General features: G+C 41.6%; 1 protein-coding gene and 2 long non-coding RNA genes across 3 annotated transcripts; 1 reads left to right on the forward strand and 2 right to left on the reverse strand.

Moving 5' to 3' along the window:
- Positions 1 to 27,501: 27,501 nt before the first annotated feature.
- LOC139457435 (putative ankyrin repeat protein RBE_0220) lies at positions 27,502 to 28,380 on the reverse strand. The gene has a single exon (XM_071238833.1). It carries the CDS (start codon positions 28,378 to 28,380, stop codon positions 27,502 to 27,504), a length of 879 nt encoding a protein of 292 aa, XP_071094934.1.
- A 17,994-nt stretch (positions 28,381 to 46,374) lies between these two features.
- On the reverse strand, positions 46,375 to 48,763 carry LOC139457928 (uncharacterized). The gene is made up of 3 exons (XR_011652643.1): positions 48,562 to 48,763; positions 47,788 to 47,878; positions 46,375 to 47,030 (listed from the first exon to the last, which is right to left on the reverse strand). It is a non-coding gene; the product is annotated as an uncharacterized lncRNA (long non-coding RNA).
- A 171-nt stretch (positions 48,764 to 48,934) lies between these two features.
- Positions 48,935 to 52,268, forward strand: LOC139457929 (uncharacterized). The gene is made up of 3 exons (XR_011652644.1): positions 48,935 to 49,060; positions 49,344 to 49,427; positions 52,101 to 52,268. It is a non-coding gene; the product is annotated as an uncharacterized lncRNA (long non-coding RNA).
- The last annotated feature ends 19,821 nt before the right edge of the window (positions 52,269 to 72,089 follow it).

Here is a 72,089-nt window from a genome sequence, read left to right on the forward strand (position 1 = left end):
ATATAAAGCTGTCAACGATGGACAGTACAATAACTAGAATATCACAAATTTGATTTTAAAACTAGTTGAGAATATTTAATGTTAGTAAGTATTAGAGAACAACACAATATAAATATGGGCTAGAGATCGTCAGTCACTGATGGGTGATCACTATCCTAGGGACCATGGGGACTTACAGTACCTTTGCTTCCTGCATGGATCCTGGCAGGATTTATATCACCCTACAGTCACTGGCGATAATTGAACAGTTAAGCCTAAGATTAATATGACAAAAATACTACGTTTAAAAGTCTGGCATGCGTAGAAAAAAACTTTGGATGGCGTGGAACCTACATACTCAACTGTACCCGACCGTATCATTAATATTGTCATGGGAAATTACAGTGAGTATTTCTTGTAGATGACGTATTTTTGTTTCTCTGTTCATTGCCGACAGTATAATCGTAACACGTACTATTAAGCCCTAAGTACTGACGCCACTGTGTAACACCAAGACACTTTCACCTGAATATGTGTCTTAATCATCTTACTTCCATATAACTGAACTAAGACGTAGAGTGAGTGAGTGAGTATGGTTTTACGCCGCTATTAGCAATATTCCAGCAATATCACGGTGGGGGACACCAGAAATGGGCTTCATACATTGTGCCCATGTTGGGAATCGAACCCGGGTCTTCGGCGTGACGAGCGAACGCTTTAACCACTAGGCTACCCGACCGCCCCTTCAAAGACGTAGACCTTTTCTCGGTGTATACAAACTGGATTGTATTACAGAAATACTGTTTGCAAACGTGAGGGGAAACAGGGGTTTTGGATAAGAAATACTTTGGATGTGTGCATGTTTGACTGTGAGCGTGTGCGTGTGTGTATGTGCATGCGTGCATGCGTGCATGCGTGCGTGAGTGCGTGCGTGCGTGCGTGCGTATGTGTGTGTGTGTGGAGGAGTGGGGCGAATTCGTCTTAGTATTTGTATGAGTGTGTATATGTTTCAATGTATGTGTGAGTGTGTGTGTGTGTGTGTTTATAGATTTAAATGTGTGTGTATCTGTACGTTTGACTGTGTATGCGTGTGCACACGTGTGCGAGTGTGCGTATCTGCATGTCTCACTGTTTCTGTGTGTGTGTCGTGTGTGTGTGTGTGTGTGTGTGTGTGTGTGTGTGTGTGTGTGTGTGTGTCGTGCATGTGTGTGTCGTGTGTGTGTGTGGATGGAGTGGGGCGAATTCGTCTCAGAATGTGAATGTGTGCGTATCTGCATGTTTCACTGTTTGTGTGTGTGTGTGTCGTGTGTGTGTGGAGGATTGGGGCGAATTCGTCTCAGAATTTGTATGTGCGCGAGTGTGGGTATCTGCATGTTTCACTGTTTGTGTGTGTGTCGTGTGTGTGTGTGTGTGTGTGTGTCGTGTGTCGTGTGTGTGTGTGTGGTGTGTGTGTGTGTCGTGTGTGTGTGTCGTGTGTGTGTGTGTGTGTGTGTGTGGAGGAGTGGGGCGAATTCGTCTCAGAATTTGTATGTGTGCGAGTGTGCGTATCTGCATGTTTCACTGTTTGTGTGTGTGTCCTGCGTGTGTGTGTGTGTGTGTCGTGTGTGTGTGTGGAGGATTGGAGCAAATTCGTCTCAGAATTTGTATGGGTGTGTATATGTTTCAATGTATGTGTGAGTGTGTGTGTGTGTTTATATGTTTAAATGTGTGTGTGTATATCTGTACGTTTGACTGTGTATGCGTGTGTGTGCGAGTGTGCGTATCTGCATATTTCACTGTTTGTGCATATTTCACTGTGCGTCCGTGCGTGCGTGCGTGCGTGCGTGCGTGCGTGCGTGCGTGCGTGTGTTTGTTTGGGGGAGTGGTGCGAATTCGTCTTTGTCTTTTCAATTCGCAGTGCAGCGTTGCTTGTCTTAGGCGTACCAGAAATCCATGATGGTAGTTTGGAATCCAGATTATCAATGAAACATTATGATTATGTTTCAATACTCGCGCTTGTGGGTTTCAACTTCGCTCTCTCCTCCTACATCCCACATCATGATATAACAGTAAGATATTCGACATTTAGTGTCTTTTGGGGCCGGTCGGGGAGCCTAGTGGTAAAAGCGTTCGCCAGTCACGCCAGTCAGAGAAGGTTTGGTCCATGGGCGAGAATATTTTTCTTTGCTCAACAGTTTTAGTTTCGCAAATACATAAAGATGTGTCTACACGCATGACACATGATTCAACTCATTTTAACTTTATTCAACTAATGTGGCATTATTAAAATATTTCGCCCATGTTTTCGTCAGTCCCTTTAAAGCATCAACTAAATGCGTGCAAAGTATATTGTATCATGTGAAATATACTTTATATTATATCATTACATTACTATTTAAAAAGGGCATTTGGTTTGATGTTTCCTTTATAGAAGTTTTACAAATTTCACCTTTTTTAAATATTGTAATGCTCTTTAATGAACCCGGCCTTAGTTCTCCAAACGTTTTGATAGTTTATCATACGAATTTATGCGCATGTACTCCAATTTATTGGCGTTATTTTCCACAAAATTAAAGTTTAGTTAGTTTCTTTTTCATTTCCCATTTTATGCATAGTCTTTTACAATAACACGGTATCCCTAATAACTGTGTCAAGCCGAAGACCCGGGTTTGATTTCCCATTTCTTGTGATATAGCTGGAATATTGCTAAAAGCAGCGTAAAACCATACTCACTCACCTAATAAATGTGTCAATATTCAGTTAAAATGAGAAAGGGAATGACTGTCACAAAGGATATAAGTGTTTGTTACAAACATGCACATATGCACACATGCACGTCTCCTCAGTTGAATTATTATATAAAAAAGTTACATAATATTTAAAGCAGAACCGACATCGCTTTTTACCATATCATGTGATTGAGTAGTAATTTGTATTCATTAAGGAATGGTTGCTCGAGATGAACATGACTTTCTAAAGAATTTTTTATACTTACTTTTTAACTCATACACATATATTATTAAAATATGAGTAGATATATTTGTGTTGGTTTTGTTTCTCTCTATTTATAATTGAAAATGCATCGTCTGCTAGAGACATCTGGTGGTAATTAATCATTAGCTGTCACCATGTGGCACGGTGAGATAGCAGAGAGCCTGTAAATTAAATGTTTCAAAACCGATATTGTTGTTTCTTTTTTTTTTGATAACAAATTCCATCCACTTTAGATATAATAACGGTAACGCAATTTTTCAGGGCATTATCATATGCAGAAGCCCTCGGTCTCTTCAACTGCCCGACGAAGGAGGGCAGTTAATGGAAGACCTCGGGCTTCTGCAAATGATAATGCCCTGAAAAACAGCGTTACCCTTATATTAATACTTCATGTGTACATGCTTACTCCTTTGTTCTCGTCTGTACCACCGACGGTGGCTTGGAGAGAATAAACTGTTCTGTTCTGTTTTGACAACATGTGTTGATAATCCGCACTGACGCAATGAAGAAAATATATATTTGTTATTGGAAATTGTTTGATTGGGAGATATCTGGCTTGTATATTTTTTTTGTAGAAATGAAACGTTCTAATTTTGGATACACTGGGTACACATACAAGAAGCGACAGATGAATTGGTGCCTTGATATGCAACAAGAAAGGATCTTAGTATACTATAACCTCCAATGGTCAAAATTTGCTCGGATCTGAGCAGAGATTATGGAGTTTCAAGTTACAACATTACATTACATTTACAGGCTCTCCTCTCTCTCACCGTGCCACATGGTGACAGCTAATGATTAATTACCACCAGATGTCTCTAGCAGACGATGCATTTTCAATTGTAAATAGAGAGAAACAAAACCAACACAAATATATCTACTCATATTTTAATAATATGTGTGTATGAGTTAAAAATGAAACATCAAAATTGTAACTACAAAAAAAAGTCTGATTTTTTAACTATGATTAACTTATAAAACCTACATAACTCAACAAATGTCATTCTTAAACATCAACTGTAAATAACCCAAAACATTGTACGAAAAGCGACCGCCTGTGAAAAACGTGCAGCACAGGATCCTACATTTAGGCATGCAGGCCCCCCTGCTGAATGGGTATAAAAATCCACATCAACGGCTGTTCATGCAGTCCTTATAACGGCAGTAGAGGCGGTGACAGAATGCCAAGACTGAGAGCAGCTCAACGGAACAACGCCATTGGGAGATTACAAGCTGGAGCAACTCAGCAAGAAGTGGCCAGGCACTTTGGCGTATCCAGACAGACATTCTCCGCACTGTGGACCCGATACAACAACACCAACAGAGTTGACGACAGACCAAGGCCAGGAAGACCAAGGGTGACAACCCAAGCACAAGATCGATACATTCGGCTCCGACACCTCCGAGACCGCACTACCACAGCCACGTCTACAACCACAAAGATCCCTGGGGTACGCAGAATATCAGATCAAAAGGTACGCAACAGACTGAGGGAGACTGGACTTTTAGCATGAAGACCTGTTCGACGTCATGTATTGACCCCACGTCATCTGGCGGACCACGTCATCTGCTTTGGTGCCAACAGAGGGTTAGATGGGCACGTGCAAGGTGGAGAAAGAACTGTTTACTGACGAGTCCCGTTTCCTACTCACACGTGCTGATGGGCGCGCACGTGTCTACAGACGTCGGGGTGAACGTTACGCCACCAACTGTGTGCAGCAGGTTGTCCCATTTGGCGGCGGAAGTGTCATAGTATGGGCCGGAATTCATCACGGTGGTAGGACGCCTCTCGTGCATGTGGCAGGTGCATTGACAGGTGTGCATTACAGAGACTTGATCCTACAGCCTTACGTTCTTAACACGTGCATATTGCACGTGTTTGTCAGGACTTCTTACACCACAACAACATCCAGACATAACCTTGGCCAGCCCGGTCACCAGATTTGTCCCCGATTGAGCATCTGTCGGACGAGTTGGATCGACACGTTCGCAGGAGGAATCCACCGCCCAAAACACTTCCGGCGCTTCTTGATGCACTTCAGCATGAATGGCAGCACACACACACAGTTGGACAGTTTGGTCACCTGTGGAGACGAATGACGTAATCTGACGTCAGACCAACTCTGCAGGACGTCTTGTGTAGGCGCGACGTCGAGACAATTGGGTTGGTTGGATGGTTTGTTGTTTTACGCCGCACTCAGCAATATTCCAGCTATATGACGGCGGTCTGTAAATAATCGAGTCTGGACCAGACAATCCAGTGATTGACATCATGAGCATCGATCCACGCAGTTGGGACCAATGACATGTATCAACCAAGTCAGCGAGTCTGACCACCCGATCCCGTTAGTCGCCTTTTACGACAAGCATAGTCACCTTTTACGGCAAGCATGGGTTGCTGAAGACCTATTCTACCCTGGAATCTTTACGGGGGGAGACGATTGGGGACATGCTCGACAATGCCTATTCCAATTCGGTTTAAACATAATTTCATTTCAGCTGAAAATTGGGATCAGTAAACAAGACAGCGCTTATTTGAATACCTCTCCCTAAATAAGAAATCAGGTAACAAAGATGGTCAAAGTGTTTTCAAAATATTTACACAAACATACCTTGGAGGTCAGTTATCAAGCATGATATCAAGCATGATATCAAGCATGATATCAAGTATGATATCAAGCATGACCGGTTTTAAGAGTCCAAATATTGGGTTTGTCGTTGTATAGAGTAGAGCATAACGTTCACAAGATACATGTATATTATATGTGAGAGTTTGGTGTCTTATGTAAGTTTAAATCTACCAGAATGTTTGATGAAAGTATGGACAGACAGAAGAATTTCTTGATTTGCTTCAAATGATAGGCCTTCACATCCGTAAATAATCCAGTTCAATCACCTCCGAGTGATTTTAGTCTCAAACATTTGATATTTACAGTGATTGCAATATGCCTCCGTGTCATTGTTGACCTGTAGTTTCACTGCCAGCTGCAGTATATTACAACTCTGCTGTCTACTTGTATTTTTCATGACTTCAAAAGATAACCTGAGAGAGTGAGTGAGTATTGTTTTACGCCGCTTTTAGCAATATTCCAGCAATATCACAGCGGGGGACAACAGAAATGGGCTTCATTCACAGTGTACCCATTTCGGGAATCGAACCCGGGTCTTCGGCGTGACTGGCGAAGTCTTTTACCACTAGGCTCCCCGACCGGCCCCAAAAGATACTACATGTCGAATATCTTACTGTTATATCATGATGTGGGATGTAGGAAGAGAGAGCGAAGTTGAAACCCACAAGCGCGAGTATTGAAACATAATCATAATGTTTCATTGATAATCTGGATTCCAAACTACCATCATGGATTTCTGGTACGGCTAAGACAAGCAACCCTGCACTGCGAATTGAAAAGACAAAGACGAATTCGCACCACTCCTCCAAACACACGAACACGACACACCCACACGACACACACACAAACAGTGAAACATGCAGATACGCACACTCGCACACATTCACATTCTGAGACGAATTTGCCCCACTCCTCCACACACACACACACACACGACACACACACGACACACACATGCACGACACATACACACACGACACACACACAGAAACAGTGAAACATGCAGATACGCACACTCGCACACACACGCATACACAGTCAAACGTACAGATACACACACATTTAAATCTATAAACACACACACACACTCACACATACATTGAAACATATACACACTCATACAAATACTAAGACGAATTCGCCCCACTCCTCCACACACACATACGCACGCACGCACGCACGCACATACACGCACGCACATACACACACGCACACGCTCACAGTCAAACATGCACACATCCAAAGTATTTCTTATCAAAATCCCTGTTTCCCCTCACGTTTGCAAACAGTATTTCTGTGATACAATCCAGTTTGTATACACTGAGAAAGGTCTACGTCTTTGAAGGGGCGGTCGGGTAGCCTAGTGGTTAAAGCGTTCGCTCGTCACGCCGAAGACCCAGGTTCGATTCCCGACATGGGTACAATGTGTGAAGCCCATTTCTGGTGTCCCCCCGCCGTGATATTGCTGGAATATTGCTAATAGCGGCGTAAAACCAAACTCACTCACTCACTCTACGTCTTAGTTTAGTTATATGTAAGTAAGATGATTAAGATACATATTCAGGTGAAAGTGTCTTGATGTTACACGGTTGCTTCAGTACTTAGGGCTTGATAGTACGTATTACGATTATACTGTCGGCAATGAACAGAACAATATTAATGATACGGTCGGGTCACTGACCAGTTGAGTATATAAGTTTCACGCCATTCAAAGTATTTTCTATGCATGCCAGACTTTTAAACGTAGTATTTTTGTCATATTAATCTTAGGCTTAACTGTTCAATTATCGCCAGTGACTGTAGGGTGATATAAATCCTGCCGGGGTCCATGCAGGAAGCAAAGGTACTGTAAGTCTCCAATGGCCCCTAGTATGGTGATCTCCCTTCAGTGACTGACGATCTCTAGCCCATATTTATATTGTGTTGTTCTCTAATACTTACTAACTTTTAATATTCTCAACTAGTTTTAAAATCAAATTTGTGATATTCTAGTTATTGTACTGTCCATCACACGATATACCGTTGAATTATTGAACTGTGAGACATTATAGTCTTAACAGTGCTATTATTTTGGGAAACTTCGACCACCCGGCCACAAACTTTGTAAAAACATGTGAGGTGCAAGAGGTCGCCAACTATGTCGACAGTGTATTGTCACAACCGAGTGGACCCGTGAAGATCCGGGATAGAATAGGTCTTCAGAAACCCATTCTTGCCGTAAAAGGCGACAATGCTTGTCGTAAGAGGTAACTAACGGGATCGGGTGGTCAGGCTCGCTGACTTGGTTGATACATGTCATCGATCCCAATTGCGTGTATCGATGCTCATGATGCCAATCACTGGATTGTCTGGCCATGACTCGATATTTTACAGATCGCCGTCATATAGCTGGATTATTGCTGAGTGCGGCGTTAAACAAACAATCAAACAAACAAACAAACAAACAAACAATAAGACAAAGTTTGTCTGTCAATGAAAGGATGCAGGCAATCAGAGGAGGTTTTTATCTTTATGGAAACGCATATACATCTGAACTTTAAATTCGTGAAATCTCTTAAAAGGCATTTAGAAGTGATGGACGTAAGGAAGAGAATTTATGGATGTCAACTTTCTTATCATGAGGAACGCAAAGTTTCGGTGTACATGTATATACTTACTTCTCTATCAGATGATGGCCTAATAGTATAAATTTGTAACTTGCTGATGATAAGTTACTTTCCCTAAACCATTAAGTTATTATATTCATTGGTGAGCCTGCAGACTAACATTTAGTCTCTGAAATCTTATATTACACAATATCCTTCTTGACTCTAAAAAAAATAAATCCCTATTGCTGTGGAATAGAGCTAGCTTGAGCTGGCTAGACTTGCTTTTGTATGAATTTCTAGATTATTATTTTTTCATAAAATATATATATTCCACGGTCTAGTGAGCCTGCTGCGAATATCCATCACGAGGCAAGGTTGATGTCATCTGTCTCGGAAAATAAGCTTAATATAGTTTCCTGTTACATTCTAGAGAAACACTGTCAGATCCACACCATATGGACAAAGACGATAATTGTGATTCTTTGTCAGTGACAATCACCTCCAGCATGCAGTCATGCGTTCTATTAGGACACATGAGGTATAATTAACATAGTCATTTATCGTATGTTGTCGGAGAGCACCACCATCGTCTTCCCGGTACCATCATTAATGAACCCGTGAAGATCCGGGGTAGAATAGGTCTTCAGCAACCTATGCTTGCCGCAAAAGCCGACTCGGCTTGTCGTAAAAGGCGACTAACAGGATCGGGTGGTCAGGCTCGCTGACTTGGTTGATGCATGTCATCGATCCCAATTGCTTGGATCGAGGCTCATGATATCACTCACTGGATTGTTTGGTCCATACTCGATTATTTACAGACCGCCGCCATATAACTGGAATATTGCTGAGTGCGGCATTAAACAACACACAAACCAAACAAACCATCATTAATGTTATAGACATTTCACAATATTGTAGGTAACTAGTGACACCAGGGGTGTGCACCAATGAGCCTACGTTGCTGTGACAACCATACTGACAACGGTGTTATATTGTTCAGGGCTCTAAACTGTGAGGGCATATCTCCGGGTCTTTTTAATCATAAACATATGCTGTATGCCATTTGAAAGGAAGACTGAACAAAAGAACAGGAGACATTCACATTCGACCATTAAGATGGCAGTGGATGTAAATGACCAGCCTCCATCTTGTCTCGCCCTTGTCATCATCTCCTTAGTAAGCTGATAATTGGCGTTGGATTACTTATCTATTATCTCGGACTTGTCGCAGAATTGTGGTAATCTACCCCTCCACATTGAGACTGGTCGCTATAACAAACCTCCCACGCAATTTAATGAGAGACTGTGTCCTTTTTGTAATCATCTAGAATCTGAAGTTCATTTTCTTTTCTATTGTAGCTTTTATGATGATCTTAGGTTTGAACGTGTTAATCTTTTAGATTTTAAATCATCTGATAAGACTTTTACTATGTTAACTGATATGACTTTTTCTGTATTAACTGACGTCAAGTCAAGCTCTGACGCCTCGTTAATCAAACTTTTAGTATCAACTATTAATGAAATGTTTAACAGGAGACAGCGTTTTACATAATATATGTCTTAGTCGATTGATATCTGTATATTTTAATACATTCTAATCTATTTTATTTTTCTATTAGGTATGATCTTATTAGTACTAGTGTATATCTCTTTTAGAATAGTGTCTCATAAACCTAGCTAGGCTGGATGGTATGATAAATTTAATATGATGTATTGTTATATATTGTTTCATGCCATGTGACACTTTAATAAACTATGTCTATGTCTATGTCTATGTCACCGAGCCACTGCGCGAGTTGGCGGTAAACAAACACTGGTTCGCTATGGAAATGTAATGTACACAGGATATTATCTGCACAATGGATTAAAGATTAGTATGGATTTGTATGATTATTCTTTTCTGAATGGATATTTTGTAGATGTGATAACCCATAGTATGAATCCAGTGTAGCCAGACTGAGTGATTTGGGCGATGGCGTACCATGGCACACCAGTGTCCTGTAACGTTGCTGACACTTTATCATTGGATTGTCTGACCCACACCCGATTGCTACAAAGCGCCGATACGTTTGATTTTGTTTGTTTGTAGTTTAACGCCTCACTCACCAATATTCCAGTTTTATGACGGCTGTCTGTAAATAATCGAGTCTAGACCAAACAAGCCTGTGATTGACATCATGAGCATCGAAGCACACAATTGGGATTGATGACATGCATCAACCAAGTCAGCGATCCTGACCACCCGATTCCGTTAGTTGCCTCTTACGACAAGCATAGTCACCTTTAACGGCAAGCATGGGTTGCTGGAGACCTCTTCTACCCCGGATCTTCAGAGGTGTAGCTGGAATAGTACTGACTGTGGCGGTAAACACCAGGTTCTGATCAGCCACGCAAAAACCTACTTTTGCCCGTTTTCGTGTATATTATGTACACTTCATTAAATAAATTAATTTCCCTGTATATCGAAATAGTGCCCTGAAAGTTCGCCGAAAATGCGCAATTGGCACGATTGGTTCGATGTGTCGCGTTAATGGCTGAAAAGTGACAGTTTAAAAATGATGTTGTGTTTCTTCTTCCTAAATTCGAATCAAATAGACAGATAGACACTCAGTGCATCATTAAGCATGTGTAAAACAGTTTTGTTTCTCTTTCTCATGTTATATTCAAGAATGGGTATTGTTTTACGCCGCTTTTCAGCAATATTCCAACAATATCACGGCGGGGGACACCATAGATGGACTTTACACATTGTACCCATGTCGGGAATGTAACCCGGATCTTCGGCGAGACGAACGGACACTTAAACCACTGGGCCACCCCACTGCTCCTTATTTATTGGGCACGGGTGGCCCAGTCGTCTAAGGCGCCGCAGTTCGCTGTGCAGTGTTGCGCCCCCTGGGCACACCCGAAACCTATGATTGTGGGTTTGAATCGCGGGTCGACCCGATTATGTTTCTAGGTTTGTCAGCACCATACCCGTGCTCGTGGGTTTCACCGAAGTGGTAAACGTCAGAGACATGCATCACTTCGGGCTTTCCTTCCACATTAAGCTGACACGCCGTGATATGACAGGAATACTGTTCAAATCGTCGATAAACCCAACTCACTCACTTATTTATAGTTGATAAATGTGTAGCTGCATGGAATTTTACATAAACACTTCTTTATATTCCATTATAAGCATGACACACAAATGAGCAATTTCCGCCAATATTCCTCAAATGCAACAAATCATTTGTATGAATTGTCAATAATCTTGATGCACGGGGCGGGGTCTTCCTGTAAAGTAGACCTTTAGATATGCGGTTAAATCCTTTAAGTCTGTGTGTTGTGATAGTAATTAGAGGATTATGTACATTTACATTATACAATCATGTGTTGCATTAAGTTATGTTTTATGTTCTATCGCCATCATTTCATTTCTCAAAACAGTATAACACCTCTCATTTAGCAATGTTGTGTTCTGAACTGTCAGCCCTCGACAAACTAAACTGAATTCTATTTACACTCAGGCTGCTACCAGCGGCGCCATCAGAGGTACAAAATTATTTCAACAACATAATAAATGTACATATGAATATAGAATATATACATATATGCCGAGCATGCATACATATTTATACATATATAATAGGGTAGCTATATATGTGCAATTCAAAAAGAGGGAGAGTTACTTGATAGCTCTACACAACGAGATGATGATTTTACAGAATTTGGACAGTTTTCTAAATGTTTCTAGTCGTGAATTAAGTAGAAGTAAATTCATTTTATCGCATTCTCGTGTTAGCACTTTTTGTCAAAAGACGACAACGCGAGAATGCGACATTTGGAGATGATGCAAAATGTCGCAATCTCGCAATCTCGACTTGTCAAATTAGGCCACAAAAACACGAAATCGCGAGAACGCGAGAATGTCCCTTACAGCATCCCATACATAACTCTGCTGATGCGGCATCATTTGCATTGAAATTAGTGTAAAGAAATTGAAAGAATGGTACAGTTTCTTAAGTGTTATGAAGTGTAATTGTCTATTATTTCTGTTATTAACAATACATTTTAAATTATTCTTCATTTGTACATCCGCCATTATCTCTGTGACATGTTAACCCTCTCTTGTATTGTCGATGCCGACGTTAACGAAACCCAAAGGCTGCCTGGTCATTTGTTTTTCCACCCCTCACCAGGTCTGCTTTACGGGGGTGCTTGAATATATTGACGGAGTTTGAATTCTTGTTTCACCCTGATTATGTAGCCCTCAGCTCATTCTGATTCATAGCCATTTAGGACCCGCGTCTACCACACGCTCCCTAAATAACGGAAACGCTGAGTGTTGACAGCAGTTGTCATCACCTACCCATTCGTTTTATTTATACTGCTTTAGGTTCAAACACCACTCAGTGGTACGTCTCATGTACACTACAAAACCCTTTGTCACTGCATTTAGTCTCTGTCTATGGTTTAGTACACGACAGAGGACATTGGACAGGCGACCTATTAGAACTATATATCTCGCTCAGTAAAAGGGTTTATGATATATTCAGCTTCCACAGGGCATGTCATTCTCGCATCTTTATAAACGGCATGATATCATAAATGCGATTGTGGACTTTCACAGCTTCATGCAGAAAATATAGGTTACCTCATCTTCCCGAGGCAAGAGAATCCACTAGCTTTATATCAAAGTCTTGTTTCCACCCTTGCCACATCAAGCCCACTTTCCTGTGCTAAATATGATTGATCGATAGTCCAATCAGAGAACGTTTCACAAAATCAACATCCATGACTAGTACACCTTCGTATGAAAGTGATTTACCGCTGTCTTTGTGGACACGAATATGTATTTTTCATTACTACCCCCCCCCCCCGCCCCCCCCCCCCCCCCCCCCCCCCCACACACACACAACGATTGCCTATGTTTTTGTGTCAGGGTTGAAATCGCAAATGTTTTCGTTATATGATCGACTATCTTTGTGACACTATACGAAATAAGAACAACGATCTTGAAGGCGATCGTTTACAGGTGGTGGCGTTTTGATCTGGGGTAAATTAATGGTTACAGGGTGGACTGAAATGCCTTTGTTAGATGGGAATTTGAATGTTGCGCGATATCGGGATGCTTGCAAGATCCCCTCATCAATGAAACATGTCTGGGATGAAATGGAACGACGTTTTGGATGTCACCCACATCCTAAAACTCAGGTTTATCCTTCCTCGGATATGGATTGCCATTCATCGGACCTTTCGCAGCCTAAATGAGAAGGTGTCAGGCCTGTATTAATGTATTAATGCACACTCGCCACTGACTTGTAAACCTGCCTCCGAACCCCCTCGTTGAACATGTTCAAGATCCATACCTTCGTAAGATTTCTATCTGTTTCAAAATTAATACAACTATGCTATATTGTTGAAAGTGAAGGTTTAGTGTTTTCGTAATCGGAAAGTTGGCTGAACCCCACGACGTTCGAAATGTCTTTGCAAGAGGCACACGTTAACGGAGTGTCATATTGGATTTGGTTTGTTTGTTTGTTGTTTAACGCCGCACTTTAAATCAAATCAAATCAACCAAGTCAGCGAGCCTGACCACCCGATCCCGTTAGTCGCCTTTTACGACAAGCATGGATGCGTCATATTGGAAAGTACACGTACATAGCCCAAGCATAGAATCTATACCTTCCAGATATAAGTATGTTGTACTTATTTTTTTTTACCGACTAGATCAGGAATATCAGCATATTTTCCCTTTTCCCTGTTTTGAACTGCTGGAGGATCTCCGGCGCCACATCGCCAGGATCCACTGGCGATTCCTTATTTGCCAACACCCAATTCCAAATGAGTCTTTAAGCCGGTCTTTATCTAGTCTGTCTTACAGACCCTGATACAAATATATATCAAATACAGCCCATGCAAGTCTATAATGTTTGGCAAGTCTAGATTACTGCAGCAGTCTGTCTTACAGACCCCGATACAAATATATATCAAATACAACCCATGCAAGTCTATAATGTTTGGCAAGTCTAGATTACTGCAGCAGTCTGTCTTACAGACCCTGATACAAATATGTATCAAATACAACCCATGCAAGTCTATAATGTTTGGCAAGTCTAGATTACTGCAGCAGTCTGTCTTACAGACCCTGATACAAATATATATCAAATACTGCCCATTCAAGTCTATTTTGAAAATGAAGAGAGTCACTGGGCTCCCTTTTATTATAGTTTTATTTAGATAACTGAACAACTGTTTTTTTCTGTACGATATGATCATTTCAGAGACTAGATGTTAGTCTAGTCTTTATCCTGTATTTCTGTTACATGGTGCATCAGAAACTAACTGATTCCAATAACATAAACCAAAATGTTTGTTGAAATGTTGAAGGTTCAAGGTGTGTAGCAGGGTTTCATTCCCATGGACGTTCCTGCTACTGGTTTTCTGACATGACAGGAACGTTTGCTGAAGCAAGGGTAAGTAACCAGTGCTGAGTCTTCTGTTCACATAGGATTAATATTATATATGATAGCTAAATTTCGAAAACATTAAAGGTGTTTTGAAAACAACTGCCTTATTGTTTGTATCGGTGTATCTCACGTGTTGTCCCTTTATCAGGTGAGTGAGTGAGTGAGTGAGTGAGTGAGTTTGTGCTTTACGTCACATCGGCAATATTTCAGCCATATCGTGATTTATCAGGTGAATGGTTGAATAACAGAATGATATACGAGTATGTACAGGCATAATATGCTTACACAGGATAAGATTAATGTACAGCGTTATTAACAGTATGCATAGGTGTGACGAGGGAGAAGCCAATGAAGGCATTAGGAGTGGTCATGATTGAGATAGGTTGGTGTATCATAGTGTTGTCATGGCTAAGATTCCATCAATCAATCGTTTATTCAACCAAATCCGATCACAACAACACATGGCAAAATACAGAAACGTGCACTGGGATATTTTATTACATAGAGTGCCACGTGTTAGATAAATATAACACAGGTGAGTTATGGACTGCTGACTATATACACCCGATGGGAAGCAGAGCTTATAAATTTGCAAAGAGAAAATGGGGAAATATCAAAATGCAAGCATGTACATACATTGTAGATGACAGACAGTGTGACAACGACAGCCTGCAGATATGTAAGGAATCAGAATAGACAAGACGTGTTCATGTTGATTGTCTATACCTGTTTATTGCCTTAATTGCCTTAAATTATGTCACGTACTCTGTTTGCCTTAGTTAAATATTAATATCTTGCATATAATTATTGGTTTTCGAATAATAAAAGAACATGATTGAGAACGAAATCCTGTGGATTGACATCTTAACATCTCAACACGTCAATAGACGGTTAATGCTTTACAGTTCATTCCAAAAGCATTCGTTTTACAGTCAGTCTGTCATCATCAACAGTCGAGCGGGGGATGACTCCATGAGGGAATATGCAAGGGGAAAAGGTTTGTAAAGGCGTAAGTGCCCTGAAACCCTAAACGTTTTTGCAAGGAAGGTAAGGTAGTTTTGACTCTTTACATAGACACTTGTTGAAAAAAATAATTGAAAGACCTTTCCATCGATCAATTTGTTGAGGCTATGTTTCAATTCTAAACTTCGCCTTTTGCATTTAAGCTCCCACTTACTTCATTGGAGGGAGTGACCTGGCTCGCGAGGGCAGGTTCGTCTGGGAAGGAGGCAGACCTTTTGCTGGTGGATACCAGAACTGGGGATCGGGTCAACCAGTCAACTACCATGGGGATGAGGATTGTGTTGTGATAGTCGCAGGGTATAGCTGGAATGACACCCATTGCAGCCTAAAGCACAACTTCAAATGTGAGATTTCAAAGTGAAGTAATTAAATTGTGTGGCAAATGCCTGGCATCCTGTTTTCTTTTCATCCATCCAGAACCAGTATGTGTCACACTGTACAGCCATGATGCATAACCATGTACATTCACTAACGTTGGTATACCTTCTTACTTACTTCAGGTTAGACCTGCGATATACACTGATTTCACACTTGAATAGTTTCACATTTGGTCTTCTGATCCGCAATATTCTGAACACAGTATGCCTCAAATATTACATTTTCTTCAAGTACAATCTGAACAACTTACGGGAAACCTATCTTGAAACAAATTATACCTGAAACTTAGACTCAACATGCTTGTATAGATTACCATTCCAAGTATTGCCATTGTAGAATGTGTGAAAGTGGAGGTGAATGTCGTATGAAGCGACTGAGTGGATCAGGTGGTAAAGTTTGGTGACCATTCCAAGTATTGCCATTGTAGAATATGTGAAAGTAGAAGTGAAGGTCGTATGAAGCGACTGAGTGGATAAAGGTGACCTGGTTGACTGCCTGTCATAGTACCGGCGACGTGGGACGTTGGTCATAATATCAAAACACGGCATGTCGTGAATAACTTTCGGTGGTGAAGAAGCAGTCGTAAAATCTCCTGAGTCAGTTAAAGTTCATCACCTACCTGTTTCCTAGTGACAGAAATTGTCTGTGTGTGACGATAAATAAACTTGACAACTGAAATAGTGTGTCTCTATATTTGGATCATATTAAACCGACACTTTTATATATACAACATTATAGCTTAGAACCTAAACAATGAATCACAAAGTTTCTTTTAAATAATATATAATGCTTTTGTTACAAAATCGTGATTCATTTTCACTTTTACTGGCATTTAAAAGCCTTGTTTCTTCGAATATAAATATATGAGACCATTGTTTAAGTTTTAAGCTCCTACGCAAGAATGAGACATATCCACGTGCACCTTGTGAATTCATCAATTAAGGATGCCACACAATTTGCTTCAGAGCAAGCCGGTGTAGCAGCCATAATATTTCCAATTCCCATATTGGGATTCGAAACATGGACCGTCTGATACGAGGTCGGACTCCTTGTCCACATGAACAAAGAGGTTAAGACTATCAGCACTTCCCCATCAACAGAAGACAAGATTTACTAGGGCCTCAATTCGAGTGAGTGTGGTTCAACACACTCTTTCACGCATAACATGTGCTATCGGGGTAGTACAAGATAATATATAGTATAATCATAGTAATAAGAAAAATGATGCGGGAAGTAATCTCACTGTCAATGTTGATATTGTTGCTCGCGAGGAGCTTGTGAAAATATGATTCACTTGAAGCTATCCAATTGTCGCAACTTCGAACAAACTACTACTACTACTACTACTACTACTACTACTACTACTACTACTACTTGTAACTTTGAACAACTACTACAAATGGGAGGGTGTGATTTGATCAACGGCAGTACAGGACCATCAACAGCGATATTGTGATCATGTCCTACATCCTTGGCTCATTTAAGAAGACTGCGGAATGCCTTGTTTCCATCATGGCTCTTTACATGCTTCACAAGTGGATCATCAGGCGTTCAATGCCATAGATGTCGTTTTCGGTTTTGACAAGACCGGTCTTCAAAAGGTTTTGTGTTATACATATGGATATAAATGCATGATCAGTTAACAAAGTAGGACAAGGTTCGCAATTTGAAGTATTGCATGGTGTGTGGTTCGAAAGATAAACATGTTTTTGGTGATATTAGTAAATCCATTTTCCTTTTCAAAATAATAGAAGTTGCCTTCATGTTCTAAACTAATGTCCAAAAGAAACGATACCACACATTTTTCTTAATATTTTATTATGAAGATTTAATTTTCGTCTGAAAAGGTACTTTTGCGTATCCTACGTTCCAAACCAAACGTATTCGGTCGATAAAACCGGGAACATTTGATCAATTGAGAAAAAAGCGTGCAATTTGCCCAAAATGACGTTCCGTCCCGTAACACGAAATGCACGTGCATATCTTCTGTATGAAATTGCTTACCCGAGACGTTGGGATCACAGAAACAAAAAGTACACAAAAGAAATGCCACGTTTGACAGCGATTGAGAGAGAGAGAGCCGTAGGAATGCTCCAACAGGGAGCTACGCACCGCGACGTCGCCAGAAGGTTAGGATGCGCGCGCATAACCGTCCCCAGGTTAATGCAGCGGTTGCGTCAAACACGTCGGACAGCAGACTGGCCGAGAACCGGGAGACCACGGGTGACCACGCCTATTGAAGACCGCCACATCCGGGTACTTCACCTTCGGAACCGCTTCGTTACGGCGACGTTAACGGCACGGACGGCACTTGGACACGTGATAAGTCGACAAACCGTGTACAGGAGACTGCGGGCACATGGTATCCGAGCACGTCGCCCCTACCGCGGAGCGTTCCTGACACCACAACACCGACTCAACAGACGGATATGGGCCAGGCGACTTCGACGGTGGCAACGGTGGAATTGGGCACGTGTCATGTTTTCTGACGAAAGCAGATTTTGCATCTTCAGGAACGACGGCCGGTGTACCGAAGAGTAGGTGAACGTTTGGCACCGAACTGCATCCATCAAGTCAGGCCATATGGAGCCGGAGGTTTAATGGTTTGGGGTTGAATATGCGGTGACGTCAAAACGAGACTCGTCGTTATTCGAGGAAACCTGAATGCGCAGCGTTATCGTGATGACTTCTTCCAACCAGTTGTGGTGCCATTCATCCAACAACAGCCTAATGGTATCATTTTCCAGCACGATAATGCGAGGCCTCACACGGCAAGGCTGACCCAGAATTTACTAGCAAACGCCAACATTCACGTTTTACCATGGCCGGTGTCACGAAATATATACGCCCCCAGAATAAAATCTCCACCCGGCGAATTTATACCGGTACAGTTCCGCCCCTCTCGAAATAAACTCTCCCCCACCCTACGAAATAAAATCTCCCCCCTTAAAGTAGATTTAATCAGTGCTGAATTAGATAGTTATGATGTTGTATGTTTAACAGAAACCTGGTTGCACCATGATATTCGTTTTATAAATACTTGTGTTTGGCTTGTTGCGTTTGGTCCGACTTGGCCCGGACTGTCAAAATCCACTTTAAACACACATATGTATCATCAAATGTGTTTACATCCATAGACAAGCCAAACACTTCTGATAGAGACGATGTTGAGAATGTGGAGTGAAAAGGGCTTCACTTTGAGCACTGTGCTTTCTTTAACTACCGCAATATGTGACAATAAAGTGGTATATAGGTAGATATAATACTAGTCGTTAGATATAAAGAATGTTTAGTAACTTTAGAAGTTCTAGCACAGTTATTAACACATGTCATGTCAGCCCTATGACATTCGCGATTGTCCACTTCCAGAAAACATCCTGTGTTGGTTTAACATATAAAGGTTAATTAGGGATGCCCAACACGTTAATTAATGAAAGACGAGTAGTCAAAACACTGTCATTTCCTGCCCAGGATATCACACCCCTACACGCTAAGGTCGGTGAGAAACATTCTCATCAAAGAAAACACACAGTCAAGACACTGACTTTTCTACGAGGAGTCACGGAACATTTTCTCCCCCGAACTATATATTTATATAGACTTGTCATGCAGTTCAACATTTGTAATTGTCTAAAACTGCTTTTGCTATGTGCTGTCTTTGTGGTATATTTTGATGGAGAATATCAGCTTCTGAACAAGTTTTACTTGCGTGCATTATTGCGTGTATTAATGGTTGAAGAATTTTGAACTGAACTGTCCGAAAGTTTATATCTAACATTTTGTAATTGAAGACAGTGATAAAGTCTTATATCAATATGTGGTCTCATAAATATTGGTTTTATGTTTTAACGGAGATATGATATTTTCTTATGAAATATCGCGTAATAGAGTAATTTGCATGCTTTACCATTCATTGTACCATTCTAAACCATGGGAATGTTGTATGTCAGTCAATCGGGTGAGAAAACAGCCCAATCCTCGCTCTATAAAGGACTATGTCAATCATTTTGCAAGTTGAAATGACCCCTGATACTTTATGAATACTTGATGACAGTTTATGGAGTAAAACTCAATGCTGATTAGTCAAACCGCTATGTTGGGCTTACCATGCGGTTCAAGATAATCGAGCACTGTTCGACTTGTTTTTAGCCGAGCGGTCCTAACAGCGCCTATGGAAATACTACACCATAAATGAACTGTTTCGATGTAAGGTGTAAAAAGCTTTTACATAAAAGAGCAAAATACATAGGGGAGAGTAAATACATAATTCTATATAATTTTCTTGAATGGAGCACATTTGAGAAAAAAAGATAATCCAAGCATATGCGATATTACCATGTTGAAAGAATTTATATCAGTCATATATTTCTAACTTAGATCACCGGTATGTAACCCAGGTAAAGCATGCATATCGGGGAACATTGTAATGTTGGTACAGTGTATCATGTCTTCGGCTTTACATTGGCTTTTCACATTCCTCAAGGTTTTAATGTTTATTTGTTTATGTACTTATTTATTTATTTTTTTCTCTCCTTTATTTTTTCTGGGTTAAATATTTATATAAATATACATTTAGTTACTTGTATGTGTGGGGGTGTTTAATAGAAACCTGGTTGCACCATGATATTCTAGCCACTGATACCATTTATAAATCGTATAGCCTGTATTAAGGAATATATTTTAGATCTTAAATCAGAGTATAACGGACAGCCTGAGCAGGAGGCGCGCACTGTTGACAGTTTTTAAGTAGTTAGTGTTAAAACCGAATGTTTGCGAGGATTAATAAGATTTCTGAATTCAGTTACAACAGTAACCGTACATGTATTTGTTACATTAAGTCATTTCATTCAAATTTGTTTGGTATGATATATATCTTATAATTATTTTAGGATGGAAGGTACAGTTACCAAATAAAATATACTGAAATATCAATTCATTATGACCATATTTCATAATCTATTTTTTAAAGCAACCCTCCTTACATTAAAGATATCTATTTAAAGAATATAGTACTTAAAGACATTGCAACAAACCGAATAATCATGGGGGAGACTTTATACTGAGGGGGGCGCGAAATATATCCGCCTGGGGGAGATTTTATTTCAGAACAGATTCTCCGGGGGAGAATCTGTACTGGTATAAACTCTCCGGGGGGAGAATTTGTACGGGGGAGAGTTGATACCGGGACACCGGCATGTTCACCGGACATGAACCCAATCGAACACATGTGGGACATGAATCGCCCTGTGCCTCCAATTAACCTCCAGGAATTGGAACAATGCCTCCTCCATGAATGGCAACGCATGCCCCCAACGTCATCAGACGTCTGACGTAGACGTGTACAAGCGTGTATTGACGCTCGCGGTGGACATACCCGGTACTAACGTGACTTTGAGACGTGTGTTGTGACATTTTCCACACTTGTCTCATCAACTGTGTTCAAATGAAATTTTCATTTTGCCCCCCCCCCGCGTCTTTACATGTCTGTCCTCATGATTGTAAAGGATTGATTATAATGAATTTTTGTACACATACTGTGAAAACATTACAAGTCACAAGTCATATACCAATTTTAAATGTCTGTATCGTTTAGTTTTTTTGCAATGTCCTTTCAAACACGTGGTATCGTTTCTTTTGGACATTAGTTTATATAAGGAGAGTTCACGATATGCTCAAGAGCCACACGAGGAAAAGACAACGTTCATCATAAATAACACACACAAACATATATCATAACATAACTTGATGCCTATATTCTTGCATATTAACGACCTATATGTCGGCGTATCTGTTGGCAATTGAGAAATAGCCACACCAAATATGAGGCACGTTATTAAAGATAGTTATCATTATGTCGCAATGTCGCGCATATTAACGCTTTGTTACACATTATTGATGAAGAGAAAATGAGACAATTCGAGGTATATTGAGCTTGAAAAATATTACATTGTCGCTTTGTCGTCCTTAACTAAAGAATAAAAGAGATTATTCGAAGTGCGACAAAGCGACAATATGACAAATGGCCAAAATGTCTCGTTTTCTCATTGTTGCGCTTTGGTTAATTTGGTTAATTGACACCTTTTTCTTGTTTTTGTTTTGGCGATAATGCGACAATGCAACAACGCGACAATGCCCCATATAAGATTCCATACTTTTTGCATGGAAAATGATGAAAAATGTATAACTTTCAACATTTTACGTATCCCCACAGAACATGCTCTGTTATTGCTTATGTCTTATGCATGTCTTATTATAAGGGTAACGCTATTTTTAAGGGCATTATCATTTGCAGAAGCCCGAGGTCTTCCATTAACTGCCCGACGAAGCAGGGCAGTTGAAAAGACCGAGGCTGAAAAATAGCGTTACCGTTATTATGGCTAAAATGGATAGAAATTGTTTCCAAACAAAAAGAAACAACAATATCGGTTTTGAAACATTTACTGCAATCAACACGAATGTCATTGACCCACTTTTACAAATATGGAAACGTCATAGAACAATCCAGATGACGTCACTATAATACGTGACGTCACTTTCCCTACATTTGACGTCACCTAACAAGGGGCTTGTAATGGCCCGTCGTCAAGCAATTTGAGGGCATTATCAAGTTACAGTTGCCCGCTCATTGCTCATAAAGTGCGGGCGGTTTAATGATAATTCTGGCCATTTTAGCTATAATAAAAAAATAATCTATTTTAGAATTTTATTCGCCCCATTAAGGGACAGACCACCAACACTACAGTATCTTCTTAACATAAATATGTCTTCTCCACCATTGTTATATTAGTGAATACAACACCATATATTTCAAATGAACACAAAACGGAATTAACAGTTTTCAGAAATTTGATAATATTTATTTTACAAAGCAATTCACCAGCATTTGCAACGGGTGTTTGTGGCCGTTCCTGGTTGTGTATGTGAGTTGGGTTTAAATCCGCCTTGAAGCGTAGTTCAGTTATCTCATGGTCTGTGGCTTGATGCGGGACGAAGCCCAAGGCTATACAGGTATGGGCAGTGCTTTTAGTAGAGGTGTCTGATGATAATGGAATGGGTTTGGGGGCTTTAGTGAACGAATTCGGATATGTTTGGTTGGTTGGTTAGTTGTTTTACGCCGCAATCAGAAATACATATATTCCAGCTATATGACGGCGGTCTGTAAATAATCGAGTCTGGACCAGACAATCCAGTCATTAATATCATGAGCATCGATCCATGCAATTGGGATCGATGACATGCATCAATCAAGTCAGCGAGCCTGACCACCCGATCCCGTTAGTCGCCTTTTACGACAAGCATAGTCGCCTTTTACGGCAAGCATGGGTTACTGAAGACCTATTCTACCCCAGAATCTTCACGGGTCGAATTCGGATATGGGACTGACAACACTTGTAACAAGCAATACTCACGATCATGGGTTTCTAACCTGCCCAAGGGCCGCAACTCTGTATGTACCCAGTAGTTCATGATATGACACGACTGACAGTCTTAAAGCATTTATCTGTCACAACAAAGTCTCAACGAAATTGACACACATACTTCAAGAAGTGTTATAGTGATGGCTCAGTGATTAAACTCATAGAATAGTATTCTGATAGCCTACTGATCATTATGAATGCGTAGTATAGCCTTCTGATCACTGTACCCAGATAGAAAAACCTTCTGATCATTGTAATTAGGTAGTTATAGCCCTCTTATCATTGTGCCTAGGTAGTGCAGTCTTCTGATGTCTGTACTCAGGTAGTATGGCCTTCTGATCACTGTACTCAGGTGGTAAAGCCTTCTGATCATTGTACCCAGCTAGTATAGCCTTCTGATCATTGTACCCTGGTAGTATAGCCTAGGCCTTCTGATCATTGTGCCCTGGTAGTATAGCCTTCTGATCATTTTGCCCTGGTAGTATAGCCTTCTGATAATTTTGCCCTGGTAGTATAGCCTAGGCCTTCTGATCATTGTACCCAGGTAGTATAGCCTTTTTGAAAATTGTTACCAGGTAGCATAGCCCTCTGAGCATTGTAACCAGGTAGTATGGCCCACTGATCAATGTACTCAGGTAGTATAGCCCTCTGATAATTGTACTCAGGTAGTATAGTCCTCTGATCATTGTAACCAGGTAGTATGGCCTTCTGATAATTGTACCCAGGTAGTATAGCCTTTTGATCGTTGTAACCAGATAGTATAGCCCTCTGATCATTGTACTCGGGTAGTATAGCCTTTTGATCATTGAAACCAGGTAGTATAGCCCTCTGATCAATGTACTCAGGTATTTTAGCCCTCTGATCATTGTAGCCAGGTAGTATAGCCTTCTGATCATTGTACCCTGGTAGTATAGCCTAGGCCTTCTGATCATTGTACCCAGCTGGTATAGCCTTCTGATCATTGTGCCCTGGTAGTATAGCCTTCTGATCATTGTGCCCTGGTAGTATAGCTTTCTGATCATTGTGCCCTGGTAGTATAGCCTTCTGATCATTGTACCCTGGTAGTATAACCTAGGCCTTCTGATCACTGTACTCAGGTGGTAAAGCCTTCTGATCATTGTACCCAGCTAGTATAGCCTTCTGATCATTGTACCCTGGTAGTATAGCCTAGGCCTTCTGATCATTTTGCCCTGGTAGTATAGACTTTTGATCATTGAAACCAGGTAGTATAGCCCTCTGATCAATGTACTCAGGTATTTTATCCCTCTGATCATTGTAGCCAGGTAGTATAGCCTTCTGATCATTGTACCCAGGTAGTATAGCCTTTTGATCATTGTAGCCAGGTAATATGGCCTACTGATCATTGTACTGCTGTAGTATAGCCATCTGATAATTGTACTGATGTAGTATATCCTGCTGATCATTGAACCCAGGTAGCATAGCCTTCTGATCATTGTACCCAGGTAGTATAGCCCACCAATCATTGTACCCAAGCAGTTTAGCCTTCTGATCATTGTACCCAGGTAGTATAGCCCTCTGACCATTGTACCCAGGTGGTGTAGCCCTCTGGGCATTGTACTCATGTAATATAGCCTGCTGATAATTGTACCCAGGTAGTATAGTCCTCTGAGCATTGTACCCAGGTGGTGTAGCCCTCTGGGCATTGTACCCATGTAATATAGCCTGCTGATAATTGTACCCAGGTAGTATAGTCCTCTGAGCATTGTACCCAGGTAGTATAGTCTTTTCATCATTGTACCCAGGTAGTATAGCCTTTTGATCATTGTAACTAGGCAGTATAGCTCTCTTATTATTGTGCCTAGGTAGTACAGCCTTCTGATGACTGTACCCATGTAGTATGGCCTTCTGATCACTGTACTCAGGTGGTAAAGCCTTCTGATCATTGTACCCAGTTGGTATAGCTTTCTGATTTTTGTGCCCTGGTAGTATAGCCTACTGATAAATGTACTCAGGTAGTATAGCCTTTTGATCATTGTACTCAGGTAGTATAGCCCTCTGATCATTGTAACCAGGTAGTATGGCCTTCTGATAATTGTACCCAGGTAGTATAGCCTTTTGATCATTGAAACCAGGTAGCATAGCCCTCTGATTATTGTACCCAGGTAGTATAGCCTTTTGATCATTGAAACCAGGTAGCATAGCCCTCTGATCAATGTACTCAGGTATTTTAGCCCTCTGATAATTGTACTGATGTAGTATATCCTTCTGATCATTGTATCCAGGTAGTATAGCCTTTTGGTCATTTTAACAAGGTAGTATGGCCTTCTGATCATTGTACTGATGTAGTATAGCCCTCTGATAATTGTACTGATGTAGTATAACCTTCTGATCATTGTACCCAGGTAGTATAGCCCTCTGATCATTGTACCCAGGTAGAATGGCCCTCTGATCATTGTACCCAGGTAGTTTAGCCCTCTGATCATTGTACTCAGGTAGTATAGCCCTCCGATCATTGTACCCAGGTAGTATAGCCCTCTGATAATTGTACTCAGGTAGTATAGCCTTCTGATCACTGTACGCAGGTAGTGTAGCCCTCTGGGCATTGTACCCAGGTAGTATAGCCTTTTCATCATTGTACCCAGGTAGTATAGTCTTTTGATCATTGTACCCAGGTGGTATAGCCTTTTGATCATTGTAACCAGGTAGTATGGCCTTCTGATAATTGTACTGATGTAGTATAGCCCTCTGATCATTGTACACAGGTAGTATAGCCTGCTGATTATTGTACTCAGGTAGTATAGCCTTATGATCATTGTAACCAGGTAGTATAGCCCTCTGATAATTGTACTGATGTAGTATAACTTTCTGATCATTGTACCAATGTAGTATAGCCCTCTGATCATTGTAGCCAGGTATTTTAGCCCTCTGATCATTGTAGCCAGGTAGTATAGCCTTCTGATCATTGTACCCAGGTAGTATAGCCTTTTGATCATTGTAGCCAGGTAGTATGGCCTCCTGATCATTGTACTGATGTAGTATAGCCCTCTGATAATTGTACTGATCTAATATGACTTTTTTATCATTGTACCCAGGTAGTATAGCCTTCTGATCATTGTACCCAGGTAGTATAGCCCTCCGATCATTGTACCCAGGTAGTATAGCCCTCTGATCATTGTAGCGATGTAGCACAGCCTTTTAATCATTGTACACAGGTAATGAAGCCTGCTGTTCATTGCGCTTGGATAGTATTACAAGGACATGATAATGACATATGTTACGGGAGGATACATTTGAGTGAAAGTGGGAAACATTCCTTGAATGTTCTTCACTGTATCCTCTGACCTTATACATAGGTCACTCGCGACCCTATCACATCGCGGTCCCAACCTATGAGTGACACATGCCGTCCATGGCTCAACAGTAAATCCTTTCCGAATTTGGTTGTACAAAAATATTTTTCAGGCTGTGACCATGTAGATGCCTGTGGCCCTTCAAGTGACTTTTCGGGTGAAGTATTGACTTGACTTTGAATGTGTTTGTGATGGGGCCGGATACGTTCACTTTTTCGTGATCACCTGGCATCATCACTATTTTATCGTGATTCATAAATACATGCTCATTGCGTAGTCGGAATCGTTCACTCGACTCTGTATTTGTAATGGATTTCTTATGAATATAGCGATATTCTGCCACAATATTTTCTGTGAAAGACCCAAAGCACTTTAATTTGTAGCCCAATTAATTCAAGAATTTGGTCATTCTTGCATGGAATCTCATATTACTAATTCGGTGTCATTATAAAAACGCACATTGCCTTTTTTTGCATAATTGTACAGTGTTTCTTCTCAGATACCCTGGCTATCATCGCTTCATCCTAATTCTTGAGAGAAATATCTACGATACCAAGTGAAAAGATATATAATATAATTTAACATTGTTCAGAGTTGACCACTTCACTCTACGTGCCAAGAACAGATTATCGTTATCGAAATGGGATAGATAAATTACTTTCTTTGTATATAAACTAAAACGCAAAACCCTGTCCCCATGTAGCAAACATCACTGGTATCACTTTGTTCTGCTTGAGGCCATACCTATCAGCAATAGACAGGGAATTTGAAGATCGGTTTCACCATTGACACCAACTTGTGATTGGCCCCTTTCTGAATAAGTATTCTAAACACAGCCTTGTGATCCCTGTGTGTTGCAATCATTGCTGGGGTGCGACCATAGGCATCTTGACTGTTGATGTCAAAAATGTTCTGTGCGATAACATACTTGACTATCTCAACATTTCCTCCAAAACAGGCCAAATGAAGGACGTTGTTTTTGTCATCACTCAATAGTGATAGATCTGCCCCTTCTTTTACAAAGAAGTCAAACAATTCCTTACTCTTGGTCAATGCTGCCTCCATTACTGGCGTGCACCCATCCAGTTTTCTGTTGATGTCCACATTGCCCTGTGTCAGGAGGTACTTGATTATCTCAATATTTTCCCCTTCACAGGCCAAATGAAGGATGTCATCTTCGTTATTATTCAGAAGTGACAGATCTGCACCTGCCTCCACAAGAACTTCAAAGACACCATTATCACCGTTAGACGCAGCAGTCATTATTGGCGTAGTCCCTTCATCATCCCGACTGTTGATGGACACAATGTTCTGTGTGAGGACATACTTGACTATCTCAATATTTTCTCCTTCACAAGCCAAATGAAGGATGCTGGTATCTGTGTTATCCAATAACGACAAGTCGGCACCTTTTCTGACGAGTAGGTCAAACACCTCTCCATGTCCTGCCACTGCTGCAATCATCACCGCTGTCATCCTGCCCTTCGTCATTGAGTTGATGTTTGCCCCAGGATCAGACAAAATGGATTTGACTCGGCTCAAATCTCCCTTCTCACAGGCATCAATGAGATCAGTGTCGGAATACTCTTGCGTTTGATGCTCTTTTTCTGTAGGAAGACATAACATTTGCACAATAAAAGAAATATCCGATGTCAAGAAAAGTAATGTATGTGTTAAAAAATTATATATTAATTATCGATATTTTCTACAACGAATTCCTACAGTTCAGTATTTGAGGCAGGGCGTCAATGAAATGAAAAATGAAATGAGCGTTGGACCATTTCAGGCATCATCGTTTGTTGATGATTTTACTTGCCTTTGCATGTGTTTGCAATGGGTACCATAGGTGGGTCAGGATACCCTCACCTTTCCGTGAATACCTGGGATAATTTCTATTTGATTGTGAATCAAGAACAGTTGGAATCGTACAATAAACTTAAGAAGCGAATGGAATTGATGTCACTATTTCAAAACCAAAAATGTATTACGTCGCGATAAATGCTTCATATTTTAATTGTCACATTTGGTTTGTTTGTTGTTTAACGCCTCACTGAGCAATATTTCAGCTATATGACGGCGGTCTGTAAATAATCGAGTCTGGCCCAGACAATCCAGTGATTGATATCATGAGCATCGACCCACGCAATTGGGATCGATGACATGCATCAACCAAGTCAGCGAGCCTGACCACCCGATCCCGTTAGTCGCCTTTCACGACAAACATAGTCGCCTTTTACGGCAAGCATGGGTTGCTGAAGACCTACTCTACCCCGGATCTTCACGGGTCTATGATGGAATGGACTGGTCTGTTACAACAGTTACATATAAAATATGAATAGAAATTCATGTTTTATTTCCGATCGAAAACTGAGTGACTTCTTACATAATCATGTTAAATAAAGCAACGGAACCTGTTCTAGATCTATAATCATAAGAAAGAACATTGTGCTATTCCGACTACAGTAAACTACGGTTATAACGAACTCAAACGGAGTACTAATTTTAGTTCGTTATAACCGTAGTTCGTTATAAGCATATATACAGCATAACTACAGCAAATAGTCGGGATCAAAAAGTAAGTTCGTTATATCCGTCAGTTCGTTATAAGCGTGTTCGTTATAACCGTAGTTTACTGTATTACACGAGTATTATTTGATATTGTCGTAACTGCTTTCGGGCGTCCAGAGCGACCCTAATACAGTTACTAAATGTATTGCCGTTCCTGGTCCTCGTGGTCAATTAAACTATGTGAGTATAAAACTGGTGTTGCGTTTCTTTATTATGCGTGTGTGAATGCTGATAGAGTCAACTTGGAGTAAGTGTCGTTAGACCAATCACTCCTTGACGGAGCCGAGCCGCGGCGGACAAGGCGAGTGGCAATGTCATGGCGTAATTGACCACGAGGACCAGGAACAGCAATACATTTAGTAACTGTATTAGGGGCGCTCTGGACGCCCGAAAGCAGTTACGACAATATCACTATCAAATAGTGATGAGACAACGTGAGCATATCCGTCACAAAAACGCATGCAAAGACAAGTTAACTAAAGTTTTGAGATGAACAACACAGGAACATATGGTCATGGACAGAGTCATCACGTCACCAATCATGCCGTCATACCATTTGAGCCAATCAAATTAAATCACCAGTCAGCTGTTGCTTGAAAGTAAAGATTCTTCCTAAGGAATTACTTCACGTCCAACTCTCTCACATTAGTGTAATATGAACTATTACTCCCTGATTCACGTGATGGGGCGGTCAGGTAGCCTAGTGGTGAAAGCGTTCGCTCGTCACGCCGAAGATTCGATTCCCGACATGGGTACAATGTGTGAAGCCCATTTCTGGTGTCCCCCGCCGTGATATTGCTGGAATATTGCCAAAAGCGGCGTAAAACCATACTCAGTAAGTCAGTCAGTCAGTGATTCATGTGAACATTATTCGACATTCACCTTTCACACACACAGTGTTGCCGGTTCGAGTCTCCAGGCACGTCATGTTTGGGCAAGTCTTCAATTGACAGGAGCCAGCTCGGACCTAAAACAGGAGTAAGTAGGACACATGTTTTGATCATATTACTCCATCTGTTTATTTCTCTGGCAAATATATAATCTGCAAAAAAACAACCCAAAACAACAAACAGAAACGCAAAAGTGAGTTTATATATATGTATATATACTCAACAACAAAAGTTCCTGTAACACCAATATTTTAGTGTATTTTTCAAACAAGTAAAGTTTGTTTTTCAATATTGTAGTACATGTATTGAATCAAGGCACAAAAACTGCACAAAAATGCACGAATTCCATGCAAAAGTTGACTTTTATGGAAGCCCCATGCATTTCACAACTCAAGGATGGGTATAAAAACATGTCCGTTAACGGGATTCCATATGCATTGTTTAGCATCGTGCTGACAACAACCACTCAGAAAAACAACAAAATTACGCAATTATTCAACATTACGGAATGCCACGCCTGTCCGAAAATGAGTGTCTGCGAGCCACTGGAATGCTTGAAGCAGGATCGAGTCAACGTGATGTGTGCTGTTGCAAGACGATGTAACGTCCGCAGAAACACCATTTGGTGTTTATGGCAACGCTGGCAACAGATGAATGCAGTCAGAGACCATCCTCGGAGTGGTAGGCCACGCGTAACCAATAACGGCCATGCAGTGGGGACGTTCTATTCACTGACGAGTCTCGTTTTCACCTCAGCCACAGCGATGGACGGATTCGAGTGAACCGACGTCGGGGTGAACGTTACGTCAATCATTGTGTCATGGAAGAAGATCGGTTCGGGGGCGGCAGCGTTATTGTATGGGGTGGCATTACAGCAAGACAGAGGACCCGTTTGATAGTGGTAGAGCGAAAGCTCAATGGACAGCGACTACCGCGACGAGATCATCGGCCCTGTTGTTCTTTCGTTTTTGCGTCGTCATGGTCCAGGCATTACCTGTATGCAGTTTCGTGCCTGTGAACACGTCGTCTATCAACAGTACGGTGAAGCATACAACGTGACTCGTATCTGAAGCAAAACTTGTCAGCAACACATTTGTGGTCGTTTTCTGTGGCCTTGACCTTCTTGTGCATGTGCATGTCCTGTTGGTGTGTTTGGCGCGTGGCTCTCGTGTCTCTGCGATTTTCCCATCCTTTCACCAAATTACTGCAGTGCCTCATTCTTGCCACAAAAATAAATCCCAATCCATACAGAAATGACCAATTACATTTTTGACATTAATTTTGTATGAATGTCGACAACGATCTGTGATGTATTCACCAAGCTCATTAAAATCAGAGCTTAGTTCTTGCTATCCCTAAACACTGGATAGGATATTTACGATTTTACAACTGTTGCATTTCTTTTCTTGCAAATTATGTGTGCATGTTCCACTATGCATGCTTTGGGATCTCATTAACTACTACTACTACTACTACTACTACTACTACTACTACTACTACTACTACTACTACTACTACTACAACGTCAAAAAGAAAGTAATTTTTTAACTGCGCAGGCCAGTTAGCCTCCCTCCGGTGTACAAACGAACCATACTAGAAATGTGACTTGCCCCAGGGCTGGTGGGGGTTGGGGGGTGACACAGAAACCATCCAAAATTATCTTGGACGCACAAACGTTTGTCCACATTCCATCACAAGATGGCCATAACTACCACGTCAAAATGGCAAATTATTGAAGTAGCATTGGGACAAAGCCATGCCAATGCGTGCATACCTGACAGAGCAGAATATTCGCGACCTTTAAGTTGTATATGTGCTGTCAACCTGGTGCGCGAACTGCCAACACGAATCATGCACCTTTGCATGTATCCTCAGCTCAAACAGTAGCAGACTAGAAATTGCAAATAAACGTTCGCATTATCCTTCCAATATTTCCCTGATGCTTAAAATGAATTCCGCGACGTTGGCTTCGGAAGATTGTGAGTTTTCTCCAGATTTGGACCCCTCATCTGTCAATGATCTTTCTGAGGATCCATTGTATATTTTGTTCATGTTGTTGTATAATCAAATCTATGACTGATCGAGTGAAAACGGAGACCAACAATTTTTTTTTTATCATTTCCCCACAATTAAACTGATAAATTAAATGACATTTTTGCTTCAATCTCAATTATTACTGTTCTTTGCATGACATTAACTGCTGTACCCTAGGATAGGGGATTACAATAATAATGTACATGACTAAATAAGGTCATCATTGATGTGTTTCATTTCACCTGATGGCTTGACAAAAGCTAACTAAAATATCCAAATCTATTGGGATGCCAGGGCCTGACGGTATTTGAAACTGTTATTGGAAACTGTTTAATTGTCTCCAAACACCATCAATTAATGATTAAAATTCTCTTTTTGGATACAGCTAGTTTTCCGTTCCTGCTTGACTGAGCAAAAGTCAAACAATACTTTTCACATTTAAAGGTGATTTGACTGACCCTTAAAACATCCGCCCTACATGTCTGAATAAAAAGTACAAAATATTTACACTGTCCAAATCTCATACGGCGTCAGGGCCTGATGAAACTGTTACTGGAAACTGTTTCCTTGTATCCAAACACCATAACTTCATGGTTAAAATGCAGGGGAGTTCCAGCTTGGTTGAGCAAAAGTTGAACAATACTTTTCACAAAGAAAAATAATTTGACTTCCGCCCTATTACACGTCTGAATATATAGTACACAATATATACAGGGTGTCTTACAGATCTTGTGTTATCACACTGCGCTTCCAATTGTAATATTTACATGCAGCAGACAGGGGCCAGAAAGGGACGTTGGGGTTGTCAAGATCAATTGTTTTTTTCAAAAAAGGATCCTTGAAGAGACTAAAACTAACGACTCCAGCATCTGAAAGAGATTCAGAAAAAACTTATGATTCTGTTGATGCCCGATGTATGCTGATCGAACCATGTCAGTAATATGTGTTCTGTCTCTTCATCATAAATCATTCCAGAAAGTGCAGTTTCAATTCCATATAAGACGTTTTAAGATTGGCAGGACACATGTATAAAAATTAGGACCAGATATCAAAATATTCAAGTTTTGCAGTGTTTCGTGTATCATGAGTAAAATATTGCGTATCATGAGTAAAATATTGCATGGAGAAAGAAAACATTACTGACTGTGTTAGGGTAATGCTAGTAAACGAATGTACACGTTTTAAATAGAAGTTGACTTCATGTTTTACAGAAGCGGAGATCATGATAGCCCCAAGGACAACCAGAGGAAAGACAACGTTTATCACAAACAACACACACAAACTTACATCTGCCAAGTCAATAGCTCCAACGAAGTAATGTGCCTCATTCACAAGTGTATTGTGATCCATTTCTGATAGTTGACAGGTTAGAGTTGCAATAGTGTATTCAATAGCTCGGCAGGGGGCGTGTTTTACGCATTTGATTTGGCATAACTTGATGCCTATATTCTTGAAGAATAACGAGCTATACGCCAGCGTATCTGTTGGCAGCTGACAATTAGCCACGCCAAATATGAGGCACGTTATTAAACTTAGGAACATGCTCTCAAGATTACCAAAACACAAATTTGTCATCTTGCTGGTCACAGATCTATATCATTTTAAAACTGAAAATACCACGTCTATGTGGTAGAACGGAAAAAAAGTGTTGCTGACGACAATCAAATAGGTAGCATTTTCAGGACTATAGTCATGTTAATAGCCGTCTTAATGACGAGATGGTCTATTCTACTATCAGCAGATCAATCCAAAAGGAAATCTAATACGTATAAGAGTGTTTCCGAGTTGCAAATTGCTCCGTTATGGAGTAATCCAAGGTATACAAGCTTCTACTTCTCAACCATTCTGCGTTTCCTCTCGAAGGTGATTTCGACAATTACACCAAACAATGTCATATGATAGCAAAGCTACACATACATTGATTTGCATTAAGATAAACCAATTACTCTGAATCATTGTTAAATATATTAAATATTTACAAATATAAGTTAAATATTGAACACAATAAGCCACAGTGACTCCTTGATCCTTCTGCCACATACTCAATTTCAGCTAATGTTGTGTGTGACCTTATAGCCTAGTGGATATCAAACTTATACTCAATTATATATACACACGTGAGTGTATGTGTACCATGGATTAATTTAAACAACAGGGTAATCAATGTTTCCCATCAATTTCCTCAGTTAACAAGATGACTGCATCTCGGCGATACATTATTCGTAATGTTGAAATTCAATTGTGATATGTCAGTCAACCTAACCTTGTTGGCGCAGGTAAGAAAACTGCTGTGCAATCAGGCCCTTTATTTTAATCTGAATCACTGGCTCTGTAGTATTCCTGTTTGACATTCCACAAATAAAAGAGAGCAAGCTGATGCAGTCACGTCAGATGTCATATAAACTGACGTCCAAAAGAAACCTTACCAGAGTTTGTAATCACTCTTGCTCAAAAACAACACAACATACATGCATGAAGTAAAGTGTATTGAGTAGATCAATATATCAACATAATCAACACTGAAAATGACAATCATACCGGGACCGAGAATGACGTCAGAGCCCCCCAAAGTTGAGTGTGGTACAAAACTCGAGCTTTCAGAATCATGGACAATAGGCAGAGTACATAAACAATCGCTCACGTTCAATAACAAGTCATTAGCAGCGTGTGCCTCAATACACGCAAAAACTCTTCGACGCACAGAAAAAGTCAGTCGTCTGATGAGGTCACGTGGGATTTGACGCCATTCTTCTTGGAGGGTCAAGATCAGTTCTTGCCGGTGGCTGGAGAGTGTGGTCGTTGTCGAACACGACGATCATCAAGTCCCAGAGGTGTTCTATGGGGGACATGTCGGGTGAGCGTGCAGGCCACGGCAGGACGTTGACGTTGTTGGCTGCGAGGAAGTTAGTGACAATTCTGGCTGTATGGGCTCTAGCGTTGTCATGCTGATAAATGACACCACATGACTGCTGTTGGAGAAATGGTAGGACAACTGGACGAAGAATGTTATCCATGTAACGCTGGGCTGTCAAGTTTCCGTCAACGATGACCAGCGGTGTACCCAAAGGCTCGTAGTTCGACTGTGAGTCGTGGCATTTCTTTTGTGTTTTTTTTTATCACCGTGGATGTCTGACTTGCCGTTGCAATCGTTTTATACCCTTACCCGCACGTGCATTTGCAGTTTGCATTTTCACTTTTTCGCGTGTTATCTGGCAAACATGTAACAGACGATTAACAATACAGACGATTGTTGTATTTAGGTTATGTGTTTTAGATAGACTTCATCGAAATTTTTTTTATACTTTGTCTGAAATTTATATTTTCAGTTGGTAAAGTTTCTTTTGGACGTCAGTATATTTGGTCTCAACAGCTTGTTTGTAAATCACTTCTAGCATGTCTCTTCAAGGTACTCCTTCCAAATTAAGTACCGTGAAGAACAGGTCTTCAGCAAACAATGCTTGCTGTAAAAGGCAACTATGCTTGTCCTGAGATGCGGCTGATGGGATCGGGTTGTCAGGCTAGCTGACTTGGTTGATGCATGTCATTGTATCCCAATTGCGTGGATCGATGCTCATGATGTCAGTTACTGGATTGTCTGGTCCAGATTCGATTATTTACAGATCGCCGTCATATAGCTGGAATATTTCTGAGTGCGGCGTTAAACAACAAACAACAACAACAACAACAATCATTACCCAATCTCTTGATAGGTATGTCTGTTAACCTTTGTAGTTGGCCACAGAACAATAATATGCGCGAAAAAGTTTTATAAAATGGACTAAAATATCGAGAATAAAAGCTGTTTTACCACAACCCGTTTGCCCGCAGATGATAGGGCAGTGAGGTTCTTTAGGTAAAAGATTATTAAGAGATCACTTGCACGAATCTTGCATTTTGTATATTAAGATGCACATCCATAATCATGTACACATATTTAAGTTAAATTTACCAGCCATTTCAGCGTTTTCTATTCTCCACCCACTACCGTGTAGTTAGTCATCATCTGTGGTTCCATGTGTCAAACCATAGCGCATCCTTCGAGGTAAGGAATTCAGCCAGCGGTACATCCACAAGATCAACGTCAACTTCTGGACTACGTCTTACAGAAGGGAGTTTTTTTTTAATCTCATCCCACTGTTGATATGCTCGCATGCCTTCATTATATGTTTGATCAGGCACGCCCTTGATAGTCAATTCTACTTTTGTAATCTTGGGGTTATAGAGAGCCTCGGTATCTCTGGAAAATGGTTCAGAAGAGTCCTCAAACAACATTAAAATACCCTTTAATGATCTAGCGGGCACATTCATCTTGATATTCCACGTCGTAACATTTTTATCACTGATGATCTTGCGATGGCGAAGCACACGATCATACAAATTGGCTAAACTTCCTGTATGCTGGTTACGAATTTGTCTCGATAATTCAGGATATGTTATCATATCAAACTCCAGTGATATGATGTCAATGGAATGGCTAGCATCATCAGTTGTTTTGATTACTCTGAGGTAGTCATTAAAAGTGAGTTCATATTTTAACCCATTACCTACGGATGCTTGATAGAAGGGCATGTGACTATCAAAGCCAAGTGGAATATAGAACTGGTTAGCTGATGCATCAGCAACAGCCTTATCATCTTCGATGTCATTATCACCACTAGCAGAACCTACATGCAGTCTCGTTCGATTCCGATTAGTGCTTGTGTCAACACCTTGATACTGTAAGTTTTTCCGTTTTATTGGTGTTCTCCAGAGATCCATGTAACAGAAATATACATCGCTGTCGTCAATACTCAAGACCTCCTTACCGCAAAGTTTAATCATCATCGTCTTTACAATTGTATCTTCTGAACAACCTACCTGTTAACATCAGTAGAAGTCAAACTAATTGTATATGATAGTCGGGCAGTTCCTGGAACTAACACATCATGAGCACCGAGTTTAGGAAAGCGAACAAGAAGTGTCTGATTCTGATCAATGGTACTCAGGTTATTCGTTATAGTTACAGACTGGCGAGTTGCTTTGACTCCTAATGGATCCCGAAGTCTACGCTGAGGATTTAACTTCGAATCCATATTGCGAAGACATTGTTTATATTGAAATTATGTTTAATAAATATAAAGTGGATGATAGTAATCTAGATAACCTAACTGATACTACTACAGTCGAAGGAGAGACTGATGAAATCAGCTTTATGGGACAGGGAATAAATCTTAATGAGGAACTTTTACAAATGACTGTTAATGATTATTACAATGCCATAAAAGCAGACAAAACATATGTTTCTCCTATTGGCCGTCACTATTCCAAGTTTACGATAGATAGTAAAGGTATATTGCGACTGTGTGGCTCTCCAGATATTGGTCTTATGAATTATCGTAAGCCCCAAGCTTTGTCTACAATAGCTGGGCGTCGTGGTGGTAACATCATTATTCATAATGACTTAGGTCTTCTAGACGATGACAACTCACAAGAAAAACTTTCAGCAAAGACTGCTAAGGTTCTTCATGAACTAGATAAGCATATAGCTTATGAGAAAACACAACTCTCACAGGCAGATGATGAATTCAGTAGACGTCGCCAGAAAGATTGTGTAACTTAGAAGACGAAAGATCATCCTACTTGGAAGCAGCTTCTACTAATAAAGAAGCACTTCTTTCACAAATCAGTCGAATTCGAGAAACTATTGAGCAAGTCCTCAATAATGATACTACACTGACCCAAAGAATTAAAACATTGTTAAGAGAACAGGGGATAACCATTACCAGTATTTTAACCACATTGGGATTTATTATATCAACTTTGGCTCTTGCGTTAACTGGAGATGGTGGTACAGGCAGTGGCACACCTACACCACATAGGGATGGTGTAAAGGACATGTACAGGCCTATTCAAAACATAGTCTACTTTAGAGCGTGCACGTTGGAGTACATCTTGATATGGCCTGAAAGCCGAAGGTAGATAAACTGATGATGAAATAGCATCCTTTACGTTTGCAGTAAACTGCTTTTGCGCATAGAAAGCTGTCCCCGCACCAATGATGAAGTAAAACCTTCTGATTTATTTACAATGATTTTTTTCGAAGCATTTTCCGTGAAAGTGAAAGCAACACCACCCTTTAAGTTCAGTTAAGTTCGTTAGAAGCCGACCTCTGTTCATTAAATCATCGCTGGCGTCTTCAACAGAGTGTACGTCATTGTATGGAATACCTAGACCATGGTTCATTCCATTCAGATGCCAATCTTAATTTGAAGAAATAGCAAATTCCCCACAAATACGTTCATATGCTCGCTGATTGTACGGATGATTGGACGCATTCCATGCTTCATCCTGCAGTAATGGTGGTCTAATTTCTGTAAGGATACGCCTGATATCATAGTATGCATGAAAGAAGAAAACAGACGTATTTAGTTTGTTGCGATGGTCACTAACAGATATACAACAGCCAGTTGTGGCACACCATATATACTCCTGTGCATTTCGCAAGGAATGCTGCTATCCAAAAGGATCTTGTTTAGTAATAAACCTGTCACCAGTTCATCAGCAGTCACTAGCCAATGGTCAGCAGACATGCCAATGTCCACTCACCATGGCACGGGTCTCATCTTACTAGAAACAAACAGCTGGACTCTCGCCTCGTGGTGCTGATTAGCCTTGCTCAAAGTCTGTACTGAATGATACATATGTGGATGTATAGTCCTTCTATCCTTACATTAGGCAAGTCCAGATAACTGACAGTACGTCGGTCTTGCAAAGGAACAACTTCTTCGTATTATTTCTATAATCTTGGAATTATTATTTGAACCAATAATCATTGCCTTTGACACTTGTCCGAGTCTAAATGCTAACCTGCCCTATGAAATGGAATCATCTTTATGTTTGAACTAAATAAGTTCAAAACATATAAAGATACGTCACGTGTAACCCATATATACTAAAACTGATCGACATTAATTCAACTCGTGTGTTTCTTACAATTCCTAATTTTCTAACCTTTTTTCCCCATCAAACGGTTATTATATCTAACGTTTGTTAGTGCCGGGTCAGAATATGTCTACAGCAACCCATGCTTGCCGTAAAGGCCGTCTACGCTTGTCCAAATAGGTGACTAACGGGATCGGTTGGTCAGGCTCGCTAACTTGGTATATGCTTGTCACCTTATCCCATTTACGTGAATTGATGCTTATGATATCAATCGCTGGATTGTCTTGTCCAGACTCAATTATGTACAGACCGCCGGATCCGTGAAGATACGTGGTAGAATAGGTGTTCAGCAACCAATGCATGCCGTAAAAGGCGACTATGTTTGTCGTAAGGGGCAACTAACGTATCGGGTGGTCAGGCTCTGTGACTTGGTTGATGCAAGTCATCGTATCCCAATTGCGTAGATCGATGCTCATTTTGTCATCCCTTTTGTGTACGTAACTAGGTTACAGTGTGCAGGGACTAGGGTACAGTGTGGTGGTAGAGATGGGACAAGGTTACAGTGTGCTGGTAGAGATGGGACTAGGTCACAGTCTGCTGGTAGAGACGGGACTAGGTTACAGTGTGCTGGTAGAGACGGGACTAGGTTACAGTGTGCAGGAGGAGACGGGACTTGGTTACAGTGTGCTGGTAGATCTAGAGACGGGACTAGGTTACATTGTGCTGGTAGAGACGGGACTAGGTTACAGTGTGCTGATAGATCTAGAAACGGGACTAGGTTACAGTGTGCTGGTGGAGAAGGGACTAGGTAACAGTGTACTGTTTGAGACAGGACTAGGTTACAGTGTGCTGGTAGAGACGGGACTTGGTTGGAGTGTGCTGGTAGAGATAGGACTAGGTTACAGTGTGCCGGTAGAGATAGGACTAGGTTACAGTGTGCTGGTAGAGATAGGACTAGGTTACAGTGTGCTGGTAGAGACGGGACTAGGTTACAGTGTGCTGTTGAAGACGGGACTAGGTTACAGTGAGCTGGTTGAGACGGGTCCAGTAACAGTGTGCTGGTAGAGACGGGACAAGGTTACAGTGTGCTGTTGAAGACAGGACTAGGTTACAGTGTGCTGGAAGAGATAGGACTAGGTTACAGTGTGCTGGTAGAGATAGGACTAGGTTACAGTGTGCTGGTAGAGATAGGACTAGGTTACAGTGTGCTGGTAGAGAGAGGACTAGGTTACAGTGTGCTGGTAGAGACAGGACAAGGTTACAGTGTGCTGGTAGAGACAGGACTAGGTTACAGTGTGCTGGTAGAGATAGGACTAGGTTACAGTGTGCTGGAAGAGACAGGACTAGGTTACAGTGTGCTGGTAGAGACAGGACTAGGTTACAGTGTGCTGGTAGAGACAGGACTAGGTTACAGAGTACTGAAAGAGACGGGACTAGGTTACAGTCTGCTGGTAGAGACGGGACAAGGTTACAGTGAGATTGAAGAGACAGGAGAAGGTTACAGTGTGCTAGACCGGACTAGGTTACAGTGTGCTGGTAGAGAAGAGATTAGGTTACAGTCTGCTGGTAGAGACGGGACTAGGTTACAGTGTGCTGGTAGAGACGGGAGTAGGTTACAGAGTGCTGGTAGAGAAGAGATTAGGTTACAGTCTGCTGGTAGAGACGGGACTAGTTTACAGTGTGCTGTTGAAGACGGGACTAGGTTACAGTGAGCTGGTTGAGACGGGTCCAGTAACAGTGTGCTGGTAGAGACGGGACAAGGTTACAGTGTGCTGTTGGAGATAGGACTAGGTTACAGTGTGCTGGTAGAGATAGGACTAGGTTACAGTGTGCTGGTAGAGATAGTACTAGGTTACAGTGTGCTGGTAGAGACAGGACTAGGTTACAGTGTGCTGGTAGAGATAGTGCTAGGTTACAGTGTGCTGGTAGAGATAGTACTAGGTTACAGTGTGCTGGTAGAGACAGGACTAGGTTACAGTGTGCTGGTAGAGATAGTACTAGGTTACAGTGTGCTGTTGGAGATAGGACTAGGTTACAGTGTGCTGGTAGAGATAGGACTAGGTTACAGTCTGCTGGTAGAGATAGGACTAGGTTACAGTGTGCTGGAAGAGACAGGACTAGGTTACAGTGTGCTGGTAGAGACAGGACTAGGTTACAGTGTACTGAAAGAGACGGGACTAGGTTACAGTCTGCTGGTAGAGACGGGACAAGGTTACAGTGAGATTGAAGAGACAGGAGAAGGTTACAGTGTGCTAGACGGGACTAGGTTACAGTGTGCTGGTAGAGAAGAGATTAGGTTACAGTCTGCTGGTAGAGACGGGACTAGGTTACAGTGTGCTGGTAGAGACGGGACTAGGTTACAGAGTGCTGGTAGAGAAGAGATTAGGTTACAGTCTGCTGGTAGAGACGGGACTAGGTTACAGTGTGCTGGTTGAGACGGGACTAGGTTACAGTGTTCTGGTAGAGACGGGTCCAGTAACAGTGTGCTGGTAGAGACGGGACAAGGTTACAGTGTGCTGTTGGAGATAGGACTAGGTTACAGTGTGCTGGTAGAGATAGGACTAGGTTAAAGTGTGCTGGAAGAGACAGGACTAGGTTACAGTGTGCTGGTAGAGATAGGACTAGGTTACAGTGTGCTGGTAGAGACAGGACTAGGTTACAGTGTACTGAAAGAGACGGGACTAGGTTACAGTCTGCTGGTAGAGACGGGACAAGGTTACAGTGAGATTGAAGAGACAGGAGAAGGTTACAGTGTGCTAGACGGGACTAGGTTACAGTGTGCTGGTAGAGAAGAGATTAGGTTACAGTCTGCTGGTAGAGACGGAACTAGGTTACAGTGTGCTGGTAGAGACGGGACTAGGTTACAGAGTGCTGGTGGAGAAGAGATTAGGTTACAGTCTGCTGGTAGAGACGGGACTAGGTTACAGTGTGCTGTTGAAGACGGGACTAGGTTACAGTGAGCTGGTTGAGACGGGACTAGGTTACAGTGTTCTGGTAGAGACGGGTCCAGTAACAGTGTGCTGGTAGAGACGGGACAAGGTTACAGTGTGCTGTTGGAGACGGGACTAGGTTACAGGGTTCTAGTGGAGACGGGATTTGTAAATAAAGAGACAAAAAGGGTTTGGCTTCCTGCAAATGAAAATCATCGTCATTAGTTGAAACAAATGACAACGAGTTAGTCGTCAACGGATACGATTCTAGCCTGACGCCCATGGAGCATTACAGTTTGCAGTGACGCTACTGTTTCCTATATCTGATATCTCCGATCTTGCCGCAACCGACCATTTCAACAAGTAAACATCCAACTTATGCAAACAAGTATTAAGTATAATAAACTCTGAAATGATAATGCATCTTATCAGATTTTGAATATTAAAGGACGCATGTACTAAAAAAACGCCCCATACGATCCTTGTATATTCAACCATAAATGGTCTTTGCTTATGAATAACGCTCGGCATTAACTGGTTCACTTGCAATAAAACACAATCTTTGTACAAAGCATAAACACACATATAGAACAGAAAAAAACCACTTCTAACATATATCATGTGTTTAAACCTTCATTCTATATAAGAGGGTCGTTCTGTTTTTCATCATTGTAGCCATGATCTTCTTCAAAGGTATGGGGGTCACGGGTGGCCCAGTCATCGAAGGCGCCGCGATTCGCTGTGCGGAGTTGCGTCCCTTGGGCAAGACAGAAACCTATGGTTGTGGGTTCGAATCCCGGTTCGCCCCGATTATGTTTCTAGGTTTGTCAGCACCATACCTGTGCTCGTGGTTTTCACCGAAGTAGTAAACGTCTGAGACCTGTTCGGGCTTTCCTCCCACATTAAGTTGACACGCCGCGATATAACCGTAATACTGTTACAAGCGGCGTTAAACCCAACTCACTCACTCACATATATACAAGTGGGATGGTTTTATTTATGCCATACGCAAATGACAGCTGCGGTCAAATAGGAAAGTTCGTGTTTATGCACAATATCAATAGCTGTCAAGGTTGACTGCATCTTCATATATGTTAAGATATGTAATGGTGTTCGTCTTCTTTTTCATTAGTTGCCCATGCATAGTATGTCTGTAAACATTCAATTGATTCTCCAACCGCTTGAAGAGATGGGTGTGACATTTGGGCTGAGATATAACTGGCGCGCCATTAAATCTGCTCTCTCAATCAAGCCATGTCTTAATGTGAGAACGCTGACAACAATACGCACATGTTGGGGTGGTTTTGAAATGATTTTAAATATATAATGTTGAGACATACGAGGTGAGGTGAAATCCTGTTTTAACGTCGCTTCCAAGATTATTGCACTAACATAAGTGTGTGTGTGTGTGTGTGTGTGTGCTTGTGTGTCTGCTTGTACTAGTCCGGACTGATGCCGATTTACAGTGCTAGCCCACACCGAGCTCTAGCCCCTAAATGCCAGCGCCAGACAGGGTAACAACAAGTCCCATCTTTTAACGTCTTTTGGTATGACGCGGCCGGACTTTACGCTCTGCCACTAGACAACGGAGGCGGTCAGGCATACGAGACAGACATGTTTATGTGGCAATGTGCTGTCGTAGGATGCGGAATTTATCATGGAGGCTCCTTTACTGATTTAATTTTTCATCCTGTCAGGCAAAGCTTGTAACACCTAAAGTCAAGCCTTGACCGTATCAGCAGCACATCATTATTTACATTAAAAAAGCAAGATCATGACGACAGGGTAGATGAGGCAACTCACGGGCACTACACATCTCATATCTAATTGCAGTTATTGGTAGCGCGGATGGTTCAGTCGCCACAATTCGTTGTGCAGAGTTGTGTCCCTTGAGCATGCCAGAAACCTATGGTTCAAATCCTGGTTCGCCCTGATTATGATTCTAGGTTTGCACTACCATGCCCATGATCATGAGTTTCCCCAAAGAGGTAAACGTCTGAAACCTGCATCACTTTGGGCCTTCCTCCGGGTTTTCGGCTTGACGAGCGAGCGCTTAAACCACTAGGCTACCCGACCGCCCCTAACTTGATACGACGTGATAAAACTGGAATACTGGTACACCAAACCCTCTCACTCTCACAGGTTGCAGTTACTAGGTTAGTCCTCAGCTCTTTCCATGTCGTCTTGGGGCGGTCGGGTAGCCCAGTGGTTAAAGCCTTCGCTCGTCACGCCGAAGACCCGGGTTCGATTCCCGACATGGGTACAATGTGTGAAGACCATTTCTGGTGTCCCCCGCCGTGATATTGCTGGAATATTGCTAAAAGCGGCGTAAAATAATACTCACTCCATGTCGTCTTTTCTCCACCGGACATTAAAGATGTTTATTTTTAGTAATTGTCAGTGTCAGCAAATGATTGAAGTGCTGGTAAAATGTCGAGGGTTGTCAGTGGTAGCGAGGTGAATTTAGAGTTACCGCCCCTTGCTGTTGAAAACAAGCATGACAGACTTAATCGTTTCAGACGTTTCTGGATGGGATTGTTTCTAGCAAGCTGGCTGCACTAATATAAGAGCGACAAAAGGGCAATTCAAGCTCTTTTCAACCTGACTTGACTTGTATCTATTTGACCAGTGTGGAAACCTGTTTGAAAAAACAGGATTCCTAACAGCTTCCAACATTTTTCTGGATTCTGGATCAGAGACAGGACAGTTTTACGACATTCGACAGTGGCACATTTCTGACCATTAGTGAGTGCACTTACATTTATTCTAAGGCCTGTAATTTATTGCTGTCACCTCTTATTTGACCCATTTTATTTTTGTATTGAATACATGTGTGTTTGAGTAAAATTTGTTGATTATTCATTGACCTCGAGTGATCAATTAATGATTTAATACTTTCGTTACGTACGGTTAACATTTTAGTTCAACAATGTGCTCCCAGCCATGATATTGCTGGTATATTGCTAAAAGCCGCGTAAAACCACTCACTCACTCCTCCCCAAGGACGAAACAGGTGAGGTGAGGTGAAATGGGGTTTAACGTCGCGTCCAAGATTATTGCACTCATATAGCGACGTGCATGTACGTGTGTGTGTTTGTGTGGCTGCTTGTACTAGTCCGGACTGATGCCGATTTATAGTGCTAGCTCACTGAGATACCATGCCGCAGTTGAACATGAATACCCCACTCAGACACAGTATACTGACTCCGAGCCGACCAGTCCTTGTTTTAGCCCCTTAATGCCGAGCGCCAGACAGGGTAACAACAAATACCATCTTTTAACGTCTTTTGGTATGACGCGGTCAGGAATCGAACCCCGGACCTTCCGCTCTCCGGGCGGGCGCTCTACCACTTGACCACGGAGGCGGTCAGGACGAAACAGGGTACGGTGTTAACATGATATTTACATTACAAATACAGTTTGTTTTAATAAACATTCTTTTGTCAGTTTGAATTAGAGTCCCAGAAAGATCACACTCATCTTGATGCTACTGGTAATCTTGTAGCGAGAACGATGTGATGCAACTGGCTCCCAATTACTTAACGTGTACCGCAGTAATATGATGATAACTGTGAGTGAGTGAGTGAGTATTGTTTTACGCCGCTTTTAGCAATATTCCAGCAATATCACAACGGGGGGCACCAGAAATGGGCTTCGCACATTGTACCCATGTCGGGAATCAAACCCGGGTCCTCGGCGTGAGGAGCGAGCGCTTTAACCACTAGGCTACCCGACTGCCCCTGATAAGTATGACGTGTAGGAATGAACAAGTAGGAGACGAGTGGTGGACACAGCTTTTATATATATGCTTCTGTGTATGACATAAAGATGACAATTAAATAACTACAACACGCAGCGCTTTCCATTAATCTGTGTTTCTTCTTGTTTTTTTGGCATCACGACTAAATTACAACTATGCTCAAAATACAAAAGGCAATGTTATCCATACTGTGATTTTACAGGCGCAGTTGAACTGTGAAGCGCTTACTGTTGCGTACATTACAGACACAGGAACAACTAAGCACAGCAAAAAAAATGCAGTTTCCGGTATCCGGATACCTGCCGGATACCTCCGGACACTTACCCAAAACGCGTCCAGGTATCCGGTGGCAGATACCTTGACGGACACCAGATCCATGGTATCCGGCATGGACACCTCACCTGAAAGTATGCCACCTGGAATCCACCGGATACCTCACCGGATACCTCAATCTGGGTGTCCAAGGATCCGGCACTGGATACCAAGGATCCGGCACCGGATACCTCATTCTGAGTTTCCAAAAACATGTCACAATTTGGGGGGTGCATTTTGTTCAATTAAGTGTGAAACACCTAAATTTTATTTATATGCCTATATCACACATTGAACAGTGTTCACATGATGGTTCCTGATGCAGTATGCAATTTCCTCCTATTCTTCCATACTCATAACAGAGCAGGATAACTGTTCGCTTGAAAGCATCAGCAGACCATGCTCACCAGTTCAGAGTTACTCACCCTCAAACATCCTTTTCCTTCTATATTGCCATGGAAAAACAGGAACCAGGATGAGGGGAGGCCAGATGGGCTCTATCCCTGTTGCATTGTGTTAGTAGAATTGTGAACATTATATTTGGTGTTTGAGTCCACATTTATAGACAAGTAGTCGCAAACATCATTCCTTTCAAGTGATTACCACATGGCCAAAGACAATAATTTCTTCAACGTCCTTGAAGGGTCCCACTCCGACTTGGCAGTGGTTGGTCTTCTCACATTAGCCAGACCAGCCTTTGTGAGTGTGTCCCAGTGTCAATTGGCATATAACTTCTTGGTAGGCCCCCATTGAAATAACAGGACTCTCCTCATCGCTGTCTGCCAATCACTTCGGAAATCTGGAAGGGTCCTTCCAGACTGTCAACCTGTCATCCGGGTATCTCAAGCTGGACTTCAGTTTCTGCAGAATTATGTATAAAGATTGTAGCAATAGAAAAGAATTGTTGCAACATGTACTTACAGATAAAAGGCAGCAAATTCACTTAATTTATCATCTTTGAGTTTTGTTATATACCAAACAATTGAGATATATATTGTTTCATGCTGATGAGTTGAAACAATCATTAACTGACATCTCTTAAAAATGTTCCTAGCAACCTATGCCTGCCATAGAAGCCAAAGTAATAGATGAGGTAGCAAGTGGGCTCATTGATCGCTCGTAATCGTACCCAATAACGTGGGATGTTGTCCATAACAGTCATCATCGTTGTGTCTGGATCGAGCTCATAACATTAATCACTGGTTTGTCTAGTTGAGATTTGAGATTTGATTATTTATAATCCTTGTCATTTAGCTGAACTATTGCTGGATGTGGCGTTAAATGAGTGAATTGGGTTTAACGCCTCTTTGAACAGTATTCCAATTATATCACGGCATGGAAGCTTGATGTGGGAAGAAAGCCCGAAGTGATGCAGGTCTTACATGTTTACCACTTTGATGAAACCCACAAGCAAGTGTATGATGCTACCCTCGATTCCAACCCACGACCATCGGTTTGTGTCAAGCCCAAGAGATGCAACTATGCACAGCAAGTTGTAGTGCCTTTGATAATTAGGCCATCCATGTCAACAGGTGATAAAGAACAAGCAAACTGAAAAATATTTGCAGAATAGCTACATGAACATGATGAGCCAAACAGAATAATTTCAAATATTTACCACTCACTGCTACTCTTCTCTTGTTCCTCATTGCTTCTCTTTTTCCATTAATACTGTGCCGATGACTGACTCATTCATTCATCCAGACATTCTGCAAACAAAAGTAGCATTCACATTACAGAAATGTCCAAACTGTACATACTGTACATTGAATTCAATTGAGAAGACCCCAGTTGAGATCCAACTTAGAACTGCCCTTATTAAAATATTTCATCCCAAACATTCAGAGATAAAACATAACCCCATATTTAACAACTGTCAAACAATTATTTGACAACAAAGCCAGGGTCATTCAACATACACTTTACATAGGGAATCACTTGTTGCAAAAAAGATCCTCGCCAGGGTCAGAGTCATTCCATGAAATATTGAATTATTAAGTTATGAAGCTTATACAAAACAAGGACATACCAGTGTAATTATTAAAATATCTTAAGCGTAAAAAAAATAAAGTATTTGGTGGCCATTATTGTAAATTACAGTCTGTATTAGCATCCCACGAAAGTTTAGAGTTCATAATCGTTCCTAGATCTTTGTACTTTTCTTCATTATCTATTAAAAGCGGATCTAATTTGGATCATCTTGTTTTGACCACAAATCCATTATGCCCCTTATGCAAATCCTTGTCGTCATAACAAACAGTTGACCATAATACTAAAAAAAAGGACCCTTGGCGTTTACGGTAAAGTATGTAGAGCAGAAAAATATCTAAATCAATCCGTTCCATAAGATCTCTGCACAGAAATCATAAGGTCACGAAGCCCTGCTACGTACCTGGCATCCGCATTTGCTGCCAATCGCCTTTCCAAATACTGTTGACTTCCGCGTTGTGGATGGCTCGGAGGAACTTCGGCCGGCATTTCCGTGGTGGAGGTGAATGAGAACAATGTATCGATACACGAGGTAAGCTTATCGTAATCAAGCATCACAGTGTATATCGATACACGAGGTTTGTTTACATCCATGTTCTAAAATGGCGCCCTGGACCGCAGGGGAAAGGGGTAAAATGGCTTGTTCCGGGTTAACACTAAGCTGGGCCCCCGTCTCTAATATCACAATATTGTTTGGCGCAAGTTGACGACGCGCATATGGAGCCGGGAACCAGTTTGGTTAACACGACATAAGCTGATTATGCGCGTCGTCAACTTGCGCCAAGTTATATAAGAGACGAGGCCCAGCTTATACACTGAACACGATCGGTCATTTCGTCAAAATTGGCCAAATATTGAGATTGCAGCTGAGGTCATGCTGGCAGCTGAAGTGACACATTAAGGTAAGGAATATGTGAATATTACAATGATCACGTATTAAAGTAATTTACCACATGTAAGCCTGTGACACATTAACTTGTATAGCCAACATGTAAGTAAATGTATAATTATTTTTTTATAGGACAAGTAGTCTGTCTATCATATGTTAGTATTTTCTTATGTATATAATGTAGAAATATGTTTACTTTAACTGGATACTTTGTATGCTAATGTGACTCACTGTCTTATTTCATATACTCCCTGTACTCTGTGAGAATGATTAATAGCCTCAACATATTTTTCCAGATGTGAAGAATCAAGAACAGCTTTAATGACAGCGAAGTTTTGCATCAGAGATCATCGTGAAGTGGAAGATAAGACATTTTGAGGGTATGAACATTTTCACTTGAACTAGTTGAACAATAACCATGATGACAACTTTATCATGGGGGAATTTTTGGTGGTGGGGTAGTCTAGTGGTTGAAGCGTTCACTCTTCGTGCTGAAGACCAAGGTTTGATTCCTGCCACATAGCTGCGATATTGCTGAGTGTGGCGTTAAACATCAAACAAAGCTAACAGCCGCATACTTACGTGGGGATTCTAGGTTGAAGTTGGTCCCTATCAACATGATCAACCTATGCTAGTTGTAAGAGATAACTTAATGGATCGGGCGGTCAGGCCCGCTGACTTGGTTGATGCATGTCATTGTATCCCAATTGTGTGGATCGATGCTCATGATGTCAATCACTGGATAGTCTGCTCCAGACTTGATTATTCACAGACCACCGTCATATAGCTGGAATATGGCTGAGTGCAGAGTTAAACAACAAACACCAACATGATTCTACAACCTGCTCTTGTAGATACCATTTTGAGGATCCTACACATAACTTCTTTTCAGGTCTTAACTATTGCAATATGTTCTACTACATGTGTTTTAAACCAAAAAAAATTCACAGTGAACTTGATTTGCAATCAAGCCGATGGCTTATCTAAATGATGCTCAAATACAAAATAAGTATTAATATTAATACTAATTCTATACTATTGCAAACTATCAGTTGAGCAATAATGTAATCATCTGATAATAAGTAGATAATGAAGGAGAGAAGTCCATATTGATTAAATCTAACAGATTCTGAGATAAATGCACGTATTGATTGATTTATTTCAATGTTTTCCTGTACATCATTTTCAACAATTCCCTATAAAGCTTTCTTATTTCATATCCATGCTGTATAATAATACCTATTAATTCTAATAATAGCATAATTTGGACACACAAATAAGTAATGAATGTTATTTTTATAACAAGTGCCACACATGCGGGATAGGTCATTTCACATGAATCAGTTTTATGTGAATTTAAATCACTACAAGCGGATCTGAATCATGAAAGGATATGACTTCGATTCTGTGAAAATGGAAATTCTAAAACATCTCCCAATATTAACCATGCTATTACAGAATCTATTCACTTGTATGTAAAATATTTTTGAATAATTACATCCATCTAATGACTGTTTGTATGTGTGATATGCCAGTAGAGGTATATGTGTACATGTGATGTCTCAACTGAACTTATTGGATTCTGCCTTGTAGCAAACTATGTGTGTGACAAGGACTTTGACCACTCTGTGCAGATGCATAACAATGCAAAATGAACTTGGGGTATGATTCAATTATGTCACACAAGTCAAAGATGGGTTCCACTGTATTTAGAAACAGACGATAGATGCAATACTGTGTAACTTTATAACAATCAAATGAGTATTCAAATAGGAATACACATATATTTACAATTACCCTTGAAAAGTTCCAAAACCAAATAGAACTACATGTACTTAAATTATGATTACACTTGACCAATATGTTTGGCAGTTTTTCCCGTTATTGTTAATCTTAATTAAATATAGGATAAATGATAAAAATATGATAATGATTTTACTCATGATTAATCATGGGCGGATACAGCTTTTTTGAAAAGGTGGGGAGGGCGGGTGCACAATTAAGATCTATTTATTGCCTTTGGTGGTAATTTATACAGAAATAAAAAGGGGTGTGTGCACCCCCGCCTCTGTATCCGCCCATACTATTGCCAGTAGCCGAATTAAGGTCCCTTAAATGTAATATACATAGTTTTTAGTCCATTGTTCAGGTGGTTCTTTTCAGTTGATTTTTTGTATCAGTGTCTATTTTGGCCTACCAATTAATGGTAGATATTAAATATCAATAATAAGTGAGATAATTATTTTCAATGTGGCTCCCATTGCAACTAAAGCAAGGAACGATTCAAATTAAGCCTGATTCAGCTGCTACATTGAAATGTATTTGCTCCTCTAACCTGTAATTCAATCGGTTGTATAGTGACTTGATATTTGGCGAAAATATCTGTTGTATGAAATCCTAATGTTACTTACTTTTGTATTTGAGATGATATTTGTATTTGGTAGCCTAGTGGGTAATGCGTTCTCCGAAGCACTGGGTTCTGTTCCCCACATGAGTACTGTGTGAAAAGCCCATTTCTGGTGTCCCCACAGATATATTGCTGGAATATTGCTAAAAGCTGTGTGAAACTATACTAACTTGCTCACTCATTATATAGTATTTTGAGATCACTTACATGACTTGTGTGATTGAAAGTTTTGATAATTATGAATACCGTATTCGACGTAATAAGTGCCCAGGGCGCTCTCAAAATTTCGTGGTTTATGCTGGCAGCCTGAAATGTTTATGTAGGACAAATATATTTTTCCATAATTTAATTCCCCATAATTAAGGGTGCATATCACACACGAGTGTGTATTATACGCAAATAAATAAGTCTCGTATACATTGATCAATAGCTAATTGGGATTGTTCACTAGCCAATATATTAGCAAATATTCCTGTGGGCGCTTATTAGAGCGAGGCGCTTATTACGTCAAATACGGTAGTTCTGTTTTTATGTATAAGAACCTATTTTATGCAATTTTGCATTGCCTTGTTTACCCTTTGTCAATATATGTGTGTTTCTTATATTTTTAAAAACAAGCTTTTAAAGTTGTTAGGAATTGTTTCAGGTACCTGGATTTCACAATGACACCAGATCAGACAAGTTATACAAAGGACTCTCCGGATGATGAATAATCCTCCCCAGAAAAACTAACAGGTTCACCTCAGAAAGTGATGATTCTGAATGAATAATGCCACATCAGTGTGATTCTGTAGGTTGTTGTATTATGACATTAATCAAGTCTAAAGGAATTAATGGTTACAGGCCGGCAAAGCCACATTTCGAAAATAGATAGCCCAAATTGATGTGGCGCTCCCGGCAATGGTTATGGTTGCGTGATTGTATAATGTGGCTCTCGCGGCTATGCTGTCAAAACATGCTTTGTGATTCTAACAGGTTCCCGTATATAACAAAACAAGTCTTGTTTTCTCATTTTCTATTCAACAAGGATAACATATTCATCAAAACTTTACATTGATGAATATGAATAGCATATGAATATCATAATGCAGATGAAGGAGGTCGCCCACGTGGTCAGCATATTCCATCTCACTCAGGCGTGGGTTCAGGAGCTGGATCTTGAGGGACGCAATACGTGCATCGATTGCCTTGTACTTCTTTCTTCGTGAAGGTTCTGATCACTGGTGTGAGAGTCTCAGGACTGCAACCTCTTTGAGTGACTGCTCTCGCTGAAATAGCTTCACTACCTCGTAGATGTTCGGGTGGCACTTCTTGGCAAGTTTCTTTATCTTGTTGTGCAACACTTCCAGGTGATTGTTGGTATGGTGGCCTTGGTTTTCGAAATGGTTTACATTGGGTGAAGTGAAAGAAACACCCTCTAACTAATGTCCCAGGAAATACCTCAGTCACGGCATTGTGAGCTGCACGTTCAAAGTCCAACTGAATTGTAAGTGGGGCAAACTCTAGACCTCCTCTACTAGCAAAATCGCATAGGTACTGAAACATGTTGACATAACTTTTGTTCGATTGGACAACAAACAGTAAACTAATGGGAACATATGGCCAAACACCTCAGCATGTAAACAATAAATCTGATCAAACAACTTGGGACAGGCATAAAATATACCATCACAAAATACAATGTCTGCAGTACACAAATGTTCAATGTTCTTGTCTGTAGTGAAGATGATGATGTCGTCACTAACACGGTGTAGGAACTGGTCGCCTCCCTCAGTCTGGGAGTACCGCGCTTAGTAATTTAAATGTGGGACACTCATATAAAGGTATCGGTAATCGGATTAATTAATTACCCGCTAGAATAGACGAAATGCACTCAGCTGAAAATGTGGCTTTACCGGCAATAGCCATTTCTGAAATGTGGCTCTCCCGGCTAGACACCGTGTACACCACATAAACATAGTCTCACTGCTGTGGTATTAATTCGGTGTCTAGCCGGGAGAGCCACATTTCAGAAATGATGCTGACTATACAAATCTGAATGACTCTTGTGGTTTACTGCACAAACATAATTGACTTTAGATATTCTTCTCCCTTGAAATTCTTCTAAGATTTGACTAATTTGTTTATTTAGCAAATGGCATTGAAGCATCTGTTTCTGTTTTTGAATGTTCTTGCAAACACCTCTGGTTACTGAACCAATGACATGTCATAAAATCAATAAATATGATTTTTTTCTCTGAACAAATTTTTTGTTTTACTTCTTTAAGAAATATGATATTGATCATTCATAACATAGGTGCTAACATATATCAAATATACTAATGCCCTGAATGTTTTCCTACAATTAATACAGCTCACTGAACGGGTTTTTTAGTTCCATGTCAGTAGAAAAATTACATTGATATTTTTATGCACCCATTTGGGTTAATGATATTCTGTTTCAAACTTCAGTGAAACTCGTCTGTCAAGATGTAACAAGTACTGATACAGTTCCAAAATAATCTTTTAATCTCACCAGGAACAAAGGCCCAAGTGAGCACATAGCCAATGACTTTCATTATTTTGTCAGAGTGAGTATGGTGTTATGCCACTTTATGAGCAAAATTCCAACAATATCATGATGGGTGACACCAAGCAATGTACCGATGTGGTGAATCGAACGCTTCAACCACTAGGCTAGAACAAACTGGGAATATGAAGATGTAATGTAAGGATACCATCATACCAGGACTGAATGCTTTTCATTTAATACGTTGAACATCTAAAATGAAATATATATGAACTTGAAAAATGTTTTCACCAAAAGTACATGCCCATAGATCTCAACTTTAAGGGGATATTTACAACTAAAATAACACAGAATATTACTACAGCTATCTGCTATGCCAAGGCTAATATTATTTACTAGGAGAAAGATATCTCGAAAAATTGCATCCGGATACCTGCCGGATACCTACAGCAATGTTCAATTTCATGGTTAGTTTCCAATATATTTTTAGGTGTTTCACACTTAATTGAACAAAATGCACCCCACAAATTGTGACATGTTTTTGGAAACTCAGAATGAGGTATCCGGTGCCGGATCCTTGGACACCCAGATTGAGGTATCCGGTGAGGTGTCCGGTGCCGGATACTCGGATTCCAGGTGACATAATTTCCGGCGAGGTCTGGTATCCGGCAAGGTATCTGCCACTGGATACCCGGACGTGTTTTGGGTAAGTGTCCGGTGGTATCCGGAAGGTATCCGGATACCGGAAACTGCATTTTTTTTGCTGTGAAGGTGTAGGGAATACACGGCCTTTAAAGAACAGGTTCTTTAGAGCATACCATCTCAGTGATGTATAAATTCGCTTTTCATGTTAATGTAACGGCCATAAAATTTCCGAGTCCCGTGATGGGATTCGAACCAAGGACCTTCTGATCCGAGGTCGGACGCCTTCTCCACACGACCAAAGAGGTTAACCCCGTCAGCAAGCTGACAAGGTAAGGATGTCATCTGTGGGATGACTCCACGTCCTGCTACATACTCCCCCGTCAACAGAAGGCACGTCCCGGGCCGCATAGTAGGGTACTGAGGCTTATTTTGCTCAAATTTAATATGAACGTGCTCAGCCCCACGTTGGGCGCCAATGTAGCGGCCATAAAATGTCTGAGTCCCGTGATGGGATTCGAACCACGCACCTTCTGATCCGAGGTCGGACGCCGTGTCCACATGACCAAAGAGGTTAACCCCGTCAGCAAGCTGACAAGGTAAGGATGTCATCTGTGGGATGACTCCACGCCCTGCTACATTAACAGAATGTGAACTCCGGGTTTGTTACAAACGTACGAGTAGATAGTTCCCATGACGATTCCACTGGCACTGTTCCACTGTTAACTTCCTTTTCCTCGTAGTGGGATCTTACTTGACAGTGTATCATGGTGCTGCTTGCATCACAGTGTATCGTGGTAGTGTCTTACATCACAGTGTATCGTGGTGGTGTCTTGCATCACAGCGTATCGTGGTAGTGTCTTACATCACAGTGTATCGTGTTGGTGTCTTACATCACAGTGTATCGTGGTGGAGTCTTGCATCACAGTGTATCGTGGTGGTGTCTTACATCACAGTGTATCGTGGTAGTGTCTTGCATCACAGTGTATCGTGGTGGTGTCTTACATCACAGTGTATCGTGGTGGTGTCTTTCATCACAGTGTATCGTGGTGGTGTCTTACATCACAGTGTATCATGGTGGTGTCTTGCATCACAGTGTATCGTGGTGGTGTCTTGCATCACAGTGTATCACGTTGGTGTCTTACATCACAGTGTATCGTGGTGGTGTCTTACATCACAGCGTATCGTGCTGGTGTCTTGCATCACAGTGTATCGTGGTGGTGTCTTGCATCACAGTGTATCGTGTTGGTGTCTTACATCACAGTGTATTGTGGTGGGGTCTTACATCACAGTGTATCGTGGTGGTGTCTTACATCACAGTGTATCATGTTGGTGTCTTACATCATAGTGTATCGTGGTGGTGTCCTACATCACAGTGTATCGTGGTGGTGTCTTACATCACAGTGTATCGTGGTGGTGTCTTACATCACAGTGTATCATGGTGGTGTCTTACATCACAGTGTATCGTGGTGGTGTCTTACATCACAGTGTATCGTGTTGGTGTCTCACATCACAGTGTATCGTGTTGGTGTCTTACATCACAGTGTATTGTGGTGGTGTCTTACATCACAGTGTATTGTGGTGGTGTCTTACATCACAGTGTATCGTGTTGGTGTCTTACATCACAGTGTATCGTGGTAGTGTCTTACATCACAGTGTATCGTGTGGGGTCTTACATCACAGTGTATTGTGGTGGTGTCTTACATCACAGTGTATCGTGGTAGTGTCTTACATCACAGTGTATCGTGGTGGTGTCTTACATCACAGTGTATTGTGTTGGTGTCTTACATCACAGTGTATCGTGGTAGTGTCTTACATCACAGTGTATCGTGTTGGTGTCTTACATCACAGTGTATCGTGTTGGTGTCTTACATCACAGTGTATCGTGTGGGGTCTTACATCACAGTGTATCGTGGTGGTGTCTTGCATCACAGTGTATCGTAGTGGTGTCTTACATCACAGTGTATCGTGATTGTGTCTTACATCACAGTGTATCGTGTTGGTGTCTTACATCACAGTGTATCGTGTTGGTGTCTTACATCACAGTGTATCGTGGTAGTATCTTACATCACAGTGTATCGTAGTGACGTCTTACATCACAGTGTATCGTGGTGGTGTCTTACATCACAGTGTATCGTGGTGGTGTCTTACATCACAGTGTATCATGGTGGTGTCTTACATCACAGTGTATCCTGATGGTGTCTTACATCACAGTGTATCATGTTGGTGTCTTACATCACAGTGTATGGTGGTAGTATCTTACATCACAGTGTATCGTTGTGGCGTCTTACATCACAGTGTATCGTGTTGGTGTCTTACATCACAGTGTATCGTAGTGGCGTCTTACATCACAGTGTATCGTGGTGGTGTCTTACATCACAGTGTATCGTGGTGGTGTCTTACATCACAGTGTATCGTGGTAGTGTCTTACATCACTGTGTATCGTGTTGGTGTCCTACATGACAGTGTATCGTGGTGGTGTCTTACATCACAGTGTATCGTGATTGTGTCTTACATCACAGTGTATCGTGGTGGTGTCTTACATCACAGTGTATCGTGTTGGTGTCTTACATCACAGTGTATCGTGGTAGTATCTTACATCACAGTGTATCGTAGTGACGTCTTACATCACAGTGTATCGTGGTGGTGTCTTACATCACAGTGTATCGTGGTGGTGTCTTACATCACAGTGTATCATGGTGGTGTCTTACATCACAGTGTATCCTGATGGTGTCTTACATCACAGTGTATCATGTTGGTGTCTTACATCACAGTGTATGGTGGTAGTATCTTACATCACAGTGTATCGTTGTGGCGTCTTACATCACAGTGTATCGTGGTGGTGTCTTACATCACAGTGTATCGTAGTGGCGTCTTACATCACAGTGTATCGTGGTGGTGTCTTACATCACAGTGTATCGTGGTGGTGTCTTACATCACAGTGTATCGTGGTGGTGTCTTACATCACAGTGTATCGTGGTAGTGTCTTACATCACTGTGTATCGTGTTGGTGTCCTACATGACAGTGTATAGTGGTGGTGTCTTACATCACAGTGTATCGTGGTAGTGTCTTACATCACAGTGTATCATGGTGGTGTCTTACATCATAGTGTATCGTGGTGGTGTCTTACATCACAGTGTATCGTGGTGGTGTCTTGCATCACAGTGTATCGTGGTGGTGTCTTACATCACAGTGTATCGTGGTGGTGTCTTACATCACAGTGTATCGTGGTAGTGTCTTACATCACAGTGTATCGCGTTGGTGTCTTGCATCACAGTGTATCATGTTGGTGTCTTACATCACAGTGTATCGTAGTGGTGTCTTACATCACAGTGTATCGTGGTAGTGTCTTACATCACAGTGTATCGTGCACGTGGTGGTGTCTTACATCACAGTGTATGATGTTGGTGTCTTACATCACAGTGTATCGTGTTGGTGTCTTACATCACAGTGTATCCTAGTGGTGTTTTACATCAAAGTGTATCTTGGTGGAGCCTTACGTCAAACTGTATCTCGTTGGTGTCTTACATCACAGTTCTCCACGTTGATTCCTTTTTTTAGCCATGGCTTCCTTTTGTTGCCTTAAGCCTTAAAAATAAATAAAAATGTCACGTCTTACCTTCTCAAGGTTATAAGCAGGACATATGTACAGATAGGATTTCATGTTTGTAATTATTTGACAAAAACTTCAATTTCACAAATATTTCTTTATCTGTTCGTGTTATTTCGGTGAATGTGTATCTAGTAACACCTCTATTTAATATATTTTAATACAGTTCCATCAATATATCGAAGGTGTCATGTAAATATACTTAAAACACTGCACATTTAGAATTGCAAAGGCTGCAATGCTAGCACTTACGCAGGGGAAAGAAGCCATATTTCATGTCGGGGTCCACGTAGGATTTCTTTGCAAGCAACCAGTCCAGATATTGGTCATCCTGTTAATGAGAAGTGTACATGGATCGCGTGACGTATTCTAAATGGAATGGTTGATTAATGTTTATAATAGAACTCTAACCTTCTTCTGGAACCAACAATCCTGAGACATCCGTAACTTGGCGATGTCTGTATTACATCAACGACGATGTCTGTATAACGTCAACGACGATGTCTGTATTACATCAACGATGATGTCTGTATTACGTCAACGACGATGTCTGTATTACGTCAACGACGACGTCTGAATTACGTCAACGACGATGTCTGAATTACGTCAACGACGATGTCTGTATTACATCAACGACGATGTCTGTATTACGTCAACGACTATGTCTGCATAACGTCAACGACGATGTCTGCATAACGTCAACGACGATGTCTGAATTACGTCAACGACTACGTCTGAATTACGTCAACGACGATGTCTGAATTACATCAACGATGATGTCTGTATTACGTCAACGACGATGTCTGTATTACGTCAACGACGATGTCTGAATTACATCAACGACGATGTCTGAATTACGTCAACGACGATGTCTGTATTACATCAACGACGATGTCTGTATTACGTCAACGACGATGTCTGAATTACGTCAACGACGATGTTTGTATTACGTCAACGACGATGTCTGTATTACATTAAGGATGATGTTTGTATTACGTCAACGACGATGTCTGTATTTCGTCAACGACGATGTCTGAATTACGTCAACGACGATGTCTGTATTACATCAACGACTATGTCTGTATTACATCAACGACGATGTCTGAATTAAGCCAACGACGATGTCTGAATAACGTCAACGACGATGTCTGAATTACGTCAACGACGATGTCTGTAATTCATCAACGACGATGTCTGTATTACGTCAACGACGATGTCTGAATTACGTCAACGACGATGTTTGTATTCCGTCAACGACGATGTTTGTATTACGTCAACGACGATGTCTGTATTACGTCAACGACGATGTCTGTATTACGTCAGCGACGATATTCACAAAACTGTATTCTTAATAAAATGGAATTATGACAGACATCTACATTCCTAAAATCATTTTTCTTGAGTGAGTGAGTACAGTTTTAATCCGTGTTTATCAATATTGAAGCAACTTAACGGCAGGGAACACCTGACATTGGCTTCGCATATTGTACCCATTAAGAGAATCGAACCCTATGTTTTCGCCGTGATAATTATATGATCACTTAAATGCTTCTCACGGTAGATATGAAAGACACCATTGGTAATATTTGCTGCATAAAGTGATAAATAACTCTTTCAGAGGGGCGGTCGGGTAGCCTAGTGGGTAAAGCGTTCGCTCGTTACGCCTAAGACCAGGGTTCGATTCCCCACATGGGTACAATGTGTGATAACCATTTCTGGTGTCTGCCACCGTCACATTGCTGGAATATTGCTAAAAGCGGTTTAAAATCATACTCACTCGCTAATTAATGAAGTACTACCTACACCAGAGAGGCAACGACGGCCGCAATTTTTACGGGGTGGTCCAAGATCAAATGTTCGATATCTCAGCGATGCACTCCGTTTTGCTCGTATCTCCGCTCGTCTACGATCGCCTGTGAATGTAGAATGTAACAAACAATATATTTTCCTATATCAGACTGCCTAGTGTATACTGATAGCCGAATAACATCCCAAACCTAAGCATATCAGACAGCCTAGTGTATACTGGTAGCCGAATACATCCCAAAACTGAGCATATCAGACAGCCTAGTGTATACAGGTAGCCGAATAACATCCAAAAGCTGAGCATATCAGATAACCTAATGTATACTGAAAGCCGAATAACATCCCAAAGCTGAGCATATCCAGACACCCTGTTGTATACATGTAGCCGAATAACATCCCAAAACTGAGCATATCAGACAGCCTAGTGTATACTGGTAGCCGAATAACATCCCAAAGCTGAGCATATCAGACCGCCTAGTGTATACTGGTAGCTGAATAACACCCCAAAGCTGAGCATGTCCAGACACACCCTGGTGAAAACAGGTAGCCGAATAACATCCCAAAGCTGAGCATATCAGACAGCCTAGTGTATACATGTAGCTGAATAACATCCCAAAGCTGAGCATATCAGACAGCCTAGTGTATACTGGTAGCCGAATAACACCCCAAAGCTGAGCATGTCCAGACACACCCTGGTGAAAACAGGTAGCCGAATAACATCCCAAAGCTGAGCATATCAGACAGCCTAGTGTATACTGGTAGCCGAATAACATCCCAAAGCTGAGCATATCAGACAGCCTAGTGTATACAGGTAGCCGAATAACATCCAAAAGCTGAGTATATCAGACAGCCTAGTGTATACATGTAGCCGAATAACATCCAAAAGCTGAGCATATCAGACAGCCTAGTGTATACAGGTAGCCGAATAACATCCCAAAGCTGAGCATATCAGACAGCCTAGTGTATACATGTAGCCGAATAACATCCCAAAGCTGAGCATATCAGACAGCCTAGTGAATACTGGTAGCCGAATAACATCCCAAAGCTGAGCATATCAGACAGCCTAGTGTATACTGGTAGCCGAATAACATCCAAACACTGAGCATATCAGACAGCCTAGTGTATACTGGTAGCCGAATAACATCCCAAACCTAAGCATATCAGACAGCCTAGTGTATACTGGTAGCCGAATAACACCCCAAAGCTGAACATATCAGACACCCTGGTGTATACATGTAGCTGAATAACATCCCAAAGCTGAGCATATCAGATAGCCTAATGTATTCTGATAGCCGAATAACGTCCCAAAGCTGAGTATATATAGGTAGCCTAGTATATGCAGGTAGTCGAATAACATCCAGAAAGCTAAACACATCCACACAGCCTATTATATCCAGGTAGCCGAGTATATCTAGTTAGCTGAGTATATCCCGGTAGCGTAGTATATCCAGTTAGCCAAGTATACCCGAATAGCTGAGTATATCCAGGAAGCCTATTGTATCCCGAAAGCTGAGTAAACCCGGATAGCCTGGTATATTCAGACAGCCTGGTATTTCCGGATAGTCTGGCACATCTAGATAGCCTAGAATTTCTAGTTAGCCAAGTATATCCTGGTAGCCTGGTATATCCAGGTAGCCTGGTATATCTGGATAGACGAATATATCCAGGAAGTCTAATATATCCCGAAAGCTTTAAGCGAACTATATCGAGATACATAAGTACATGGGAAGGCAGGTTCATTTCTGTAATGAAAACAAATTTTGAGTGTTTACCACTTTCTGTAGAACTTTCTCGAAGAGAAATATATATTTCGTAGTAGCAGTAGCTGATCTAGTACATATTTATTCGTAAGGGGAAGACATAATACCGCCAGTGTCTGCTGAGGAAACAATACATTCGTCCGTATTAGACAGGGTGCACTTAAAGCGACATGCCCCGTATATACAGGGTGTGCTATGCTAACTATGTTCAGGGGCGGTCGGGTAGCTTAGTGGTTAAAGCGTTCGCCCGTCACGCCGAAGACCCGGGTTCGATGCCCGACATGGATACAATGTGTGAAGCCCATTCCTGGTGTACCCCGCCGTGATATTGCTGGAAAATTGCTAAAAGCGGCGTAAAACCGTGCTCACGCACTCACTCACTAACTATGCTCGCATGTAGCCGAATAACATCCCAAAGCTGAGCATATCAGACAGCCTAGTGTATACAGGTAGCCGAATAACATCCAAAAGCTCAGCATATTAGACAGCCTAGTGTATACTGGTAGTCGAATACATCCAAAAGCTGAGCATATCAGACAGCCTAATGTATACAGGTAGTCGAATACATTCAAAAGCTGAGCATATCAGAAAGCCTAGTGTATGCAGGTAGCCGAATAACATCCAAAAGCTGATCATATCAGACAGCCTAGTGTATACTGGTAGCTGAATAACATCTAAAACTGAGCATATCAGACAGCCTAGTGTATACTGGTAGCCGAATACATCCCAAAACTAAGCATATCAGACAGCCTAGTGTATACTAGTAGCCGAATAACATCCAAAAGCTGATCATATCAGACAGCCTAGTGTATACAGGTAGCCGAATAACATCCAAAAGCTGAGCATATCAGACAGCCTAGTGTATACTGGTAGCCGAATACCGTCCCAAAGCTGAGCATATCAGACAGCCTAGTGTACACACGTCGCCGAATACATCCAAAAGCTGAGCATATCAGACAGCCTAGTGTATACATGTAGCCGAATAACATCCCAAAGCTGAGCATATCAGACAGCCTAGTGTATGCAGGTAGCCGAATAACATCCAAAAGCTGAACATATCAGACAGCCTAGTGTATACAGGTAGCCGAATAACATCCGAAAGCTGAGCATATCAGACAGGCTAGTGTATACATGTAGCCGAATAACGTCCCAAAGCTGAGCATATCAGACAGCCTAGTGTATACTGGTAGCCGAATAACATCCCAAAGCTGAGCATATCAGACAGCCCAGTGTATACTGGTAGCCGAATAACATCCCAAAGCTGAGCATATCAGACAGCCTAGTGTATACTGGTAGCCGAATAACATCCCAAAGCTGAGCATATCAGACAGCCCAGTGTATACTGGTAGCCGAATAACATCCCAAAGCTGAGCATATCAGACAGCCCAGTGTATACAGGTAGCCGAATAACATCCCAAAGCTGAGCATATCAGACAGCCTAGTGTATACAGGTAGCCGAATAACATCCAGAAAGCTAAACACATCCACACAGCCTATTATATCCAGGTAGCCGAGTATATCTAGTTAGCTGGTATATTGTGATAGCCTGGTATTTCCGGATAGTCTGGCACATCTAGATAGCCTAGAATTTCCAGTTAGCCAAGTATATCCTGGTAGCCTAGTATATCCAGGTAGCCTGGTATATCTGGATAGACGAGTATATCCAGGAAGCCTAATATATCCCGAAAGCTTTAAGCGAACTATATCGAGATACATAAGTACATGGGAAGGCAGGTTCATTTCTGTAATGAAAACAAATTTTGAGTGTTTACCACTTTCTGTAGAACTTTCTCGAAGAGAAATATATATTTCGTAGTAGCAGTAGCTGATCTAGTACCCATTTAATAGTAAGGGGAAGACATAATGCCGCCAGTGTCTGCTGAGGAAACAATACATTCGTCCTTATTAGACAGGGTGCACTTAAAGCGACATGCCCCGTATATACAGGGTGTGCTATGCTAACTATGTTCAGGGGCGGTCGGGTAGCCTAGTGGTTAAAGCGTTCGCCCGTCACGCCGAAGACCCGGGTTCGATGCCCGACATGGGTATAATGTGTGAAGCCCATTTTTGGTGTTCCCCGCCATGATATTGCTTGAATATTGCTAAAAGCGGCGAAAACCAAACTCACTCACTCACTCACTCACTAACTATGCTCACGTTGCTCCGGAGAAGGGCATTCAAATCCGCAACTGCCATCAATCTGGATGAGGAGAAGGATGACGTTGACGATGATAATTATTCTTCTCAAGGTGGTCATCGTGTATATGTTGCCCAGCCAAGATGTAATAACCCAACGAGGTGCAAGAAAGCCAGTTGATGGTTCAAGATTAAGCCAATGTTCGAACCAGAGGAACTTGTTATCTGTGACTGAATCACTGCACCAGCCCAACACGGCCGCATCAACTGAAGTGCTGGATGTAAGATAGCAATTGTCTGATTGAAATTCAAAGAATTATAATCAGCGGGATGCCCCAGCATGTAATTGCCGCCATATCAGAGACAGCTGCTGCAGTGTCTGTAATTAATATGTCTGTGCAGTTGGACGCCGCAGATTGGCCCATCTTCACATCGATGTTGGATACACACCAGAACCGCAACCCAAGTTCCACATGGACACGTGTATAAGTCAACTCGGGTGGCCAAGTTGTCCAAGCTTTCCAACGGACTTCTGTATTATAGTTTTATAACTAGGTAGGCATTCAACAGCCAACCCATGTACGCGTATACCCAGCCTGGCCTTAAGGCTGCAATAAATCACAAATGTTTAGCCAGCTCCATTTCCGAGTACTTATAAACAGTTTGCAACGTAAAACTAGTGGGTGAGTAGGTTCTTTTAAATGTTGATATGCTATAAATGAGTTCATTGACCAGAAAAACCCGGGCATTCAGACAGAATGCCCCAGCTTTTATTGAATTGTAAGACCGCTAGTAAAAGTTGAATTTTTTAAACCATTTGAAAGGAATCTCATTTTGATTTTTTCATTGGTGAGAAAATCACAATTCTTTTAACATTAAAATTCCATGATCGATCCTGCAACCTTACATGTCGTGTTTCGTTTTGTCACCAACTGTTTTTCCTTTGGTCCACCAGAGCAGGTGATGAAAGGCTGTTGAATCTTATGTGTCATGACTTCAGTTGTGTTCATGCTGCACATGGTCTCTCTCTCCTTTTTTTACAACGATGCACTGTATTGTTTCACTATAAGATATCATGATGTCTTTCTTATCTTGCTGGTATTTCGTGATTTAACTGTCGCTCATTCTATTTTTCCTTTTTACTCCTCTCTTTCGCTTTGTCCTTTTGGGGCGGTCGGGTAGCCTAGTGGTTAAAGCGTTTGCTCGTCACGCCGAAGACCCGCGTTCGATTCCCGACATGGGTACAATGTGTGATGCCCATTTCTGGTGTCCCCCGCCGTGATATTGCTGGAATATTCCTTAAAGTGGCGTAAACCAAACTCGCTCACTCACTTTGTCCTTTTCTTTTCTTGTTCACTAATTCTCTCGATCCGATCGATGCTCATGATATCAATCACTGGATTATCTGGTCCAGACCGCCGTCACTTAGGTGGAATATTACTGACTGCAGCGTAAACCAACAAATAAAGAGAGAAACAAATAAAACAGAAGGACTATGGTGGATACAGCGGGACAATGGTGGTTATAATGAGACAATGGTGGTTACAGTGGGATAATGGTGGTTATAATGGGGCAATGGTGGTTACAGTGGGACAATGATAGTTACAGTGGGACAATAGTGGTTATAATGGGGCAATGGTGGTTACAGTGGGATAATGGTGGTTATAATGGGGCAATGGTGGTTACAGTGGGACAATGGTAGTTATAATGAGACAATGGTGGTTACAGTGGGATAATGGTGGTTATAATGAGACAATGGTGGTTACAGTGGGATAATGGTGGTTATAATGAGACAATGGTGGTTACAGTGGGACAATGATAGTTACAGTGGGACAATAGTGGTTATAATAGGGCAATGGTGGTTACAGTGGGATAATGGTGGTTATAATGAGACCATGGTGGTTACAGTGGGACAATGATGGTTATAATGAGACAATCGTGGTTACAGTGGGATAATGGTGGTTATAATGAGACAATGGTGGTTACAGTGGGATAATGGTGGTTATAATGAGACAATGGTGGTTACAGTGAGACAATGATAGTTACAGTGGGACAATAGTGGTTATAATAGGGCAATGGTGGTTACAGTGGGATAATGGTGGTTATAATGAGACAATGGTGGTTACAGTGGGACAATGATGGTTATAATGAGACAATCGTGGTTACCGTGGGATAATATAAGGGTAACGCTATTTTTCAGGTCATTATCATTTGCAGAAGCCCGAGGTCTTCCATTAACTGCCCGACGAAGAAGGGCATTTGAAAAGACTGAGGGCTACTGCAAATGATAATGCCCTGAAAAATAGCGTTACTGTTTTTAGCTAACATGGATGGAATTTGTTATCAAATATAAAGAAACAACAATATCGGTTTTGAAACTTTTACTGCAATCAACACGAATGTCACTGACCCACTTTTACAAATATGGAAATGTCATCGAACAAGCCAGAAGACGTCACTATTGAACGTGACGTCACCTATCCCTATCCTATGACGTCACCTAACAACGGGCGTGATAATGGCCCGTCGTCAAGTAATATGAGGGCATTATCAAGTTACAGTGGCCCGCTCATTTCTGATAACATTCGGGCGTTTTAATGATAATTCTATCCGTTTTAGCTATAATGGTGGTTATAATGATAAACTGGTGATAACAGTGGGGCAGTGGTGGTTATAATGATAAACTGGTGGTTACAGTGGGACAGTGGTGGTTATAATGATAAACTGGTGGTAACAGTGGGACAGTGGTGGTTATAATGATAAATTGTTGGTAACAGCGGGACAGTGGTAGTTATAATGATAAACTGGTGGTTACAGTGGGACAGTGGTGGTTATAATGATAAACTGGTGGTTACAGTGGGACAGTGGTGGTTATAATGATAAACTGGTGGTAACAGTGGGACAGTGGTGGTAACAGTAATGTAATGCGGATATTTTCTGTTACTCTATTTATTCCTCCTTTCCATTTGTCCTTGTTCAGTATAACACGCTCTCTCTCGCCCTCTCTCTCTCTCTCTCTCTCTCTCTCTCTCTCTCTCTCTCTCTATCTCTGTGTGTCTCAGGTCGGTGTCAATTTGAATAATGTGACTAATAAATCAATACCAGCGTTCAAGCTGCCGTCCTTTAACGCCATCTGGTGTTCAGGGCGACAGAGCGAGACATCTCCGGGGTGTGCAGGACAGTAGATGCGACTCACGACAAGCAACATTGACTCCCGAGTTTCGTCAAGCCGTCAGAAGGCAGAACACTGGACCAACACTGACTGTATACACCAACACCGGACCAACACTGACTGTATACACCAACACCGGACCAACACTGACTGTATACACCAACACCGGACCAACACTGACTATATACATCAACACCGGACCAACACTGACTGTATACACCAACACCGGACCAACACTGACTGTATACACCAACACCGGACCAACACTGACTGTAAGCACCAACACAGGACCATCATTCCTCATATCCGTCAACATCATTGTTTAGCTAATAAAACATTTTGTTTGTTTAAGCCACGGTTTGCCGGAAATCAACGTCTACTCGCCGCCCGTATGCAGCAAAGACGAATGTCGCAACAAGAAGTTGTCGTACCTTTTAATGGTCATTGACACACAAGTACAAGGGCCCCCATCATGTGTATCAGTCCTGACTTATACTGTATGCTATAATTGTATCTATACTTTCACAGACGGTGTGCAAGGCATAGTTATATCCATAAATAGAAAAGGTAAAAAGCGATAGCAATGCATCATTGGTCGAGCCTTATTTTATCGTCATGATGTCATGGATGAGTGATCATCTGTTTCTCCCCATCTAATAGTACAGTATTGACATACTAGTTTAAGCACACACTCATACACACACACACAGACACACACAGACACATACAAACACACACACACACACATACACACACACACATACACACACACAGAGACACACAGACACATACAATCACACACACAGACACATACACACACACATACACACACACATACACACACACAGACACATACAATCACACACACACACACACAGACACATACAATCACACACAGACACACACAGACACACACACAGACAGACACACACACACAGACACATACACTCACACACAGAGACACACACACAGACACACACACACAGAGACATACAATCACACACACAGACACACACAGACACACATACATATACACACACAGACACACACATACACGCACACAATCACACACAGAGATACACACACAGACACAGAGATAGAGACACAGAGACACATACACATACACACGCAGACACACTCAGAGACACAAACACAGACACACACACATACAATCACACACACACAATCACACACAGAGACACACACAGACACACATACATATACACACACAGACACACACACATACACACACACATACAATCACACACAGTGACACACACAGACACACATACACACACAGACACACATACATTCACATACACACATACACACACATACACACACAAACATACACAGACACTAACAATCACACACAGAGATACATACACAGACACAGAGATAGAGATACACACAGACACACACACAGAGACACACATACACACAATCAAACACAGAGACACACACACAGACACAGAGATAGAGAGAGACACACACACACAGACACACACAATCACACACACAGACACACACACACAGAGATAGAGAGACACACACAGACATACCCAATCACACACACCATCATACAATCACACACACAATCTCTCTCTCCCTCTCACACACTTACACAGACACACGCACCACACACACAATCACACGTCACACATGCAAGTCGGTATACAAGTGCAATATTCTACCATAGACAGATAGCCAGTGGCATCGACTCACAAACTCAACTACAGAGTTCATAACGTATCATTCATAATACCTTTCTACATGAAACACACGGCTCTGTACCGATCTGTGTGGTGACAGCGAACAGATCGTCACCATGGGAAAGTTGGAGGTCACAACGAGCTCACACATACCAATTGAACCCATGCATGACTGAATATCCGCCTTGTTCAATGGCGTTTACAATATCAAACAATACACTGTTGCATTGAAAACCAGACCGTGAAACGAAAGCTACACAAATACTTATGGATTATATACGCATTAGCTTAGAATTCCCAGTAAGACAGGGCGTATGGCATCAGGAAGTGTTACCACCTAGCCAACAGACCGGTGGTGGTATGTGTTACCTGCCTGACACAGTGATACACACACTAAGACAGGGAGTACAGCATCTGCCCATGTTGCCACCTAGCCAACAGACTGGTGGTGGTATGTGTTACCTGCCTGACACAGTGATACACACACTAAGACAGGGGGTACAGCATCTGGCAGTGTTACCACCTAGCCAACAGACTGGTGGTGGTATGTGTTACCTGCCTGACACAGTGATACAGACACTATGACAGGGCGTACAGCATCTGCCCATGTTACCACCTAGCCAACAGACTGGTGGTGGTATGTGTTACCTGCCTGACACAGTGATACAGACACTAAGACAGGGCGTACAGCATCTGGCAGTGTTACCACCTAGCCAACAGACTGGTGGTGGTATGTGTTACCTGCCTGACACAGTGATACACACACTAAGACAGGGCGTACAGCATCTGGCAGTGTTGCCACCTAGCCAACAGACTGGTGGTGGTATGTGTTACCTGCCTGACACAGTGATACACACACTAAGACAGGGGGTACAGCATCTGGCAGTGTTACCACCTAGCCAACAGACTGGTGGTCGTATGTGTTACCTGCCTGACACAGTGATACAGACACTATGACAGGGCGTACAGCATCTGGCAGTGTTACCACCTAGCCAACAGACTGGTGGTCGTATGTGTTACCTGCCTGACACAGTGATACAGAATGTCGATACATATGGGAATACTCACTCACGGCTACTGCAGTATGACATATGGTCCTGAAGCACATCTATAGTCAGGCATGGAGCACGACACACACACTGTGAGTAGTACTCAGTCGCTAATCACCTGCCCTAAGTTAAAGCGCGAGTCACCTTCATTTTAGATCAGATAGGTCTGTCTGGCGAAAGCAGGTGTAAATATTTAATATTAATAGAATCTTTGGGTGGCGTGCAGCGATTCAGTATGTAACTACTGACTATGTAGAATGGACTGCCTGTCAACACTGACACTTTGAAAGCATGTTTTATTTATCATATTTACTCTTCTGTTATGTGTTATGACGTTTAATGTAAATCCTACTAGCAGGTTCTCTGAGATTTAGCGTCTTGTCGTTTGGTTGGGGCATTGTCGTCTACCCCTCGTACGTGCTGCCGATGGGACAATGGTGGTTACAGTGGGACAATGGTGGTTACAGTGGGACAATGGTGGTCACAATGGGATAATGTCGGTTACAATGGGATAATGTCTGTTACAGTGGGACAATGGTGGCTACAGTGGGACAATGGTGGTTACAGTGGGACAATTGTGGTTACAGTGGGACAATGGTGGTGACAGTGGGATAATTGTGGTTACAGTGGTACAATGGTGGTTACAGTGGGACAATGGTGGTTACAGTGGGACAATCGTGGTTACAGTGGACAGTGGTGGTTACAGTGGACAGTGGTAGTTACAGTGGACAATGGTGGTAACAGTGGATAATGGTGGTTACAGTGGGACAATGGTGGTTACAGTGGGACAATGATAGCTACAGTGGACAATGGTGGTTACAGTGGACAATGGTGGTTACAGTGGGACAATGGTGGCTACAGTGGGATAATTGTGGTTACAAAGGACAATGGTGGTTACAGTGGGACAATGGTGGTTACAGTGGGACAATGGTGGTGACAGTGGGATAATTGTGGTTACAAAGGACAATGGTGGTTACAGTGGGACAATGGTGGTTACAGTGGACAATGGTGGTTACAGTGGGACAATGGTGGCTACAGTGGGATAATTGTGGTTACAAAGGACAATGGTGGTTACAGTGGGACAATGGTGGTTACAGTTGGACAATGGTGGTGACAGTGGGATAATTGTGGTTACAAAGGACAATGGTGGTTACAGTGGGACAATGGTGGTTACAGTGGACAATGGTGGTTACAGTGGGACAATGGTGGTGACAGTGGGATAATTGTGGTTACAAAGGACAGTGGTAGTTACAGTGGACAATGGTGGTAACAGTGGATAATGGTGGTTACAGTGGGACAATGGTGGTTACAGTGGGACAATGATAGCTACAGTGGACAATGGTGGTTACAGTGGACAATGGTGGTTACAGTGGGACAATGGTGGCTACAGTGGGATAATTGTGGTTACAAAGGACAATGGTGGTTACAGTGGGACAATGGTGGTTACAGTGGGACAATGGTGGTGACAGTGGGATAATTGTGGTTACAAAGGACAATGGTGGTTACAGTGGGACAATGGTGGTTACAGTGGACAATGGTGGTTACAGTGGGACAATGGTGGTGACAGTGGGATAATTGTGGTTACAAAGGACAATGGTGGTTACAGTGGACAATGGTGGTTACAGTGGGACAATGGTGGTGACAGTGGGATAATTGTGGTTACAAAGGACAGTGGTGGTTACAGTGGGCAATGGTGGTTACAGTGGACAATGGTGGTTACAGTGGGACAATGGTGGTTACAGTGGACAGTGGTAGTAACAGTGGACAATGGTGGTTACAGTGGACAGTGGTAGTAACAGTGGACAGTGGTGGTAACAGTGGACAGTGGTAGTAACAGTGGGCAGTGGTAGTAACAGTGGACAATGGTGGTTACAGTGGGACAATGGTGGTTACAGTGGACAATGGTGGTTACAGTGGACAATGGTGGTTACAGTGGACAGTGATGGTTAGTTCAGTTGAATCAGTCTGTTTGGAAGACTATGTAGCCCACGCGACAACAGGGAAATCTGGATTCGTAGTCACGTGATAAGATTATACGCTATCTGCGAAACGCGCTTTATTCAGTCGAGCGAAACAGTTTTAGCATTAAACATTATTGTACAGTGCAATAACAGCGATAAACCCTTTGTGTACGAATCTCTGCTAAAATTCGAGTCGATTGTGCGAATTCGATCATATAATAAATATGTATTTATTAATTACAGTCACAAACTGATGATGCCATGGCCAGGTGTACAA

The sequence above is a fragment of the Haliotis cracherodii genome, unplaced genomic scaffold (genome assembly GCF_022045235.1).
Source record: "Haliotis cracherodii isolate W230 unplaced genomic scaffold, xgHalCrac1.p SCAF_12, whole genome shotgun sequence".
Lineage (NCBI taxonomy): Eukaryota > Metazoa > Mollusca > Gastropoda > Lepetellida > Haliotidae > Haliotis > Haliotis cracherodii.

What these genes read in the sequence shown, in the direction of transcription:
- LOC139457435 (XM_071238833.1), bottom strand. Translation starts at nt 28,380, where the DNA reads ATGTTATGTCTTCCTACAGAAAAAGAGCATCAAACGCAAGAGTATTCC.